The sequence below is a fragment of the Heterodontus francisci genome, chromosome 35, assembly GCF_036365525.1.
Source record: "Heterodontus francisci isolate sHetFra1 chromosome 35, sHetFra1.hap1, whole genome shotgun sequence".
Lineage (NCBI taxonomy): Eukaryota > Metazoa > Chordata > Chondrichthyes > Heterodontiformes > Heterodontidae > Heterodontus > Heterodontus francisci.
In genome coordinates, this window is record NC_090405.1 from 20,976,733 (window position 1) to 21,048,821 (window position 72,089).

General features: G+C 44.7%; 2 protein-coding genes and 1 long non-coding RNA gene across 3 annotated transcripts; 2 read left to right on the plus strand and 1 right to left on the minus strand.

The window, feature by feature from the left end:
- Positions 1-31,829: 31,829 nt before the first annotated feature.
- LOC137350558 (uncharacterized) lies at positions 31,830-40,139 on the minus strand. The gene is made up of 2 exons (XR_010969445.1): positions 40,062-40,139; positions 31,830-38,716 (listed from the first exon to the last, which is right to left on the minus strand). It is a non-coding gene; the product is annotated as an uncharacterized lncRNA (long non-coding RNA).
- Positions 40,140-40,436: 297 nt separating this feature from the next.
- LOC137350557 (histone H2B 1/2-like) lies at positions 40,437-40,807 on the plus strand (the record flags this gene model as incomplete). Its single annotated transcript, XM_068015216.1, has 1 exon — positions 40,437-40,807. A coding segment is annotated over one exon (369 nt), but the record flags the coding sequence as incomplete, so codon positions are not given.
- A 969-nt stretch (positions 40,808-41,776) lies between these two features.
- On the plus strand, positions 41,777-42,768 carry LOC137350556 (histone H3-like). The gene has a single exon (XM_068015215.1). The coding sequence runs from the start codon at positions 41,777-41,779 to the stop codon at positions 42,248-42,250; it is 474 nt and encodes a 157-aa protein (XP_067871316.1). The 3' UTR covers positions 42,251-42,768.
- The last annotated feature ends 29,321 nt before the right edge of the window (positions 42,769-72,089 follow it).

Here is a 72,089-nt window from a genome sequence, read left to right on the forward strand (position 1 = left end):
ACTATTGAACAAGCCTGGGCTCTTTTCTCTAAGTGGTCACCTAATAGAAGCATTGCATAATATGAAGGGTTTTGTTAGGGTAGAGGTAGAGATGTTTCCCACTTGTGGTGGAGTCCAAAGCTGTCGATATGAAATAGTCAGTAATAAATTAAATAAATAACTCAGGGGAAACTTCTTTCCCCTGCTTTGACAGCACTTGAGCTGCTGAACATTGTTACATTTAACATCAAGCTAAATGATTAAATGAGGCAGAAACAATTTGAGAGATTTGCTGATAGGATTAGATGAAGTAGGGTTGGAGTAACCTCATTGGAACTACCAGCACTTGGGCAGAAAAGCCTGTCTCTGTGCTGTAAATACTATGTAATTCTGTGTAGAGTGAATCCAGAATGACAAACTAACCCAGAGATTAATGGCTACTGAATGCATCCCACACACAGGCAGTACCAGAGACTGACAGATACTGAACAAAACCCACACTCACAGGCAGTACCAGAGACTGACAGATACTGAACAAAACCCACACTCACAGGAAGTACCAGAGACTGACAGATACTGAACAAAACCCACACTCACAGGTAGTACCAGAGACTGACAGATACTGAACATAACCTACACTCACAGGCAGTACCAGAGACTGACAGATACTGAACAAAACCCACACTCACAGGAAGTACCAGAGACTGACAGATACTGAACTTAACCTACACTCGCAGGCAGTGCCAGAGACTGACAGACATTGAACATAACCTACACTCACAGGCAGTACCAGAAACTGAAAATATTGAACAAAAAGTACACACGCGGACAGTACCTGAGACTGACAGATACTGAACAAAACACACACTCACAGGCAGTACCAGAGACTGACAGATGTTATGTCCATCCCAAATTCACAACAGAAAAAATAACTGAGAGATCCAACAGAAATCCAACACTTACATATAATACCAGTGACTTAAAGGTACAGAATTAATCGCACTCTCAAATATAGTGCATGTGACTGGGATACAGAATGAGTCTATACTGACACATAATACCAGGGAATGACAGATACAGAATGAATCACACAGTCACATACAGCAACAGGGACATTTTGGCACAGTATGAATCTGACAGTCGTGTACAGAAACAGAGGCTGACAGATATCAAATGAAACCCACACACACATACAGTGACACTGAGAGCTATAACATATATGCCACATTCATATATAGTACCAGAGATTGACAGATACAGAATGAATTCCACACACACAAACAGTTCCAGAGCCTTATACATTCAGAGTGAATATGACACTTTGTACCAGAGACTGACCAATGCAGCATGAATCCCACACTCCCACTCAGTAATAGAGACTGACAGATAGCCACAAATAAAGAATGATTCTCATTCTCATGTACAGGACAACAGACTGCTTTGCCACAATGGTGTCTCTAATCTTTGGGCAAACTCAGTGTAATAACAACTCATCTCCATTCCCAGTATTTCTAAATCCCACCTGTCCTCCATAATCTGAACAATTATTGCATGTCGTGTTGACTGTCTGATCTGTAAACTGCACTGGATCACAGATTGCTGACATTTGCTAGCTGAAAGTGAGAACTGCAAAATAGAAGCAGAAATTGGCACAGCCTGTCAGGGTTAATAAACAGGTAATGTGAGGTAATAAACTTTGTAATAAACTCATATTGCTTCACATTTTTATACTGAAAATAAAAGTAATCAATTCTTAATAAAAATGTTTACTATATTGATCTGATATTTGTAAATGTGCCCTGTTATATATTACACTACATTGAGCTGTATTTCTGTCTGATTTTTCAGGATACTATTTGCATTACTTCAACTAAAGAAAACATAACTACACAAAGAACTGAGCACAATGCTGAAAGTTTCACAGCAAACAGTCAAAAGGGAAAGAGATAACATATAGAAAGAAAAAAAGCTAAAATACTGAAAACACTCAGCCAGTCCGGAAACAACTGTGGAGAAGAGAAGCTCGGGTTAATGGTCCAGTTCTGTGACCCTTCTATAGACCTGAAACATTGCTCCTCCCTTCCTCTCTCCACAGATACTGCTGGAACTGCTGAGTGTTTCCAGAATCTTCTGTTATTCAGATTTCTAGCGGCTGCAGTATTTCTCTTTTTGAAGAATAAAACAATCCCTGGGAGGGAATGAAAGTTTACATAAGAAATAAGAGCAGGAGTGGCCACTCTGCCCATCGAAATAGTTCCACCATTCAATAATATAACAGCTGTTCTCCTACCTCAACTCCATCTTACCACACTGGCACAGCCCCCTTGATTCCCTTAATATCCAAAAACCTATCGATTTCTCTTGAATATACACAATGATTGAGCATCCAGAGCTCTCTGGGATAGAGAATTCCAAAGATTCATAACCCTTTGACTGAAAAGAAAATCTCCTCTTCTCAGTCAAATATGACCAAGCCCTTTATACTGAGACTGTAACCCTTCATTCTAGATTGCCCAGCTAGAGGAAACATCCTCCCAGCATTTACCATGTCAAGCCACTGAGCATTTTATCTGCCAGTGAGATTACCTCTCACTCTACTGAGTTCTGGGGAATAGAGGCCTAGTCTATTCAATCTCTTCTCATAGGACAATCCCCTCATCCTAGGAAGCAGCCTAGTGGCACGTCTCTGTACTCCCTCTAAGGAAAGTATATCCTTCCTTAGATAAGGGGACCAAAACTGCACAGCACTCCAAGTGTGATCTCACGCTGTATAATTGCAATAAATACTCATACTCTAATCTCTTTGCAATAAAGACAAACATATCATTTGCTTTCCTAATTGGTTGAGTACCTGCACGTTAACTTTCTGTGATTCCTGGACAAGGACACTCGGGTCCCTCTGAATGTAAACATTTCCCATTCTCTCACTAATTTCAAAAATGTTCTGTATTGCTGTTTTAGATTAGAGATACAGCACTGAAACAGGCCCTTCGGCCCACCGAGTCTGTGCCGAACATCAACCACCCATTTATACTAATCCTACACTAATCCCATATTCCTACCAAACATCCCCACCTGTCCCTATATTTCCCTCCCACCTACCTATACTAGTGACAATTTATAATGGCCAATTTACCAATCAACCTGCAAGTCTTTTGGCTTGTGGGAGGAAACCGGAGCACCCGGCGAAAACCCACGCAGACACAGGGAGAACTTGCAAACTCCGCACAGGCAGTACCCAGAATCGAACCCGGGTCCCTGGAGCTGTGAGGCTGCGGTGCTAACCGCTGCGCCACTGTGCCGCCCATACTTTCGTACTTTCATTTTTTAAGATTCAGGATCTAGTCTCAGAATCAACTACGTCACTCTCCATCTTGATGAAGAATTCTATCATATTATGGTCGCTCACCCCCAAGGGGTCTCGCACAACTTGACTGTCAATTATTCCTCTCTCATTAGACAATACCCAGTCTAGGATGACCTGCTCTCTAGCCGGTTCCTCAACGTATGGGTTTGTGGGTTTCACACTGTATCTGTCAGTCTCTGGTATGTTAGTGTAAGGTTTACACTGTAACTGTTAGTTGCTGGTCTCGGAGTGTTGGTTTTACTCTGTATTGAATCATAGATCGTAGAGTAGTTACAGCACAAAAGGAGGCCATTCAGCCTGTCGTGCTTGTGCTGCCTCTCTGCACAAGCTACTCAGCTCAGGACACATCCTCATGTATTCATGAAGCTCTGCAATTTTCTTTTCTCTTCAGATAATTATCTGATACCCTTTTGAAAGGCATGGTTGAATCTACCTCTGTTACAATCTCAGGTAGTGCATATCAGATCTTAACCAGTCGCTGCATAAAAAAAAAGTTTTTTCTCATGTTGGCTTTGGTTCTTTTACCAGTCACCTTAGATTAGTGTACTTTGGTTCTCAAACTCTCCACCAACGAGAACAGTTTCTCCCTATGCACTCTGTCCAGAGCTCTCATGATTTTGAATAGCTCTATCAAATCCCCTCCAACCATCTCTTCTCTAAGTGGAACAGACAAAACTCCTCTAATCTATCAATGTATATGCCAGTCTCTGGTGTGTAATGCACTGTACCTGCTGTCATGCACACCGGAACTGCGATGATACACAACCATGGAATAGCTCTGAAGTGTTATGACAAACGGACTTTGTCTTTAAAAAATAAACCTTTATGTTAGAAAGTGAACAATGGTCCAAAATGGCCACCGAAGAAAAAGGGGATTGGCCTTTTGTGTGTTCAAACTGTCTGACAAAGGCAAAGGACAAATCTTCGAATCTAAAAGGTGTTGAGGTAACCCATCCTACATCTATCCTAAAACATTCCAGAATTGAATGTCTTCTTATGAAACAAAGGAGGTGTGAAGTATCCATGTCCTGGTCCATTGTGCAATCACCATGCGGAGGAAACCAGAGTTCCTCCCAACAAGAGTTGAGAGATAACAGCATTTCCTTGAAAAAGAGCCAGAGAGAGAGAGACTCACCCAGGAGCAAAAAGCAACATCAGAACAGCTTTCATTCCAGCCAAGCAAAGAAGCACGTGCCCTGCTGAAAAAATCCAACATCTCCCTTTTTTAGCAGTGAGAGCTGGAAGTAACCCATCGTTTTCAACAGAACCTTCAATCAAGAGAGAAATCTACACTCATCTCAGGCCTGAAATAACATCGAGAACTTGATTTCCAAGAGTATTCAACAGGTTTATCATAACCTTTCCCCCACTAAAAACCATCTTCCATTTGCCCTTCTCGATCTATCTTCTTGTGTGTGTGCGCGCGAATGCATGAGTGGATGTGGTTGCCACAATTTCAGGATAAAGCATAGTTATCAATAAACAATTGATTTTCTGTTTTTAGAATCTACAAGAAAATCTGTCGCTTTCTGTTTATTTGCAAAATAAAACATCAAGATGCTAAACACAAATTCAAATACACTTGCTGTGGTCAGGTGGGGAGTTGAAGAATGGGAACCACTCACATCAAACCACATGGCTGTAACACTGGCAGTTTGTGGTATGTAAATATGCATTTTATTCTCTATCTGCCAGTTTCTGCTACTCGAATCTAGGTTTCACTCTGTATCTGTCAGTCTCTTGTATGTGAGTATGGGTTTTACTCTGTACGTGGCAGTTTTTAGTATGTAAATGTATATCTGCTAGTTTCTGATTTGTGAGTTCTACACTGTACCTGTCAGTTTCTGCTTTATACAAATGTATATTATCCTGTACCTGTCAATTTCTGTTATGTAAATCCGTATGTTGTTATGTACCTGTCAGTTTCTGGTATATGAGTCTGGGTTTTGCTCTGTATCTGTCTGTCTCTGAAGTGTGGATATAGATCGGTTGGAGACTTGGGCGGAGAAATGGCAGATGGAGTTTAATCCGGACAAATGTGAGGTAATGCATTTTGGAAGGTCTAATGCAGGTGGGAGGTATACAGTAAATGGCAGAACCCTTAGGAGTATTGACAGGCAGAGAGATCTGGGCGTACAGGTCCACAGGTCACTGAAAGTGGCAACGCAGGTGGATAAGGTAGTCAAGAAGGCATTCGGCATGCTTGCCTTCATCGGTCGGGGCATAGAGTATAAAAATTGGCAAGTCATGTGGCAGCTGTACAGAACCTTAGTTAGGCCATACTTAGAATATTGCGTGCAATTCTGGTCGCCACACTACCAGAAGGATGTGGAGGCTTTGGAGACGGTACAGAGGAGGTTTACCAGGATGTTGCCTGGTCTGGAGGGCATTAGCTATGAGGAGAGGTTGGAAAAACTCGGATTGTTTTCACTGGAACGACGGAGGTGGAGGGGCGACATGATAGAGGTTTACAAAGTTCTGAGCGGCATGGACAGAGTGGATAGTCAGAAGCTTTTTCCCAGGGTGGAAGAGTCAGTTACTAGGGGACATAGGTTTAAGGTGCGAGGGGCAAAGTTTAGAGGGGATGTGAGAGGCAAGTTTTTTACACAGAGGGTGGTGAGTGCCTGGAACTTGCTGCCAGGGGAGGTGGTGGAAGCAGATACGATAGAGACGTTTAAGAGACATCTTGACAAATATATGAATAGGAAGGAAATAGAGGGATATGGGCCCCGGAAGTGCAGAAGGTGTTAGTTTCAGCAGGCATCAACATCGGCGCAGGCTTGGAGGGCCGAATGTACTGTTCTTTGTTCTTTTTGTTCTTTGTGAGCCTTTTTTCCTTTGTACCTTACAGCCAACAAAATCGGAACTCAGTGAATCCATTGATTCTCTAGCCAGCGGAAAAGCCCCTGGGAAGGACTGCATTACCCCTGAAATAATCAAGAGTGCTAAGCCTGCCATACTTTCAGCACTCTATGAACTGCTTTGCCTGTGCTGGGACGAGGGAGCAGTACACAGGACATGCGCGATGCCAATATCATCACCCTCTATAAAAACAAAGGTGACCGCGGTGACTGCAACAACTACCGTGGAATCTCCCTGTTCAGCATAGTGGGGAAAGTCTTCACTCGAGTTGCTTTAAACAGACTCCAGAAGCTGGCCCAGCATGTCTACCCTGAGGCACAGTGTGGCTTTCAAGCAGAGAGATCAACCATTGACATGCTGTTCTCCCTTCGTCAGCTACAGGAGAAATGCCGCGAACAACAGATGCCCCTCTACATTGCTTTCATTGATGTCATCAAAGCCTTTGATCTCGTCAGCAGACGTGGTCTCTTCAGACTACTAGCAAAGATCGGATGTCCACCAAAGCTACTAAGTATCATCACCTGATTACATGACAATATGAAAGGCACAATTCAGCATAGTGGCGCCTCATCAGACCCCTTTCCTATCCTGAGTGGCGTGAAACAGGGCTGTGTTCTCGCACCTACACTGTTTGGGATTTTCTTCTCCCTGCTGCTCTCACATGCGTTCAAGTCTTCAGAAGAAGGAATTTTCCTCCACACAAGATCAGGTGGCAGGTTGTTCAACCTTGCCCACCTAAGAGCGAAGACCAAAGTACGGAAAGTCCTCATCAGGGAACTCCTCTTTGCTGACGATGCTGCATTAACATCTCACACTGAAGAGTGTCTGCAGAGTCTCATCGACAGGTTTGAGGCTGCCTGCAACAAATTTGGCCTAACCATCAGCCTCAAGAAAACGAACATCATGGGACAGGACGTCAGAAATGCTCCATCCATCAATATCAGCGACCACGCTCTGGAAGTGGTTCAAGAGTTCACCTACCTAGGTTCAACTATCACCAGTAACCTGTCTCTCGATGCAGAAATCAACAAGCGCATGGGAAAGGCTTCCACTGCTATGTCCAGACTGGCCAAGAGAGTGTGGGAAAATGGCGCACTGACACGGAACACAAAAGTCCGAGTGTATCAAGTCTGTGTCCTCAGTACCTTGCTCTATGGCAGCGAGGCCCGGACAACGTATGTCAGCCAAGAGCGACGTCTCAATTCATTCCATCTTCGCAGCCTCCGGAGAATCCTTGGCATCAGGTGGCAGGACCGCATCTCCAACACAGAAGTCCTCGAGGCGGCCAACATCCCCAGCTTATGCACACTACTGAGTCAGCGGCGCTTGAGATGGCTTGGCTATGTGAGCCGCATGGAAGATGGCAGGATCCCCAAGGACACATTGTACAGTGAGCTCGCCACTGGTATCAGACCTACCAGCCGTCCATGTCTCCGCTTTAAAGAAGTCTGCAAACGCGACATGAAGTCCTGTGACATTGATCACAAGTCGTGGGAATCAGTTGCCGGCATTTGCCAGAGCTGGCGGGCAGCCAGAAAGGCGGGGCTAAAGTGTGGTGAGTCGAAGAGACTTAGCAGTTGGCAGGAAAAAAGACAGAAGCGCAAGGGGAGAGCCAACTGTGTAACAGCCCCGACAACCAATTTTTTCTGTAGCACCTGTGGAAGAGTCTGTCACTCGAGTATTGGCCTTTATAGCCACTCCAGGCGCTGCTCCACAAACCACTGACCACCTCCAGGCGCTTACCCATTGTCTCCCGAGACAAGGAGGCCAAAGAAGAAGAAGACCTTACTGTATGGATGTGGATGAGAGTCATAGAGTTTTACAGCTTTTACACTGGATCTGCCAACTCCTGCTAATCAATTGTGGGCTCACTCTGTATCTGTCAGTCTCTGGAATATGAGTATAAATTTTACTCTGTACCTGTCAGTTTCTAGTATGTAGATATGGGTTGTACTCATACCTGTCAGTTTCTGGTATATAAATGTGTATTTTGTCTGGACCTGTCAGTTTTTGTAAATGTGTATTTTGTTCCGTACCTGTCACTTTCTGCAATGGGTGTGGGTTTTGCTTCATCCCGGTCAGTTTCTGGTATGTCAGCATGGTTTTATACTTTTCTGGGAGGCGAGTTATGTTTTCTTTCTTTTTCTACTGTTATCATTCAATTTCTGGTCTGTGAGTGTGTGTTTCACTCCATATCTCTCAATCTCTGGTCTACGGCTTCTCGATATCTGTCAGTTTCTGATTTTAAGTGCGGTGTTATCTGTACCTGTCAATTTCTTTTTTGTGAGAAAGGTCTTATTCTGTATCTTTCAGCTTCTGATGTGTGTTTATGGCTTGTACTCTGTCCTGGTCAGTTTCTGGTATGAGTATGGGTCTATCTCTTTATTTTTCATTTCTGGTTTATGAGTGGGGATTCACTTTTTATCTTTTATTGTCTGGATTTTGAATTTTGACCAGTACCCGTCCACTGCTAATGTGTGGGTGTGATTTTTAATCTGTGCATGTCATTCTCTGATGGGAGTAGGGGTTTTATTCTGGTACGTGTGTGGATTTTACACCATATCTCTTATTGTCTAGGATGTGATTGTGATTTTTAATCATTGTGTCCCAGTTTCTGACATGTTGGTGTGATTTTTACTCCATACATTTCATTCTCTGGTATCGGACTGTAGATTTTATTCCATACCTGTCAGTTTCTAATATGTGAGTGCAAGTTGTAGTCTGGATCTGTATCTGGTATATAAATCTGCTTAATTGTGTGTGGGTTTTACTCTGTATCTGTCAGAGTCTGAAGTGTGAGAATAGGGTTTTCTTTGTACATGTCAGGTTCTGGTATGTATGAGAGATTTTTATTCTATACCTGTCAATTTCCAGTATTTCAGTATGGATTTCACTCTGCATCTGTCAGTGTGTAAATGTGTGTTTTATTCTGTATCTCTCATTTTCTGGGATGCAAATGTCAATTTTACTGCCTGTTTCTGGTATGTGAGTCTGGGTTTCAATCTGTATCTGCCAGGTTCTGGTACGTGTCTGCTATTTTAATCTGTACCTGTCATTTTTCTGGTATATGGTTGGGGCTTTTGATCTGTACCTCTCAGTATCTGTTACTTGAGTGCGTTTTACTTTGTACCTGTCAGTTTCTGGTATCTGAGTATCAGTTTTAATCTGTGCTTGTAGGTTTTGGGTATGTGAGCGTGGGTTTATTCTGTATCATTCAATCTCCAGCATATGAGTAGCAGCTCTTCTCTGTATCTGTTGGTTTCTGGTATGTGACTGTGTGTTTTAATTTGCATCTTTCAGTTTCTGATTCATGTGTATGTGTTTTTCTGTAGCTATCAACGTCTGCGTGTCATTCTTACCTTTCAATTTTTGTTATAGAGGAATTGATTCTACTCTGGACCTCTCTGTTTTTGGTATATGTCTGTGTGTTTTACATTGTAATTGTCCATCTTTGTTTTGGGAAACTGGTTTATTCTGTATCTGGCAGTCTCTGGTATATGAGTGGTTTATTTTATTCACTGTACATGTCAGTTTCTGTTTTGTGAGTGAGGATTTTAATCTTTATTTAAACTTTTCAAATACTTTTTAATGTGCTTTTCACACTGTATCTGTCAGTTTCCAGTAGATAAGTGTGTGTTTTATTGTGTACAAATCTTGTATCTTCACCTTGGAATGTGTCTCTCAGTTAAACTCCTCTGTATCTGTCAGTCCCTGATGTGGGCATGTTTATTTTAATCTATATCTGTTAGTCTCATTTAAATGATTATTTCTGTGTGTGTGTGTGTTTAGTATTTACTTTCAATGACCAGAACACCAACCACATCTACACCCAACCCCTCACCTATTTCTAACTCTTGCATTTGTCAAAATATCTAAAATTCAATTACATTCACAGAATCCTGCTAATTTTCAGATTTTTAATTGTGAATTACTACCACAATTTCTGTCCATTAAATACCAACTCAGCTTTCAGTTGTTTGATAACTGTCACAGTTCTATATCTGATACTCATTGAGGCAGCTTGTGTGTGTGAGATTCATTAAGTGTCAGTCAGTCGCTTGAACTTGATCTATTCTGTGTCTTTCTGTGTTAATGTGTGTCAGAGTGTGAATATTTTTATATTTGCCAGTCCGTATTGCTATGTGCCATTGTGGGATTAATTTTAATCTGTCAGTCTCTGGTACTACATGTGAATGTGTGAATATGTAATTGTGAGTCTCTCGTACTGTGTGAGAGTTAGATTAAATCTGTACAACATAGTCTCCAGTGCTGTACGTTAGTATGAAATTAAATCTGTGCTTGTCCGCAATGTGCTGTATGTGAGTCTGTCACATTTTTCCAAATGTTCTTCTGTGCTATTGTATGTTAATTAGTCATTCATTTTGTATCTCTGTCAAGCTGTGGTGATGTATGTCAATATGAGATTTATTCTCCAACTGTCACTCACTGTTACTGCATGTTTTGTGGGATTTATTTCTGGGTCTGACAGTCTCTGTTACTCTTTGTGAAACTTTTAAATCTTGAAGTTCAGAGTCTTGGGTGCAGTCGTACAAGGAACACAAAGTCAGCTTGCAAATACTGCAACCAATTAGGAAGGCAGATGGCATGTTAGCCTTTATTAAAAGGACATTGGAGTCCAAGCATAAGGAAGACTTGCTACAATTGTGGAGGGTTTTGATGAGACCACACATGCAGCTGTGTGCACTCTTCCTGGTTTCCATATTTAAGGAAGGATATACTTGCATTGGAGATGGTGAAATGAATATTCACTCGATTGATTCCGGAGATTAGAGTGTTGTACTATGATGAGAGCTGACTAAATTGGTTGTATACTGTCACGACCAGGTGAGAAGGGGTCCAGGGGTTCCCTCTCAGTCTTTGCCTGGTTTAGTCGTAACAGGGTTCAATTTTTAAAACACCGTGCTTTTAGCTCCCCCTTAGTGAATCCTTGTTCATTGCTCCAGTTGTAAGGCAAAGAAATCAAACAGATTTCCTTAGACTTAAACAAGAAAGTTAGAAGTTTATTAACCTTAAACTCTAATCTGGTTAATGACTATGAATACGCGAAGTGACCAGGCTAGCATACCCGATAAACACAGATGCAGATAGAGACAGAATACATAGAAGGAATAAAGGGGGAACAGTTTGAGGCAATATCTGGTATTTACAGTCCTTTAAGTTCAACATGAAGTCTTTGGTTGCCAGTAAGTCTTGCAATTCGTTGGGGCTGATTTCACACTTCAACTTGTTCCGATGTAGGAGTCTTTTCTCTCTTGAGGTTTATGTGTCTTCTGTGGGTCTGGTGGCTTGGGTGAAAGGAGGAGAGCCAGGCGAGAGACTTGTTTGTTTCAACTACAGTTGCACACCGCCTTCTGAATTCAAACTGTCCTGTGGCAAGTTCAAAAAACCTGGACCAGCCAGTTAGTCATGTGACCAGCTGGTTTAACCGGTCCTGGCTCTGTGAATTGCATCATCTTAGCAGGGCCTGGAATGTGCTTCCTTACACCTTCAATGTCTGGTGATCAAAATCCATTTGGGGTTAATTAGAGCAGGGAAACAGTCCTTTATCTCCACATGCAGCATCTCTTAGTATGTAAATAACCTTCCAGCCCAGTGTCTGGTGATCTTCAAGCAAGTTATTTCTTCATTCCAGCAACAGTTTAAAATCAATGTTCATTTGACAAAAGTAATATGCCTCATTCTTGGCAGGTGGGGGCCAGCGAAATGAAATGCAAATTGTTTTTAAAGTGCATTTCATTAAAAGGTACTAGAGAGAAAATTAGGAATGGAACACATACACTCATCTCTCCCACTCATTCAGAACCCGAACGATTGTTACAGGCTGTCTTTTCTTGGTAGCAGTGCTGCTTTAAACGGCATTTTTTGACATCCCAATAAACATGTGGATTTTGGGGAAGTTTTTTTACAGTTTACATATTTCCAAGATTGTCTAAGGTGTCTTTGTTCCAATTGAGGTAAAAGCCTGCGACCCAACCCGAACCTGACGGGACCCGACGACGTGTCGGGTTCGGGTCAGGCCGCTCTTCCGGGTCCGCCTTTGGGCTCGGGTTGGGTTGGGCTGGGTCCGGGTCGGGCCGGACGCACACTGCAAGAATTGCAGGTAAGTGTTAAGAGTTAAAAACGTACCTGAGCTGCGAGTCCAGAATGTCAAGCAGGGAAACTCTGAATCTGCGCAGTGAGCATCTTTATGACGTCATCACGCTTGTGCTGCAGCTTCCTGAAGATTGGGAGTCGGAAGGGAAGTAAAGAGAACATTGCGGGGGTCGGGTCGGGTCGGGCTGGGCTCGGGGGGAAAATGGAGGGAACTCAGGCCGGGTTGGGTCCAATGTGATTCTGTCGGATTCGGGTTGGGTTTTTTTTGTGATCTGAGCAGGCCTTTATGTTGAGGTCTGCAGAGGGGAGGGTTAGGTTTAAGTAGCCCTCGGTGAGAGTTCTGCTCAGGGGTGGGGGCAGTGGGCAGTTCCACTCTGAATTCTCTTTCAGTGCTTTGATGAGTCATGCAAGGGCTCTTCACTCAGGGAACGGCTGATTCCCTTTTTTCCTGACTGTGGGGGTGGATTGTTTGCTAATCCCCCCCATTCTCCTCTGGGACAGTCCTGCCTGCAGGTATTTGTCCAATTTCTGCTGCAATCCCCTGCGTTACTTCGACTAGGTGAGGCATCACCTGCAATGTTTCTCTGCCTCTTGAGAACTTTATTTGTCTCTGCAGGTGCCTGCAAATGCTGCTAGCAACTCTGGCGGGGTGCTTCTAGTGTCTGCATTTACATAGGAGGATGTGGTGTTTAATTTTTCAAACATTTTGGGGTTTGCTGACTGGACAGTGGGGGTTTCATCCGGGATTCTTTCCAGACTTCCTTTAACCTGCCCTCTTGGTCCCTTTTCCCCCGTTCCTTTCTAACCTTTTGCCAGCCTGGTGCCTGGCCTATTCCCTTTTGTTCTCAGCAGGAGTCCCTTACAGTTCACCAGCCTTCTGCTGTCGGGGCCTCCAAACACCGATACAGGACTTAGAGGTGTAGATTTCACTGCAGGCTGGGGTTTCCCCTCAACCTGGCACATGTGGAAACTCCTACAGTACTCCACTACATCTTTGTAGAGTTTTAGCCAGTCAAACCGCTGTGCTATGTGGGCTCTGGGTTTTTGTATACCGACATATACAGCCACTGTAGTCCCGTGGGCCATTCTTAATATTTCTCTCCGGTCCCTCTGTGGCAGCACTAACTGGTGAACCACTGTCCACTCCTTGCTCTCAGGTCTGTGACGAGAACTCCACTTCTTCATCAGTACCTCATTCTTTAAACAGTAGCAATCAGGGACTCCCTCTGCTTCAATTTCAGAATAGGTAGCCTGTGCTAACTCTCTCAATACTGGGTCAGCTCGCTGAGCCTCAGCTAGGGAAGATCTATTTAACTGATTCCCTGGGTCTTCTAACTTCCCAAAGAAAGTCTCGGACAGGCAGACCTCATGGTCATCTGCCTGCAGTGCCAATTCAGTCTCCTCTGGGGGAGCTGGTTTGATCATGGCCTCACTCATTACATTCAGAGAAACTGCAGAGGACCATCTCCTGCCACTGCCCTGTCTCTCTCACCTCCTGCGGTCTCTCTTTCACTACTGGGGAAGCTACCACCTTTGTCCCTGCCCGATCATTACCTAGGAGCAGGTCAACCCCATCCACAGGCAAACTAGGGACAATCCCTATGGTCACCGGTCCTAAACATAGGTCGCACTCCAAGTGCACCTGGTGTAAAGGTACAGGCATACGCTGCCCTCCTATACCATTTACCACCATTCCGTAGTTTACTGCACTCTCTGGGGCAAAGGTCAGGCCTTTTCCCAGTAAAAGGGATCTAGTGACCCTGTGTCCCTGAGAATTACTATGGGCTTGCTGGCCCCACTCCAGTGGTATGGGGTTACTCTTCCTTCAGACACACAACCCTGATAACCTTCAGGAATCCTATTACATTTTCCTGCACTTGCAACGGTAGACTTCCTGGGTCTCACTCTTACTGCAGTTAAAGCCATAACTTGTTCTGCTGTGCTTTCCATCAGGGTCCTTTCTTCACTGAGCGGGTGTGCCCTGATTAACCCTACAGGTTTTCCTTTTAGTTTCCAGCAGTCAGCTCTTAAATGCCCTGCTTTATTACAAATGGAAGCACACAGGTCTCCGGGTCTCACTCCTACTTACAGCACTTTCCTTTTTGGCTGAAGGAGGGTCCCCTGTGTTTCCTGCTTTTCTTCCCCTCCCAGGATTGCTTGGGCTTCTATCACCTTCCCACCCTCTGTCCTTTTCGGATTTGTAGGGGTGATTAGGAAAGGTTTTCCCCTGGGAAACTGATTTATAAATGAGAGCAAACTCATCGGCCAGGACTGCTGCCTGCTGTGCTTTATGAGCCTTTTGTTCCTCCACATGTGTCTTTATGGAGAGCAGGAGAGAGTTTTTAAATTCCTCTAACAAAATTACCTCTCTGAGATTTTCATAGCTGAGCTGTATTTTAAGAGCCCTCAGCCACTGGTCAAAAGCCACCTGCTTATTTCTCTCAAACTCCAGGTAATTTTGATCAGCTTGTTTTTGAGGGTTCTAAATATTTGGCGATAGGCTTCTGGTACTAACTCATATGACCCGAAGATAGCATTTTTTGTCAGTTCATAATTTCATGAACTCTCATCTGGCAACATGGAATAAACCTCATCAGCTTTTCCCACTAATTTGCTCTGTAACAACAGAGTCCAAGCCTCAGCTGGTCACTTTAACTGCCTTACCAGTTTTTCAAAAGACACAGAAAATGCTTCCATGTCTCCCTCATTGAATTTTGGGATCAGTTGGGAAAGTTTTAACAATCCTGTACCCAGCCCTGAATTGTGTTCCTCCATATTGGCCATGCTTTCACTGTGGTTACTCTGTCGCCCCTGAGTTAACTCAATCCATCTCAGCTCTCTTTCTTTGCATTCTTTCTGGAAGGTTCTTTCTCTTTCCCTCTCCTCTCTCTCTCTTTCCCTGTCTTCTAATTCAAGTTTCCTCTGTTCCAATTGTACCTTTGCTAGCAATACCCTGTCAGAGTCTACTTCTAACCCTGTTTCTGCTTCTTCAGATTCAAGGGAAAAATGATTGGCCACTGGTCTTAGGAGTTCAGACTTCCTCACCTTGTCACGTACAGTGATCCCACACTGCTCAGCCATTTTCCTCAACTCCTCCATAGTCAGTGCTTTTAACTTATTCCAAGTTACTTCCCCCTGGCTTGGGGAGCTACTAGCTTCCATCGCAGACATGTTAGTATTCCAGCACACACAACCACGAGAAAACCTGTATTGAAATCTTTTCTCTTTGTTGATTGGGAAAATATTGGCTTCCCACTTCCAATTTCCCTTTTGTCTATGGGTAAAATCTCAGATGCTCGCCCCCAAATTTCTCTTATGACTAGGTGAGAAGGGGTCGAGGGGTTCCCTCTCAGCCTTTGCCTGGTTTAACTGTAACAGGGGTTAATTTTTAAAACACTGTGTTTTTAGCTCCCCCTTAGTGAATCTTTGTTCACTGCTCCAATTGTAAGGCAAAGAAATCAAATAGGTTTCCTTAGATTTAAACAAGGTAAAAGTTTATTAATCTTAACCTCTAATCAGGTTAACGATTATGAACATGCGATGCGACCAGGCAAGCATGCATATACGATAAACACACGCAGATAGAGACAGAAAAAGTAGAAGGAATAAATGGGAAAAGTTTGAGGCAATATCTGGTAGTTACAGTCCTTTAAGTTCAATGTGGAGTCTTTGGTTGTCGATAGGTCTTGCAATTTGTTGGGGCACAGGTTCTGATGTAGCAGTCTTTTCTCCATTGAGATTTACGTGTCTTCCGTATCCAGTGCCTTCAGTCGTTTCTTGATATCATGTGGAGTGAATCGAATTGGCTGAAGTCTGGCATCCGTGATGCTGGGGACTTCAGGAGGAGGCCGACATGGATCATCAACTCGGCACTTCTGGCTGAGGATTGTTGCAAATGCTTCAGCCTTATCTTTCACACTGATGTGCTGGGCTCCTGCATCATTGAGGATGGGGATATTTGTGGAGCCACCTCCTCCAGTTAGTTGTTTAGTTGTCCACCACCATTCATGGCTGCATGTGGCAGGATAGCAGAGCTTAGATCTGATCCGTTGGTTATGGGATCACTTAGCTCTGTCTATTGCATGCTGCTTACGCAGTTTGGCACGCAGATAGTCCTGTGTTGTAGCTTCACCAGGTTGACACCTCATTTTGAGGTATGCCTGGTGCTGCTCCTGGCATGCCCTCCTGCACTCTTCATTGAATTAGGGTTGGTCTCCTGGCTTGATGGAGTAGAGTGGGGGATATGCCGGGCCATGAGGTTACAGATTGTGGTTGAGTACAATTCTGCTGCTGCTGATGGCCCACAGCGCCTCATGGATGCCCAGTTTTGCATTGCTAGATCTGTTCAAAATCAATCCCATTTAGCACGGTGGTAGTGCCACACAACACGGTGGACGGTATCCTCAATGTGAAGGCGGGACTTCGTCTCCACAAGGACTGTGCGGTGGTCACTCCTATCAATACAGTCATGAACAGATGCATCTGCAGCAGGCAGATTGGTCAGGACGAAGTCAAGTATGTTTTCCCCTCTTGTTTGTTCCCTCACCACCTGCCACATACCCAGTCTAGCAGATATGTCCTTTAGGACTCGGCCAGCTCGGTCCGTAGTGGTGCTACCGAGCCACTGTTGGTGATGGACATTGAGGTCACCACCCAGAGCACATTCTGTGCCCTCGCCACCCTCAGTGCTTCCTCCAAGTGCTGTTCAACATGGAGGAGTACTGACTCATCAGCTGAGGGAGGGCAGTAGGTGGTAATCAGCAGGAGGTTTCCTTGTCCATGTTTGATCTGATGCCATGAGACTTCATGGGGTCCAGAGTCAATGTTGAGGACTCCCAGAGCAACTCCCTCCCTACTGTATACCACTATGCCGCCACCTCTGGTGGGTCTGTCCTGCCGGTGGGACAGGACATACACGGGGATGGTGATGGCAGTGTCTGGGACACTGTCTGTCAGGTATGATTCCGTGAGTATGACTATGTCGTGCTGTTGCTTGACTAGTCAGTGGGACAGCTCTCCCAACTTTGGTACAAGCCCCCAGATGTTAGTAAGGAGGACTTTGCAGGGTCGACAGGGCTGGGTTTGCCATTGTCGCTTCCGGTGCCTGGGTCGATGCCGGGTGGTCCGTCCAGTTTCATTCCTTTTTATTGACTTCGTAGCGGTTAGGTACAACTGAGTGGCTTGCTGGGCCATTTCAGAGGGCATGTAAGAGTTAACCACATTGCTGTGGGTCTGTGCTAAATTATTCGGATTCATTCTGTACCTTTCCATCAGCTGCTCTACCTGATATTTAATTTGTAGCTTAGGCTGCACTCTTGTGGGATTGATCCGGTGCCTTTCAATCTGATAGTGGGTGTGATTTTGAACTGAGATTGATGGATCTACCTTTCAGCAGGACTGAGTTGGGGTGAATTGGAAACAACTTCTGCCTCTCCTGCTTTGTTTGATTGTCTGCTGAATTGAAAATGTGTCTCTGGAACTTGGGATCAGTGTGAGTCTGACTGCTTCTGCTCTCTGTGACTGTGGAACTCATGGCCTGTCTGTGTCTCTGAGCTCTGGGAGTGATAATGTACCTACTCTGTGTTAGAAGGAGTGGACTGTACATATCCTTGTGCCGGGGAATCATCACATTCCTTCTGGTTCCTTCAAGTATTTGCCGACAGAAAGAAAGAAAAATATCTCTTGTAACTCAAGATCAATTGAGGTGGAAACTAGAAAAGACATGAATGTAATATTTCAATTAATAATCATTATGACCAACCACAAAGGATGATCAGTAATATAAAGAGTGTCAGTGTCTGATTCCACTGCAGCACTCAGCTTCTGCTGATCAGGTCTTCTTTGGTAGTTTTATAACAATTTAGTGACATCCAGGAACAACCCAACATCTGCACTGCTCCATGAATGGGAATACCTGCTGGAGCAGGGATATTTGCACAAGTCAGGTTTTTAATTCCAGCTGGCATTATAATGCAAGAACTAGGAGCAGGATTAGGCCATCTGCCAGTCGAGTCTGTTCCACCATTCAATCAGATCATGGCAGATCTGATCATAGTCTCAACTCCACTGTCCTGCCTGTCCCCATAACACTTCACTCCCTTGTAAATCAAAAGTCAGTCTAACTCAGCCTTGAATATATTCAATGACCAGCTTCCACCATCCTCTTGGGTAGAGAATTCCAAAGAACAACAACCCTTTGAGAGAAGAAATTCCTCCTCAATTCCATCGAAAATGGGAGATCCCTTATGTTGAAACTGTTCCCCCGAGTTCTTGTTTCCCCTCTTGAGGGGAAACATCATCTCAACATCATCAAGCCCCTCAGTATCCTATATGTTTCAAAAGATCACCTCTCATTCTTCTGAACTCCAATGAGTGTAGCACAACCAGGTCAACCTTTCCTCACAAGAGAACCATTCATCCCAGGAATCAACCTCGTGACACTTGCCTGAACTACCTCCAATGCAAATATGTTCCTCCTTAAATAAGGAGACCAAAACTGTAGGCAACACTCAAGGTGAGGTCTCACCAACACCCTGTTCAGTTGCAGCAAGACTTTCCTACATTTATACCACATCCCCCTTGCAATAACGGCCAACATTCCATTAGCCTTCCTAATTACTTGCTGTACTTTCATGCTAACTTTTTGGGATGCATACACAAGGACACCCAGATCCCGCTGTACCACAGCATTCTGCAGTCTCTCTCCATTTAAATAATATTCTGCTTTTCTATACAGTCTACCAAAGTGGATAACCTCACATTTTCCCCACACTATACTTAATTTGCCAAATTTTTGCCCACACATTTAACCTGTCTTTATCCCTTTGCAGACTCTTTGTGTCCTCCTCACAACTTGCTTTCCCACCTATCTTTGTATCAGTAAATTTAGTTACAATACATTCTGAAGGGGGAGGTGAAAGGGAAAAGGACATGTAACAGTGAACAAAGGAGAAGGCCTGATGAACCACGAGTAGTCATGTCTGACATAAACCAGACAAGGGTGAAAGTTTCATGTGTTCGTGCCTTGCTAATGATTGGATAGTATAATGTATACCTGCTTAGAATGTAATTGGGTAACCTAGCTATGTACAAGTAGACACAACTGGATTGAGATAAGAGACAAGACTGTGTAACAGAATGATTGGTAAATGTAAATGAGCTGCTATCTGTAAAATGGTATAAAAATGATGTTTTTGGAACTATTTGGGGAGTTCGTACACCATCTCGAATGGGTACGGTCTCCCTTGCAGATGCATGCAATAAACCGGTGAACAAAGAGCTTGAGTCTCGTGTGGTCTATTATGGACAGAGGGTGACTGAACTCCCTTTCACACTCGGTCCCTTCATCCAAATCATTAATATAGATTGTAAGTAGTTGAGGCCCCAGCACTGATCCCTGTGGCACCCCACTAGTTACAGTTTGCCAACCTGAAAATGACCCATTTATCCCAGTTCTGTTTCTTGTTCAATAGTCAATCCTCTATCCATGCTGATATATTACCCCTCAATACCATGAGCTCTTACCTTGTGTTGTAATCTTATACATGGCACTTTAGCAAATACCTTTTAAAAGTCCAAATACACTACATCTACTGGTTCCCCTGCATCTACCCTGCTTGTTACATCCTCAAAGAACTCTACTAATTTTGTCAAACATGATTTCCCTTTCATAAATCCATGTTGACTCTGCATGATTGTATTATAAATGTTCTTTTGCTCCTTACTTCATCATGGATTCCAGCATTTTCCCAATGACACCCATTAGGCTAGCAGGCCTGTCATTGCCTGCTTTCTCTCTTCCTCCTTTCCTGAATAGGGGCGTTACATTTGTGGTTTTAATATCCACTGGAACTGTTCCAGAATCTAGGGAATTTAAGAAGATTACAACCAATGCGTCCACTATCTCTGTCGCCACTTCTTTTAAACCGATGCAAGCCATCAGGTCCAGGGGACCCGTCAGCCTTTAGTCCCATTAGTTTTCTTCGTACATTTTCTCTAGTGATAGTGATTGTTTCAAATTCCTCCCTCCTTTTCCGCCTTGATTTTCTACTATTCTTGGGATGCTTTTAGTGTCTTCAGTGAAGACATGCAAAATTCTTGTTCAAAGTCTCTGCCATTTCCTTGTTTCTCATTCCACCAACCATTCAACCGAAACCAACAGCCGCTGTTCAAACCCTTGACACTTCTCACCTGGTGCCAGCCATAAGTGTCGTTTGCATAACTGTCCCCATCCCTACTGTCCGGCTCTGTTCCCTCTATTCACTGCTCAATAACAACAAACAGTGTGAAACTGGAGCTAAACCAGGAACATGCATTACAGGTTTGAGGATAGAAAACAACAATTATTTTCAACAGCAGCTTCTTCCCGTTCTGTCTCCCTTCCCTTGTCCACAAATCGCCTGAGAAAGGCTTCTCCTTCCGCGCTCACTCCATGTTCCGGGACCAGTTCCTGCTCAACTCCGCCTCTTACAAACAGCCCCCGAACTTGCTCCAGAGTCAATTTGATTAGATTAGAGATACAGCACTGAAACAGGCCCTTCGGCCCACCGAGTCTGTGCCGAACATCAACCACCCATTTATACTAATCCGACACTAATCCCATATTCCTACCAAACATCCCCACCTGTCCCTATATTTCCCTACCACCTACCTATACTAGTGACAATTTATAACGGCCAATTTACCTATCAATCTGCAAGTCTTTTGGCTTGTGGGAGGAAACCGGAGCACCCGGAGAAAACCCACGCAGACACAGGGAGAACTTGCAAACTCCACACAGGCAGTACCCGGAATCGAACCCGGGTCCCTGGAGCTGTGAGGCTGCGGTGCTAACCACTGCGCCACTGTGCCGCCCTTGTTGATCTCTGAGCCCCTCTGCGGACAGGTTCACAAAACAACGTGCTGCTGGAAGGAGACTGCTGTTTACTCGCTTACACCAGGACTCCCATCTGTTTCAAACAAACTTCTTCCGCTCACAGAGTAAATGACGCGAAAGGACACGGCAAGGGGATGCTCCTGAACAATCAGCGAGGCGGGCGGGACTGCATCGCGCATGCGCTTCTTTCCCCAATCATTCAGAAAACAAAAATAAATTGGAACTTTCCCCAGTTCAGTTTTCTCCGAGTTTGAGCAAAGGAACTGGGGCTTTGGGGAAAGGTCAGAGAACGTTTCAAGCTGGGGGATTCCCCCTTTCTGAAGCTCAGTTTGAGATCATTCCCTGCAGTGTGTTTGCTCTTCATTCACCCGTCTTCTCAAAGCAATCCTCCGAGGGAGTCGCTGTGTTTGCTGCGATCGCGCAGGAGTTAATATCTGACAGTAACAGTCCCAGATTAAAGTCATCACATTGAAACTGTCCTTCACTGACAGTCATATCGAGCGGTGTGAGCTGAGAGATTACAGAGATCAACAGGGCCAAGAGCGTTAAATTTGGAACATTGTTCAACTCACGAACTGTTTCACAGAGTCGAGGAATAATAATGTGTCTGTTTATGACATAGTATCAGTTAGAGATGAGACTGCACCGTCTGTCTCCCACGGATCTTTCAAGATAAAATGAGGCTTCCAGGTCAGCCTGTAACTGCTGATGGGGATCTCTCTCTGTCTCACTTCACATCACCCCCCGCCCGTTTCCACCCCGCCCCCGTCTCTCTCAATTTTTCACTATCAGCTCTGTTTCGAGTGCTCTCTATAAACGTGGGATCCAGTTATTGGGTGTGATATGGACATACTGATAGAAAATGCACTATTGATACTGTCTCTCTTCCTCTCTAAATGCTGTACATATGTTTGGGATACATTATTGTTATCAAAGTTATTGAGTGTGATACGTGTGCACTTTATTGTGTTACTGATACTGTCTCTGATGATACATATGAATGTGTAATACAGTGTGATATGGGCACACTGTTAGGAATGGTCGGACTTATTCTCTCTCTGTGGTGCTGTATATGAAGGGGGATAATGTTAGTGAACATGATAGAATCATAGAAGGTTTAAGGCAGAGAAAGAGGCCACTTGGCCCATCATGATCTGTGGCAGCAGAAAAAGGGCTAACATAAAGGAATGGCAGGGGTGCTTCAACCTCGAGAATGCACCTCTTGTGCTATGTGGGAGCTCCAGGATGCTTCCCGTATCCTGGAGAACCATTTGTGCCAGGAAGTATTGTCAATTGCAGCTGCTTAAGCTCTGGGTTTGGAACTTAAGCGGCAGCTGGTGAAACTGCGGTGCATTCGTGAGAAGTGAGTTATATGGATAGCATGTTTATAGATGTGGTCACCCCACAGATTAAGAGTATGCAGGGAGAGAGGGAATGGGTGACCACTAGGCAGTCAAAGAGAATCAGGCAGGTAGTGCAGGACACCCTGAGTGCATCACACTCTCCAACAGGTTCTGAATACAGAGGACAGTGATGCTTCAGTTGGGGAGTGCAGCCAGAGCCAAATCCATGGCACCACGGGTGGCTCAGCTGCAAAGGGGAGTACAGACTGGAAAAGCCATAGTGATAGATGATTCAATAGTCAAGGGAACAATCAGGCATTTCTGTGGCTGTAGACGTGAATCCCAGAATACTGTGGTGCCTCCCTGCTGCCAGGGTCAAGGATGTCATTAAGCAGTTACAGAGCATCCTAAAGGGGGAGGGTGAACAGCCAGCAGTTGTGGTCCACATCGGAACCAATGACAAAGTTGAAAGAAGGATGTTGTCCTCCAGTCAGAATTTAGGGAGCTAGGTAAGAAATTAGCATCAAAAGCAGTATTCTCCGGATTACTCCCAGTGCCAGGCAAAAATGAGTACAGGAATAGAAGGATAAGACAGATAAATGCCTGGCTGGAAAGATGGTGCAGGAGGGAGGGCTTTAGATTCTTGGGACAGCTCGGATGGGTTACACCTGAACAGAGCCTGGATGGAGTTCCTTGTGGGACATTTTCCAATCCTGTTGGGGAGGGTTTAAACTCATTTGGCAGGGGGGTGGGGACTGGAAGGTAGACTCAGATGGGACAAAATTAAAAATGAAAATGGAAGGCAGAAAATTAATGGATGAGTCTGGAAGACAGAGGAAACAAAGGTTAGAAATTTTTTTTAAAGTTTGGCAGTGCTCAAGAGTATCAAGTTCAACGCAAGGAGTATAGAAAACGAAGCAGATGAGCTGAGGGCACAGATAGACACGTAGCAGTATGATATCATAGCTATTATAGAAACATGGCTTAAGGAGGGACAGGAATGGCAGCTCAACATTACTGGTTACAGGGTTTTCAGACACGATAGGGAGGAGGATAAGAAAGGAGGGGGAGTGGCAATTTTGGTCAAAGAAACTAATACAGCTGTGAGAAGGAATGATATGTTGGAAGGTTTATCAAATGAGGCCGTATAGATTGAGCTAAGGAAAAAAAAAGGAGCTATCACACTGCTGGGAGTGTACTAAAGACCCCCAAACAGTCAGAGGGAGATAGAAGAGCAGATATGTTGGCAAATCTCTAAGAAGTGCAAGAACAATAGGGCAATAACAGTAGGGGATTTTAACCACCCCAACATGAACTGGGATACTTTTAGTGTGAAAGGAATTGAGGGAGCAGAATTCTTGTGATGCATTCAGGAGAACTTTTTTTTAGCCAATATGTAGCAAGTGCAACAAGAGAGGGTGAAGTTTTAGATGTAGTTTTAGGAAATGAAGATGGGCAGGTGGAAGGAGTGGCAGTGGGAGAGCATTTTGGTGGGAGTGATCATAATTCAGTCAGAGTTAACATAATTATTAAAGGACAAGGATAGAACAGGAGTTAAAGTTCTCAGTTGGGGCAAGGCCAACTTTACTAAGCTGAAGAGTGATTTAGCAAAAGTGGACTGGAAACAGGTACTTGAAGGTAAATCAGTGTCAGAGCAGTGGGAAGAATTCAAAGGGGAGATTCAAGGGGTTCGGAGTCAACATGTTCCCTCAAAGAAAAAGGGTGGGACGGCCAAATCTAGAGCCCCATGGATGTCAAGGAGCTTATGGGTATGATAAGACAGTAAAGGAAAAATTATGCCCGACATAGAGAACTCAATACTACAGAAAGCCGAGAGGGGTATAGAATGTGGAGTGGAGTGGGGGGGGGTGGGGGGGTGGGGATGCGGAATCAACATCGAAATTAGGGAAACTAAGAGCGGGCATGGAAGAATATTGGCAATCAAAATCAAGGTGAACACAAAAATGTTTTATCAATGCAGTAAGAGTAAAAGGAGAACTAAGGAAAGAGTTGGGCACAGAAAAGACCAAAAAGGCAACCTATGTGTAGAGGCAGAAGATGCTGGCATTGTTCTTAATGAATAATTTGCATCTGTCTTCACAAAAGAGGGGGATGATGCAGATACTGTAGATAACGAAGAGGGGTGTGAAGTATTAGATGTGATCAACAGAGGGAGAGAGGACATATTAATGGAATTAGCTTATTTGAAAATTGATAAATCACCAGGGCCGGATGAAATGAACCCCAGGCTCTTCAAAAGCAAGAGAGGAAATAGCGGAAGGTCTGACCATCGTTTTTCAGACCTCACTGGATACAGGTGTTGTGCTGGAGGATTGGAGGACTGCTAAAATTGTACCTCTGTTTAAAAAGGGAGTGAGGGCTAGACCGAATAATTCCAGGACAGTCAGTCTGACCTCAGTAGTGGGAAAATTATTGGAATCTATTCAGAGAGACAGGATAAAATGTCACTCAGAAAGGCACAGATTAATCAAGGATAGTCAGCATGGATTTGTTAAGGGAAGATCTTGTCTGACCAACTTGATCAAAATTTTGAAGAATTAAAAAGGAAGATAGTTGAGGGCAGTGCAGCTGATGTAGTCTACATGCACTTAAATGTAGGAGGCATGATCAAGAAGTTTGCAGATGACACAAAGATTGGCCATGTGGTAAATAGCAAGGAGGATAACTGTAGGCTGCAGGAAGATCTTCATGGTTTGGCCAGATGGGCAGAAAAATGGCAAATGGAATTCAATCCAGAGAAGTGTGAGGTGATGCATTTGGGGAGGTCAAACAAGGCAAAGGAATACACAATTAATAGGAAAATGCTGAAAGGTGTAGAGAAAGTGAGGGACCTTGGGGTAAATGTCCACAGATCCCTGAAGGTAGCAGGACAGGTCGATAAGGTGGTAAGAAGGCATATGGAATCCTTTCCTTTATTAGCCGAGGGATAGATATAAGAGCAGAGAGGTTATGCTGGAACCGTATAAATCATTAGTCAGGCCACAACTTGAGTACTGTGTGCAGTTCTGAGCACCTCATTACAGAAAGGATGTAATTGCCCTAGAGAGAGTACAGAGGAGATTTACGAGGATGTTGCTGGGACTGGAACAATGCAGCTGTGAGGAAAGATTGGATAGGCTGGGGCTGTTCTCCTTGGCACAGAGAAGGCTGAGGGGAGATCTGACTGAAATGTACAAAATTTTGTGGAGTCTGGATAGAGTTGAAGTGAAGGGCCTGTTTACCTTAGCAAAGAAATCAGTGACTCGGGGAATAGATTTAAAGTGATTGGCAGAAAGATTACAGGGGAGATGAGGAAAAAAATGTTTCAGCCAGAGGGTGGTGGGTGTCTGGAACTCACTGCCTGAAAGGGTAGTTGAGGCAGAAACCCTCAGCTCATTCAAAAGGATATACACCTCAAATGCCGTAATCTGCAGGGGTACCGACCAAATGCTGAAATGTGGGATTAGAATGGGTGGAAAGTTTTTCATCTGGCACAGACATGATGGGCCAAATGGCCTCTTGCTGTGCCATAAACTTGCTTTGATTCTATAAATTATCCAGCTGCTGCAGTGGAATTTGAACTCATGTCTCTGGACCATTAGCGGAGACTTTTGGATTACTCGTCCTTTAATGTAACCACAAAATCACCATACCTCTGTATGAGAGTTTTTACTGGTTTGTAATGTGGAGTTCAGTCTACACAAATGGAATTGATAATCTATTTCACTCTGATCATGTATGAGATGTTTTTGGCTGGTAAATAATGTGGATCACAGTCAACTGTATTTTTCAATTCTGCAGTCTGGGTGAGTTCTACCCAGGCATCTAATTTACATCACAGTTTACACTTCGTATCAGCATTGCTCAGTCTGATACTGTATGTGATTTTTGGACTGGCAATGTTTAGATAAATTTACAGTAATGGAATTGATACTGTATTTCAGTTTGATATTGTATCAGTTTTTAGAATGGTATGTAATGTTTAGATCAATCTGCACTCATGGAGTTGATACTGTATGAGTTTTTAGAATGATATATAATGTTTAGATCAATCTACATGAATAGTATTGATACTGTATTTCAGTTTGGTATTGTATGAGTTTTTAGAATGGTATATAATGTTTAGACCAATCTACACTAATGGAATTGATACTGTGTGTTTTTAGAATGGTATACAATGTTTAGATCAATCTACATGAATAGTATTGATACTGTATTTCAGTTTGGTATTGTATGAGTTTTTAGAATGGTATATAATGTTTAGACCAATCTACACTAATGGAATTGATTCCGTATCTTTCCATTTCACAGTGTGGGTGAGTTCTGAACTGGTATCTAATTTGTGTCTCAGCTTACAATATCTTTCAGCACCTTTGAAACTTTCACTGTAATGAATGTTGGACTTGTATCTCAGGGTACACCATGGGGATGTTTCAACATCCTTTATAATCAATGGGTGTGAGCTTTGGGTATGGTATTTAATTTAAATCTCAGGGTACATCATTAGGTTAGATTCTGTGCCAATCAATCAGTCTTCTTCTTTGGCCTCGTTGTCTCGAGAGACAATGGGTAAGTGCCTAGAGGCGGTCAGTGGTTTGTGAAGCAGCGCCTGGAGTGGCTATAAAGGCCAATTCTAGAGTGACAAACTCTTCCACAGGCACTGCAGATAAAATTGGTTGTCGGGGCTGTTACACAGTTGGCTCTCTCTTTGTGCTTCTGTCTTTTTTCCTGCCATCTGCTAAATCTCTTCGACTCGCCACTCTTTAGCCCCGCTTTTATGGCTGCCCGCCAGCTCTGGCAATCTCTGGCAACTGACTCCCATGACTTGTGGTCAGTGTCACAGGACTTCATGTCGCGTTTGCACACGTCCTTAAAGCGGAGACATGGATGGCCGGTGGGTCTGATACCAGTGACGAGTTCCCTGCACAATGCGAGATGGGGATCCTGTCATCTTCCATGTGGCTCACATGGCCAAGCCATCTCAAGCGCCGCTGGCTCAGTAGGGTGTATATGCTGGGAATGCTGACCGTCACGAGGACTTCTGCATTGGAGATACAGTCCTGCCACCTGATGCCAAGGATTCTACGGTGGCAGCAAATATGGAATGAGTTGAGATGTCACTCTTGGCTGATGTACGTTGTCCAGCCTTGCTGCTGTAGAGCAAGGTACTGAGGACACAGGCTTGATAAACTTGGACTTTTGTGTTCCGTGTCAGTGCATCATTTTCCCACACCCTCTTGGCCAGTCTGGATATAGCAGCAGATGCCTTTCCCATGCGCTTGTTGATTTCTGCATCGAGAGATAGGTTACCAGTGATAGTTGAGCCGAGGTAGGTGAACTCTTGAACCACTTCCAGAGTGTGGTCGCCGATATTGATGGAATCAATAACAAACAGTAACGTGTACCAATTCTATCTGATATTTAATTGCTAGCTAAGTCTGCATTATATTTAGATTGACACATTGTATTTCAATCTGCTAGTGGGTGTGATTTTGACCTGGGATTGATGTATCTGACTATCAGTGGGACTGAATTGGGGCGAAATGGAAACAACTTCTTTCTCTCCTGCTTTGTTTGATTGTTGGATTGAAAATGTGTTTCTGGAACTTGGGATCCATGTGGGCCTGACTCCTTCTACAGTCTGAGACTAGGGAATTGATGAACCATCTGTACCTCTGTACCCTGAGTGATAATGTACCTACTGTGTGTGAGAGGAGCTGGCTGCACTGTTCCTTGTGCCTCGAGTGCAGCAACCATCACATTCATCACAATATCTTCAAGTATTTGCCTGTATGAAGAAAAAATACATCTCATAACTCAAGAACAGGTGAGGTGCAAAATATCAAAGATGTGAATTTACTTTCTGAATTAATAATTATTAAGAACACACACAATTGAAAACCCGTGTCAGTATCTGCCTCCACTGAAGTACTGAAGCTCCCAGCTCCTGCATCACATGTATTCTGGGCAGATCCATCCAGACAAAACACTGCACTGGGATCGTCCCAACTGCTCTATGCTCTACACAATATTTCCAGCCATCCTGCATCATTTGCACAAATAAAGAAAAATAAAGCCTGATATGTATATTGCTCAATTCATTTCTCCCCATACACTTGCTCACTTGTTCCACCTCCCCTTAAGTGCATCAACACTATTCACCTCAATCTCTCCATGTGATAGAAAATTCCAGATTCTATCCATTCACTGCGTAAATACAATTTTCATGAATTCCTCATTGGCTTTAGGAATGATGATTTTATATTTTTGGCTCTTGTTTCAGACACCACCACAAGTGGAAACATGTCTCCGTGTATTCCATAAAAGCCCTTCAGTATTTCCTCACTTTTTTCATTTGTTATCTGACGTGAATGTTACTTGCCACTTATCAGCCTAAGCCTGGATGTTGTCCAGGTCTTGCTGCATCTGGGCACGGGCTGCTTCAGTATCTGAGGAGTCATGAATGGTGCTGAACATTGCACAATCATCAGTGAACATCTCCACTTTCAGCCTTGTGATGGAGGGAAGGTCATTGATGAAGCAGCTGAAGATGGTTGGGCCTAGAACATGAGCCTGAGGAATTCCAGCTGTAATGTCCTGAGACTGAGATGATTGACCTGAACAACCACAGCCATCTTCCTTTGTGCTAGGCATGACTCCAACCAGCAGAGAGTTTTGCCCGATTCCCATTTACTCCAGTTTTGCTTGGGCTCCTTGATGCCATACATGGTCAATAGCTGCCTTGATATCAAGGGCAGTCACTCTCACCTCACAAGGCAATGTTTCTTTAACTCTAAAATAAAAGCAAAATTCTGCAGATGCTGCAAATCTGAAATTAAAAAAAACAAAATTGCTGGAAATACTTAGCAGTTCAGGCAGCGTATGTGGAGAGAGAAACAGAATTAACATTTCACGTCTGTGTCCTTTCATCTTACAATATGTTTTATGTCCTGGTATGTAATGGTCAGGTTCATTCAGTTTGCAGTAATGGAATTAATACTGTGTCTTCCACTCTGACTATTTGTGAGATTTGTGGAGTGGTGTGTAACATGGAGCTCAGTCTGCAGTCTGGGTACATTATTGGGATAAATTCTGTACTTTACAATCAGGTTCTGTTTGTCTGCTGTATCTGACATTGAATTTGTAGTTCAGGCTGCACTCTTGTGAGAGTGACACAGTGCCTTGCAATCTGATAGTGGGTGTGATTTTGGACTGGGATTGATGTATCTACTGGTCAGTTGGGGTGAAATGGAGACAACTTCAGTCTTTTCTGCTCTGAGTGACTGTTGGATTGAATAAATGTTTCTGGAACTTGGGATCAATGCCGGTCTGACTACTTCTGCTGTCGGTAATTGTGGAACTGATGTCTCTGCTCTCTGTGAGTTGATACTGTACTTACTGTGTGTGAGGAGCTGGCTTCACTTCCCCTTGTGTCGAGGAATCACTACATTTATTCTGCTTCCTTCAAGTATTTGCCTATGGAAAGAAAAAAGTATTTATTATAATTCAGGAAGAGATGTAGTAGAAGATACAAAAGTGACCAAAACAATTTTTCAATGAATAATCATTGTGAACAATCACAAAGGAAACCCAGCAACACAAACAGAGTCAGTGTCTGATTCCACTGCAGTCCTGCAGCCCCCAGCTACTGCATACCAGGGGCTTTGGCCATTTTACAACAATTAAATGACATCCAGAAACAATCCACTGGGCCATGAATGGGACTGACCGACGGAACAGGGACTTTTACACAGGTCAGATTTCCAGTTCCCGCTCCCATGGTCTAACCGTTCAAGCGAAACCAAACAGCCGCTGTTTAAAATGTGTCCTTCACACTTCTCACCTGGTGCCTATAATAGATTCTCTTTGTGTAACTCCCCACATCCTGACTGTCCGCTTCTGTTTCCACACTTCACTGTCCAATAACAAGAAACTGTGGGATGAGGCTGAATCGCTCTCTTTGCGCTGGCGCGGACACGATAGGCCGAATGGCCTCATTCTGCGCCGGAAATTTTCCATGTTTCTGTTTGCTGAATTGTTGCAGAAATCTGCGCCTGCGCTCCCCTCCCCCAGCACCGCCTGTGAGCGGAAGGAGATGGTTTAAAACAGCCGCGAATGGAGAGATCCCAGTCCCGGGGAAAGGGAGCAAACAGCAGCCTCCTTCCAGCAGCACATCGCTTTGGGAGCGTGTCCGCAGATGGACTCAGAGATCAGCATCGAGTCCGGGGCAAGTTCAGGGGGAGGCGGGGGCTGTTTGTAAGAGGTGGAATGGAGCAGGAACAGGTCCCGGAACATGGAGTGAGTGGGGGAAGGGAGAGGCCATTCTCGGGCTGTGTGTGGACAGGGAAAGGAGACGGAATGGGAAGAACCTGTTACTGCAGTGCAGTCAAACAATGATAATATTTGTATGGCTGGGCTTCCTTTGCGGGCGTTCATCATTATTATTTGAGAGATTAAATTCTTTAAAATCCTGCATGTTCTACCTTCCCTGTATTTCAGTTATAAACACACTTTTGTTCAAACAGGCAAATAATTGAATGAACCAGAATAAATGTGATGTTTCCTCCACCCAAGTTACAAGGAAGAGTGTCACCAGCTCCTTCTCACACACAGTCCGTACATTATCACTCACAGAGCGCAGAGACACAGACAGGTCATCAGTTCCACAGTCTCAGACAGCAGAAATAGATCCAGAGACACATTTTCAATCCCTCAATCAAACAGAGCAGGAGAGACAGACGTTGTTTCCATGTCACCCCAACTCAGTACCACTGACAGGTAGATTCATAAATCCCAGTCCAAATTCTCACCGACTATCAAATTATCACTGTGCCAATCCCACGATAGTGCAACCTCAGCTACAAATTATGGTTCCCGTTTCAAAGTTACAGAATTAACCTCAATAATGGAGGCATTATGTGTGTTTATGGGCGGCACAGTGGTTATCACCGCAGCCTCACAGTTCCAGTGACCCCCGGGTTCAGTTCTGGGTACTGCCTGTGCGGAGTTTGCGAGTTCTCCCTGTGTCTGCGTGGGTTTCCGCCGGCTGCTCCGGTTTCCTCCCACCTCCAAAGACTTGCAGGTTGATAGATTAATTGGCCATTGTAAATTGCCCCCAGTGTAGGTAGGTGGTAGGAGAATGGTGGGGATGTGGGAGAGAATATGGGATTAATGTAGGATTAGGATAAATGGGTGGTTGTTGGTTGGCACAGACTCAGTGGGCCGAAGGGCCTGTTTCAATGCTGTATCTCTAAATAATATAAAAATATACTCTGAGATTCAAGTTAAATACCAGCCCAACACGTTCTGAGTTTATCAGTATTAATTGCCATAATGTGTCCAGACATATACATTAAAACTCATCTGGATTATGAAAATAAAAGTTACAATATAAATTTGATTTGTGTAGTCTGAGCTATAAATAACATACCAGTCCTAAAACCTCATACTGTGTCAGTTGGAAGATACTGTACAATTCCAGATTGAGTTCATTTTACATGCAAGTCCAAGATTCTCACTCACAGTCAGACTGAATGGCACTGATCAAATTGATTAGTACAGCCTGAGTTACACTTGCACACCAATCCTGTATCAGATTGAAGGATACATTATCTTTCACTATTGTGTTCACAGTGACAGATATTTAATATCAGGTAAAACCTCAAACATATTGTCTGCTTAAAACCTATCACATCTGTGGCCTGTTGCATTGCTGACATTTTATGTAGAATGAATCCAGACTTGCAAACAGTCCCAGGGACGGAAGGTTATATCATGAATCCCCCACTCACACAGAGTACCAGATACTGACAGATACAGAGTGATTCTGATACACATGCTCAGTGCCAGATGCTGAAAGTTATAGGTTGATTACTGCACTCACTCACAGTATCGCAGCCTGAGTCATCTAAAGCAACCTAACACACAAATAGTTGCAGTGAGACATTGAGAATGAGTCCAAAACTCACATAGAGTACCAGGCACTGACAGATACAAACTGAAAACTACACGCACATGGATATGGGAATGGCTAACTCACAGAAAACAGAGTGGGGATAAATGGAGCATTTTCAGATTGGCAAACTGTAACTAATGGAATGTCACAGGGATCAGTGCTGGGGCCTCAACTATTTATGGTCTATATTAATAACTTGCATGAAGGGACTGAGTGTACTGTTGCCAAATTTATGGATGGTACAAAGATAGGTAGGAAAGCAAGTTGTGAGGAGGACACAATGTGTCTGCAAAGAGATATAGATAGGTTAAGTCAGCGGGCAAACGTTTGGCAGATGGAGTATAATATGGGAAAATGTGAGATTGTCTACTTAGGCAGGTAGAATAGAAAAACAGAATATTATTTACACAGTGACAGACTGCAGAATGCTGCTGTACCAAGGAATCTGGGTGTCCAGGTACATGAATTACAAAAAAGTTAGCATGAAGGTAGAGCAAGTAATTAGGAAGGCAAATGGAATGTTGGTATTTTTAGCAAGGGGAACGGAGTATCAAAGTAAGGAAGTTTTGCTATAACTTTACAGGGCATTAGTGACATCCCAACTCCACACAGTTTTGGTCTCCTTACTTAAGGAGGGATATACTTGCATTGGAATCAGTTCAGAGAAGGTTCACTAGGCTGATTCCTGGGATGTTGGATTGTCATATGAGAAAAGGTTGAGCAAGTTGGGCCTATACTCACTGGAGTTTAGAACATTGAGAGTTGATCTTCTGGAAACCTACAAGATTCTCAGTTGCTGGCCGGGGAGATGCTGAGAAGATATTTCTACTTGTGGGGAAAAGTAGAATTAGGGACCACAGTTTCAGGATAAGTGGTCTCCCATTCAAGAAGGAGATGAGGAGGAATTTCTTCTCTCAGAGGGTTGTTCATGTTTGGAATTCTGTTCCCCAGAGGACTGTGGAGGCTGGGTCATTGAATATATTCAAGGCTGTGACAGACAGATTTTTGATCTACAAGGGAGTCAATGGTTTTGGGCGCAGGCAGGAAAGTGGAATTAAGGCCACAATCAGAACAGCTATGATCTTATTGAATGGCGGAGCAGGCTCGATGGGCCAAATGGTCTTCTCCTGCTCCTATTTTGTATCTTCTTATCTTCTTGCACACACACATTCAACCAGTGTGTGGTGGACCTAGAATGAATCCCACTTTCATCCACAATTGCAGTGACTGAAAGGTATAGAATTAATCCCACAGATGCACGCAGTACCAGTGACAGGTACAGAATGAATCCCATGCTCACACACAGCACCAGGGATTGAAAAAAACATGTGATTCCCACCCTCACAGAACAATTAGGGCGGCACAGTGGCGCAGTGGTTAGCACTGCAGCCTCACAGCTCCAGGGACCCGGGTTCGATTCTGGGTACTGCCTGTGTGGAGTTTGCAAGTTCTCCCTGTGTCTGCGTGGGTTTTCTCCGGGTGCTCCGGTTTCCTCCCATAAGCCAAAAGACTTGCAGGTTGGTAGGTAAATTGGCCATTATAAATTGTCACTAGTATAGGTAGGTGGTAGGGAAATATAGGGACAGATGGGGATGTTTGGTAGGAATATGGGATTAGTGTAGGATTAGTATACATGGGTGGCTGCTGGTCAGCACAGACTCGGTGGGCCAAAGGGCCTGTTTCAGTGCTGTATCTCTAATCTAAAAAAAATATCAGACTGAGTTACAGAATGATTTCCACATTCACATAGAGCACCACTGACGGCTAATTAATTCATCCCACAATCATACACACTACAGAGGCTGACAGATACAGAATCTATCTCACACTTTCACAAATTGAGTGACAGGTACAGAATGAATCCCAAATTCATAAACTGTCCTAGAGAATGACAGATACAGTACCAATGACAATTCAGAATTAATCCCAAATTTACACATGAAATTCGAGATGGACCGATACAAAATTAATTCCACATTCACACTCCGCGAGAGACTGATAGTTACAAAGTGGATCCAGAACTTGCAGACAGTGCCTGAGACTGACAACTACAGAATGAATTAAACACTCTCATACAGTACCAGAGATGACTGAAATGGAATTGATAACACACACATATGTGATACCAGCGATGGAGCATACAGAATGAATCACATTCTGGAACAGAGATAGAGTTATACAGTATGAATCTCACACTCATGTACAGTACAACAGATTAACAGGTAAAATATCAACCTCAAACACATATACATTACCAAGGGTCAGTTCAGAATGACTAACAAACTCAATTAATGTGTTGGAGGCTGAAAGATACAGATGAATACAAAGCTCAAACACAAGATACAGCCTGAAAGCCACACTCAAACACAGTACTGGAGACCGACAGATACAGAATGAATCCCACACTCGCACATAATTCCAGAGACTGACAATATAGAATGAATCCCACACTCATACTCAATACCAGAGACTGACAGATGCAGAATGAATGTCACACTCAAACTTCTTCTTAGGCAGTCCCTTGGGAACAAGGATGACTTTCTTCCACTACAGGGTTGTGGGTCCTTAAGTAACTGAATAGTCCAATTCTTGATCCACACACTCGGCTACAGGTGGGGCAGATGGTGTTTGGTGAGGTGGATGAATGGGATACTTGAATTTCCAAATACTCCTTCCACTGTTTGCGTTTGGTTGCTACCTGGGCATGCCGACGTTGTTCAAACTGGCTGGCACCTTCACGGTTGCTTCTTCACCATTTTGGGTGGTCTCAGGTAAGAGATGTCCACGAATCAGTGGAGATGTTACTTTTTTTTCAGGGAGTCTTTAAGGAAATTCTTGTAACGTTTCCTCTGCCCTCCTGGTAGTCTCTTGCCCTGACGGACCTCAGAGTAAAAAGCTTGATTTGGAAGTCTGGTGTCAGGCATGCGGATAATGTGGCCCACCCAACATAACTGACTAGCCATGAACAGTGTCTCGATACTGGGGTTGTTGGCCTGAGAGAGGACACTGATATTGGAAGCGCCTGTCCTGCCACTGAATTTGCAGGATCTTGCGGAAGCACCGCTGGTGATATCTCTCCAGGGCTTTGAGATGTTTGCTGAACAGTGTTGGTGTTTCCGACACATACAGGAGGGCAGGTTACAATGCAGCCATGTCAACCATGCGTTTGTGTCTGATTTGAGGCCTTTGTCATCAAACATTCTTTTCCTCAGACAACTGAAGGCTGTGCTGACACACTGGAGGTGATGCTGAGTGGCATTTTTAGTTTAGTTTAGAGATACAGCACTGAAACAGGCCCTTCGGCCCACCGAGTCTGTGCCGACCATTAACCACCCATCCATACTAATCCTACACTAATTCCATATTCCTACCACATCCCCACCTGTCGCTATATTTCCCTACCACATACCTATACTAGGGGCAATTTTTAACAGCCAATTTACCTATCAACCTGCAAGTCTTTGGCATGTGGGAGGAAACCCACGCAGACACAGGGAGAACTTGCAAACTCCACACAGGCAGTACCCAGAATTGAACCTGGGTCGCTGGAGCTGTGAGGCTGCGGTGCAAACCACTGCGCCACTGTGCCGCCCTATATGCCGCTGTGCCATCTTATGTGAAAAGGTTGAGCAGGTTGGGCCACTGCGCCGCCACTGTGCCGTCTTATGTGAAAAGGTTGAGCAGGTTGGGCCACTGCGCCGCCACTGTGCCGTCTTATGTGAAAAGGTTGAGCAGGTTGGGCCTATACTCACTGGAGTTTAGAAGATTGAGAGGTGATCTTATTGAAACCTATAAGATTCTCAGTTGATGGACAGGTAGATGCTGAGAGGATGTTTCTCCTTGTGGGGGAATGTAGAATTAGGGGCCACAGTTTCAAGATAAGTGGTCTCCCATTCAAGAAGGAGATGAGGAGGAATTTCTTCTCTCAGAGGGTTGTTCATCTTTGGAATTCTGCTCTCCAGAGGATTGTGGAGGCTGGGTCATTGAATATATTCAAGGCTGTGATAGATAGATTTTTGACCTACAAGGGAGTCAATGGTCATGGGCGCAGGCAGGAAAGTGGAATTAAGGCCACAATCAGAACAGCTATGATCTTATTGAATGGCGGAGCAGGCTCGATGGGCCAAATGGCCTTCTCCTGCTCCTATTTTGTCTCTTATTATCTTCTTACACACACACACTCAACCAGTGTGTGGCGGATCTAGAATTAATCCCACTTTCGTACAAAATACCAGAGACTGAAAGGTACAGAATTAATCCCACAGCTATATACAGTGCCACCGACAGGGACAGAATGAATCCCATGCTCACACACAGCATCAGGAATTGAAAGATACATGTGATTCCCACCCTCACAGAACAATATCAGACTGAGTTACAGAATGATTTCCACATTCACATAGAGCACCACTGACTGCTAATTAATTCATCCCACAATCACACACACTACCAGAGGCTGGCAGATACAGAATGTATCGCTCACTTTCACAAAGTACTAGTGAGTGACAGGTACAGAATGAATCCCAAATTCACAAACTGTACTAGAGAATGGCAGATCCAGTGCCAATGACCAATTCAGAAAGAATTCCAAATTTACACATGACACTAGAGATGGAGAGATACAAAATTAATTCCACATTCACACTCTGCGAGAGACTGATAGTTACAAAATGGATCCAGAACGTGCAGACAGTGCCAGAGACTGATAGTTACAGAATGAAATAAACACTCACATACAGTACCAGAAATAACAGAAATGGAATTGATACCACACACATATGTGATACCAGAGATGGAGCATACAAAATGAATCACACACACGTAACAGGAACAGAGATAGAGTTATACAGAATGAATCTCACACTCATGTGCAGTACAACAGATTAACAGGTAAACCGTCAATCTCAAACACACATACATTACCAAGGGTTAGTTCAGAATAACTGCAAAACTCAAATAATGTGTTAGAGGCTAAAAGATACAGATGAATACAAAACTCACACACAAGATACCAATAGATACAGCCTGAAAACTGCGCTCAAACACAGTACCAGATACCGACAGATAATGAATGAATCCCACACTCATACTCAATACCAGAGACTGACAGATGCAGAATGGATGTCACACTAAACTTCTTCTTAGGCAGTCCCTCGGTAAGGAGGATGACTTCCTTCCACTCCAGGGTTGTGGGTCCTTAGGTAACTGAATAGTCCAATTCTGGATCCAGACACTCGGCCACAGGTGGGGCAGATGGTGCCTGGCGAGGTGGGATAATGGGATTCTCCAATTTCCAAGTACTCCATCCACTGTTTGCATTTGGTTGCTTACTGGGCATGTCGACGAATTTTGAACTGGCTGGCACCTTCGCGGATGCTTCTTCTCCATTTTGGGTGGTCTCAGGCAAGAGATGCCCATGAATCAGTGCAGATGTCACGTTTTTTCAGGGAGTGTTGAAAGGAAATTCTTGTAACGTTTGCTCTGCCCTCCTAGTAGCCTCTTGCCCTGACGGAGCTCAGAGTAGAAAGCTTGTTTTGGGACTCTGGTGTCGGGCATGCGAATAATGTAGCCTGCCCAACATAACTGACTCACCATGACCAGTGTCTGGATACTGAGGATGTTGGCCTGAGATTGGACACTGATATTGGTGCGCCTGTCCTGCAACTGAATTTGCAGGATCTTGCGGAGGCACCACTGGTGATATCTCTCCAGGGCTTTGGGATGTCTGCTGTACAGTATCTATGTTTCTGACACATACAGGAGGGCAGGTAACACTGCAGCCATGTCAACCAAGAGCTTGGTGTCTGATTTGAGGTCTTTGTCATCAAACATTCTTTTCTTCAGACGACTGAAATCTGCGCTGACACACTGGAGGCGATGCTGAGTGTCATCGTCGATATCTGTCCTTGGTGACAGGAGGTTCCCAAGATATGAGCAGTGATCCACATTGTCCAGTGGTTCGCCGTGGATCTTGATAGTCGGGGGGCAGTGTCAGGGAGCAGGTTGGTAGAGGACCTTTGTCTTCTGGATCTTTAGCTTAAGGCCAATTATTTCATATGCCTCTGTGAATGCATCGATAAGGGTTTGAAGCTTGCCCTCTGAGGGTGTGCATATGCCAGCGTCATCAGCATACTGCAGCTCGATGACAGAGGTTGGAATAGCCTTGCATCTGGACTGGAGGCAACATAGGTTAAACAGTTTCCCAGCAGGTCTGGCAGCATCTGTGGAAAGAGAAGCAGAGTTAACGTTTCAGGTCAGTGACCCTTCTTCGGAACTGGCAAATATTAGAAATGTCAAAGGTTATAAGCAAGTAAGCCGGGGGTGGGGCAAGAGATAACAAAGGAGAAAGAGTAGATTGGACAAGGCCACATAGCTGACCAAGAGGTCATGGAGCAAAGGCAAACAATATGTTAATGGTGTGTTGAAAGACAAAGCATTAGTACAGATAGGGTATTAACGAACTGACGATTGAACAGCAGCAAGTACAAACATGAAAAAAAATCAGTGGGTAAGCAAACTGAACAAACTACAATGAAATGAAATGAAATGAACAAAAGAAAAAAAATTGTAAAATATGTAAAAAAGAACTAAAAATATAAGTAAAATGACGGGCCCCCGTCCTTGACTACATTCCAATGCATGGTACCCACCGTGCTGTCAGCACAATTCCAGACTGACAGAGACTGAAAAGGCAAACTGACAGCTAAAAATCCATAAGGCCGCTTGCGTATATGGAATTCCCACTGAAATTCTAAAATATGGCAGAGAAGCACTCTTGACACAAATACATGGTCTCATTTCTCTCATCTGGAAGGAAGAGAGCATGACAGGGGATCTCTGAGATGCCGTAATTGTGATCATCTTCAAAAAAAGGTGACAAGACAGACTGTGGTAACTACAGAGGGGTATCCCTGCTGTCCACCACAGGGAAGGTCATCACAAGAGTCCTTATCAACTGCCTCCTCCCCATGGCTGAAGACCTCCTACTGGAATCACAATGTGGATTCTGTCCATCAACAGACACAGTGGACATAATCTTCACAGCAAGACAACTTCAAGAAAATGTAGGGAGCAGCAACAACCTTTATAAATGGCCTTCTCTGTCCTGACAAAGGCCTTCGACTCTACCAACCGAGAGGGATTATGGAACGTCCTCCTCAAATTTGGCTGCCTGGAGAAATTCGTCACCATCCTCCGATGACTGCATGAGGACATGCAAGCTGTAATCCTTCCCAACAGCCCTACCACTGAACCAATGCTAATATAAACTGGGCTCAAGCAAGGCTGTGTCATCACACCAATGCTCTTTTCTATCATCCTCGCCACAACACTCCACCTCATCTCCTCACACTCACATTACCAGAGACGGAGAGACAGAATAGATGTCACACTCAAGCACAGTACCAGAGTCTGACAGATATAGAATGGATGTCAAACTCACACACAGTACCAGAGTCTGAGGATACAGAATGAATCCATACAGCACCAGACACTGAGAGCTACCGAATGACAGAACACACTCAAACACAAAAGAGAGTAAAATAATTGAATTAATTGCACACTCACATGCAATAGCAGAGACACAAGGACACGTAAGTGTCCTCCCAACAACAGCCAGGACATTTCCAGGGAGGTTTACACGGGCAGCGGCTCTTTCAATATAAACTGGGTTTGGAGAGAGTCTTTATGAAATATCCTTCCTGATTGCAGGAAGGGTGTTTGTGATTGGTTGCAAATATTTATTCTGATTGGATGGGGAAAAACACCAATTAGAGAATTACAGTAAAAAACCTTTATGACATCACTCCCAATCATCCAATCACAATCTTTACTTTCCCCCATCCCTCATTAGCATAGAGCTGTGGGATTGTCTATTTAATCCGCACTCGGAAGGGGTTTGGTTTATTTCTGTGTCTGAAATTGAAACTGAAGATGGTTGAGGAGAAGAAGAAAGCAGCTGCTAAGAAGGGCGCCAAGAAAACTGTGAGTAAACCGTCAGCAAAGGGCGGCAAGAAGCGGAGAAAGTCGAGGAAGGAGAGTTACTCCATCTACATCTACAAAGTGATGAAGCAGGTTCACCCCGACACCGGCATCTCCTCCAAGGCCATGAGCATCATGAACTCGTTTGTGAACGATATTTTCGAGCGCATCGCGGGTGAGGCTTCCCGCCTGGCCCATTACAACAAGCGCAGCACCATCAGCTCCCGGGAGATCCAGACCGCCGTGCGCCTGCTGCTGCCCGGGGAGCTGGCCAAGCACGCTGTGTCGGAAGGGACAAAGGCGGTGACCAAGTACACCAGCTCCAAGTAAAACTGCACAATGGACTGAAAAACATCCCAAACACAACGGCTCTTTTAAGAGCCACCCACAATCTCTCTGAAAAAGCTACAACTTCATCTCTATGGTATCGGGTTGTTTTGTTTTTTATATATGAAAAGTCTGGAACTTTCTAATTGCCTTTGTGATCTGTTTTATCCCAGCTATATGTGAGTAATTCACTTTCACTGTCTGTGAGATCTTTGTGTCTCTACTTAATAATGCTGTGTAAATTAATTACTGACCACTGACCCAAGTGCGCTTTGATTTCGGACGCGTTCATATTCGGCCCCTTTCCTGTATTCCGTTAATAAAAGCTGACACATCAGTTCTCAGTCACTTGTTTCCCTTGTTCAAGCTTGGCCTCAATAATTAATAAGTACATTATCTGGAAACCCCGCTGTTGTAGGAACCCTCAGTCTCACATTTCAACACCTGACAGTAAAAATCTTCTCTCCGCTTTTGTCTCCCACAAATAGGTTCAATCTAGAATCAGTGATGCGGTATCTTGACAAAGATTGATCTGAAATGTATCCGCTTGCAGAATGCTGTGAATGAGACTTTCTGCCTCCGCTTACAGACTGTTTCAAAAAGGACGGAGAATAAACCCGAATAGATACCGGATTGGAAATGTGTGTCTGGAACTTGTGACAAAGTGTAGAATAATACAAGAGAAAGAGTTCAAAATCTTTGCTGTAAAAGATCTTTGCTGACAAATATCATTGAAATGTTCTGATCATGTTCATAAGATGAATTAAAGCAAATTTTTCCTTTGTCAAAACCGTTGTTTCCGGCACTGATATTGGCGGTTTTTAAAAAATTGATGTATCAGTAATAATCGGCCAATCGGAGCCAACAGTTTCCTGTGTTTCTGTTCATTATCGGAGTTTGGTTTAAACTGACTGGGTGTCGGGTTCCAGCCAATTACTGCTCAGGGCGGTTCCTCACAGAGTTTAAAAAGGCGGATGTGCAGCAGATTCAGTATTAACAGTCTGTGTGTCTCAGATTGTGCAGAATCCGTTGAGAAAATGGCCCGGACAAAGCAGACAGCGCGTAAATCGACCGGAGGGAAAGCTCCTCGCAAACAGCTGGCTACCAAAGCGGCCCGGAAGAGCGCTCCAGCCACGGGTGGAGTAAAGAAGCCTCATCGCTACAGACCCGGCACTGTGGCTCTGAGGGAGATCCGCCGCTACCAGAAATCCACTGAGCTGCTCATCCGCAAACTGCCCTTCCAGCGGCTGGTCAGAGAGATCGCTCAGGACTTTAAGACAGACCTGCGCTTCCAGAGCTCGGCCGTCATGGCCTTGCAGGAGGCCAGCGAGTCTTACCTGGTGGGGCTCTTTGAGGACACCAACCTGTGCGCCATCCACGCCAAGCGAGTCACCATCATGCCCAAAGACATCCAGCTGGCCCGCCGCATCCGCGGGGAACGCGCCTAAAACCCGGCTTCAGTAACAAGTGTAACAAGGGCTCTTTTCAGAGCCACCAAATCAGCAAAGGAAAGAGCTGCCATCTCTGTTCATCATCAAACCCATTAGATTGGAGGGGCGGCCACATGGTTTCTGGTAAAGGCCTGGAAGACTGAGAGCTGATCTGGAATTTAGAAAGCAGCGTTACCGGAGACTCATTGCTGTTCAGCACAATTTCACCCCGTCTCCTGGGATCCGTTCGCTGACATTTGGGGAAAAGAAATAGATCCCAGTTTTATTTGGAAGGAATTAATGGAGCCAGCTCCGTTCACATGAGGGTTATTTACAAACATTACCCAATGAGTTCGCTAATAGTTGAATCCCTTGGAAATCGGTACACAGGACAGGTGAGGCAGCTCGGTCACTGACTCGAACCGCCAGTTGCCCAGGGTTGCAAACCCTGACACTGCGGGGAGAGAATCCCCGACTCTCCCGCCGCCGGGGGATTAGACAGCTTTGTGTCCGGAGAATAGGGAGGGCCGGGGGGAAGGCACATATTAAAGTGCTGCAATGGACTCAGCTCCCGTGTGTGAGCAACTCTCAGATTCCGTCCTCTGGGAACAGTGCGGTCTAAACAGATCAGGTTAGGAGAGAAACACACAGCCCGAGAATGGCCTCTTCCTTCCTGCATTTACTCTGTTCCGGGAGCAAATTCTCATTGAGAAGCCGGAGAGAGAAAAAAAACAGAATTCAAACTGTCTGTATGCGAAACAGGTCAATCCACTGTTACAATAACTCCATCTCTGATTCCCTCCTGACAGTAACCAGCCCTTTCACAGAGACTGTGAGTGGCTCTGAAAAGAGCCTTTGGTTTATTAGATGACATTTTGGCCGCTTTACTTTTTCTGGGAGCTCTGAGCGCTGGTTTTCTTAGGCAGCAGCACGGCCTGGATATTAGGCAGCACCCCGCCCTGAGCGATGGTCACTCCTCCCAGCAGCTTGTTGAGCTCCTCGTCGTTGCGGACGGCCAGCTGCAGGTGTCTGGGGATGATGCGGCTCTTCTTGTTGTCCCGGGCCGCGTTACCGGCCAGCTCGAGGATTTCAGCGGTCAGATACTCGAGCACAGCAGCCAAATAGACCGGGGCTCCGGCACCCACACGCTCGGCATAGTTACCCTTTCTCAGGAGCCTGTGAACACGGCCCACCGGGAACTGCAGTCCAGCCCGGGAGGAGCGAGACTTGGCCTTGGCCCGAGCTTTCCCGCTGGTCTTTCCTCTTCCAGACATTTCCACTGTCTCACAAATACTTTCACGAAGAATGGTTAATTTCCGCAGCATTTACTGTACTTATAGACTGAGAACTCATCTCATTGGTCGGTACTTAATTCACCTCATTTGCCTATATTCTTCACCAATCAGGACACAAACAGAAGAGGGCGGGATTTACCCGCCACACGACCAGAAGCAGAGAATTTGTCAATTTCACAAAGCCCGCCAATTTCATTACCGGAAAAGAGCGGATTAAAATAAATGTCATCCTTAGTCAAAGATTTCAAATCCCTTCTCTTTTTTTTGTTTTATTCTATTCTTTCCGTCACCAATCACAAGCGCGGTTTAAAAATGTTGTTTAAATTGTGGTTAGATTAGATTAGAGATTAGAGATACAGCACTGAAACAGGCCCTTCGGCCCACCGAGTCTGTGCCGAACATCGAACACCCATTTATACTAATCCTACACTAATCCCATATTCCTACCAAATATCCCCACCCGTCCCTATATTTCCCTACCACCTACCTATACTAGTGACAATTTATAATGGCCAATTTACCTATTAACCTGCAAGTCTTTTGGCTTGTGGGAGGAAACCGGAGCACCCGGAGAAAACCCACGCAGACACAGGGAGAACTTGCAAACTCCACACAGGCAGTACCCGGATTCGAACCCGGGTCCCTGGAGCTGTGAGGCTGCGGTGCTAACCACGGCGCCACTGTGCCGCCCCTAATCGTTTACAAACTGTTCCAGGTGGGAATAAATCCCTGTTCACAGCATTTCCCTGAAGGAAAACACTCAGTTTAGTCTTCAATCAGAGCCCAGTGTCCTTCTCTGAAAAGAGGAAGCCGGATCTGCTTAATCTGCTCTGTTCCTGTTCCGGCGAGTTGCTGTTAATAAAACGATGAATCAGTTCACATTTCAGGAAAAGAGTGAAGGGACTAAGGTCTGACCGTTACAGCTAAAAACAGCTGTTAATGCAGTCATTCAGGAGCTGTGCCATAATAACAGCTTTAAGCAAAAAAGCGAAGGCGGACGACCGGATTATGTGTCCGTGTACAGTTTATGGGACAGGAGACACAGGAACAGCAGTGGGAACGTTATTATGTTATACATGGTTTTAAAATAATTTAATGGAGATGTCGGATGCAGCTTTTTCACAGAGATTGTGGGTGGCTCTTAAAAGAGCCGTTGTGTTTGATCTGTTTTTCAGTCCATTGTGCAGTTTTACTTGGAGCTGGTGTACTTGGTCACCGCCTTTGTCCCTTCCGACACGGCGTGCTTGGCCAGCTCCCCGGGCAGCAGCAGGCGCACGGCGGTCTGGATCTCCCGGGAGCTGATGGTGCTGCGCTTGTTGTAATGGGCCAGGCGGGAAGCCTCACCCGCGATGCGCTCGAAAATATCGTTCACAAACGAGTTCATGATGCTCATGGCCTTGGAGGAGATGCCGGTATCGGGGTGAACCTGCTTCATCACTTTGTAGATGTACATGGAGTAACTCTCCTTCCTCGACTTTCTCCGCCTCTTGCCGCCCTTTGCTGACGGTTTACTCACAGTTTTCTTGGCGCCCTTCTTAGCAGCTGTTTTCTTCTTCTCCTCAACCATCTTCAGATTTAATTTCAGACACAGAAATAAACCAAACCCCTTCCGAGTGCCGATTAAATAGACAATCCCACAGCTCTATGCTAATGAGGGATGGGGGGAAAGTAAAGATTGTGATTGGGTGATTGGGAGTGATGTCATAAAGGTTTTTTTACTGTAATTCTCTAATTGGTGTTTTTCCCCATCCAATCAGAATAAATATTTGCAACCAATCACAAACACCCTTCCTGCAATCAGGAAGGATATTTCACGAAGATCCTCCGGCCCCAGTTGATATTGAAAGAGCCGCTCCCTGTGTACAGCTCCCTGGAAATGTCCTGGCTGTTGGTGGGAGGACACTTATTGAAGATTCAGTGTCGTTGTGTCTCTGCTATTGCATGTGAATGTGTAATTAATTCCACTGCTTTTAGTCTGTGGTACTGTGTTTGCACATGTTATGTAATTCGGTAGCTCTCGGTCTCTGGTGCTGTATGGATTCCTTCTCTATCTGTCAGACTCTGGTGCTGTGTTTGAGTATGACATCCATTCTGTATCTGTCGGTCTCTGGGATGGTACGTGAATTTGGGACTTGCTCTGAATCTGTCAGTGGTTCTGTATGTGTGGAATTCAAGCTATCTGTGTCAGCACCTCACAATATGTAGGAGTTCACGATTTATTTGTCAGTCTCTGGTAATTTTGGCAGTTACTGAATCTGCCAGTGGTACTGTAGGAGTGTTTGTGATTGATTTTGTATGTGTCAGTCTTTGCTACTACATCGGAGTGTGGGATTAATTTTGTATCTCTCAGCCTCTGGTAGTGTGTGAGATTGTGGGATGAATTGATCAGCAGTCAGTGGTGCTCTATGTGAATGTGGAAATCATTCTGTAACTCCGTCTCATATTGTCATGTGCGAGTGGGAATCACATGTATCTTTCGATACCTAGTGGTGTGTGTGAGCATGGGATTCATCCTGTACTTGTCGGTGGTACTGTATGCATCTGTGGGATTGATTTTGTACCTTTCAGTCACTGGTATTGTGTATGAAAGTGAGATGAATTCTAGATCTGCCACACACTGGTTGTGTGTGTGTGTGTGTGTGTGTAAGAATATAATAACATACGAAATAGGAGCAGAAATAGGCCATTTGACCCACCAAGCCTGCTCTGCCATTCGATAAGATCATGGCTCTTCTGATTGTGACCTTAATTTCACCTTCCTGCCTGCGCCCATAACCATTGATTCCCAACCATTGATTTCCATGTAGATCAAAAATTTGTCTAACAGAGCCTTGATTCAATGACTCAGCCTCCACAGTCCTCTGGGGAACAGAATTCCAAAGATGAACAACCCTCTGAGAGAAGAAATTCCTCTTCATCTCCTTCTTGAATGGAAGACCACTTAGCTTGAAACTCTCGCCCCTACATTCCCCCACAAGGAGAAACATCCTCTCAGCATCTACCTGTCCAGCCCACTGAGAATCTTATAGGTTTCAATAAGATCACCTCTCAATCTTATAACTACAGTGGGGAGAGGCCCAACCTGCTCAACATTGTCTCATAAGGCAATCCTTCATCACAGAAATCAGCCTAGTGAACCTTCTCTGAATTGATTCCAATGCAAGTATATCCCTCCTTAAGTAAGGAGACCAAAACTGTATGGAGTCCTTTAGTTGGGTTGTCACTAATGCCCTAGACAGTTATAGTAAAACTTCCCTACTTTTATACTCCATTCCCCTTGCTAAAAATGCCAACATTCCATTTTCCTTCCTAATTACTTGCTATACCTTCATGCTAACTTTTTGTAATTCATGTACCTGGACACCCAGATCCCTTGGTACAGCAGCATTCTGCAGTCTCTCTCTCTATGTAAGTAATATTCTGTTTTTCTATTCTTCCTGTCAAATTAGACAACCTCACATTTTCCCACATTATACTCCAGCTGCCAAACCTTTGCCCATTGACTTAACCTATCTATATCTCTTTGCAGACACTTTATCCTCCTCATAACTTGCTTTCCTATCGATCTTTGTCACATCCATAAATTTGGCAACAATACACTTGATCGCTTCATGTAAGTTATGAATATAGACCATACATAGTTGAGGCACCAGCACTGATCACTGTGGCACTCCATTAGTTACAAAATGCGAAAATGAAAATGCCCAATTTATCCCCACTCTCTGTTTCCTGTGAGTTAGCTAATCCTAGATCCATGAGTGTATAGTCTTCAGTTTGTATCTGTCAGCATCGAGTGCTCCATGTGAGTTTTGGACTCTTTCTCAATCTCTCAGTGCTACTATTTGTGTGTTAGATTGCTTTAGATGACTCAGGCTGAGGAATTGTGAGTGAGTGCAGTCATCAACTGATGCCTTTCAGCACCTGGCACTGAGCATGTGTTTCAGCATCACTCTCTATCTGGCAGTGTCTGGTACTCTGTATGAGTATGGGATTCATTATATAATCTTCCGTCCCTGGGACTGTTTGCAAGTCTGGATTCATTCTACATAAAATGTCAGCACAGCAACAGGCCACTGATGTGGTTGGTTTTAAGCAGACAATACGTTTGAGGTTTTGCCTAGTATTAAATATCTGTCACTGTGAACACAATAGTGGAAGATAATGTATCCTCCAATCTAATACCGGATTGGTGGGCAAGTGTAACTCAGACTGTACGAAGCAATTTGATCAGTGCCATTCAGTCGGACAGTGATAATTTTGGACTTGCATGTAAAATGAGCTCAGTCTGGAACTGTACAGTATCTTCCATCTGACACTATATGTGGTTTTTGGACTGGTAGAAAACTTATAGCTCACTAGACAAATCAAATTTATATTGTATCTTTTAGTTCCACAATCCAGATAAGTTTTAAACTGGAATATGAGTTTGTATCTCAGGTTATACTGTTTTTCATAATCTCTCAATCTGATTATGCAGTTGAGATATGGACTAGTGTCCAAATGTGGGTGATGCAGTGGTTAGCACCGCAGCCTCACAGCTCCAGTGACCCGGGTCCAGTTCTGGGTACTGCCTGTGTGGAGTTTGCAAGTTCTCCCTGTGACCGCGTGGGTTTCCGCCGAGTGCTCCGGTTTCCTCCCACAGCCAAAGACTTGCAGGTTGATCAGTAAATTGGCCATTGTAAATTTCCCCTAGTGTAGGTAGGTGGTAGGAGAATGGTGGGGATGTGGTAGGGAGTATGGGATTAATGTAGGGTTAATATAAATGGGTGGTTGTTGGTCGGCACAGACCCGGTGGGCCGATAGGCCTGTTTCAATGCTGTATCTCTAAATAAAAATAAATACATTATGGGAATTAATACTGCAACTTCTAAACTCATAACGTGTAAATATTTAGCTGGTATTTAACCTGAATCTCAGAGTACATTATTGAGGTTAATTCTGTAACTTTGAAACGGGAACCACGTGCCAGTTCTATATGTATTTAAATTGTAGCTGAGGTTAGTCATAGAGTCAGAGTTATACAGCATAGAAACAGGCCCTTCAGCCCATCGTGTCCATGTCAGCCATCAAGGACCTATCTATTCTAATCCTATTTTCTAGCACTTGGCCTGTAGCCTTGTATGCTATGGCATTTCAAGTGCTTATCTAAATTATTCTTAAATGTTGAGGGTTCCTGCCTCTACCGCCCCTTCAAGCAGTGTGTTCCAGATTCCAACCACTCTCTGGGAGAAAAGGTTTTTCCTCAATTCCCCGCTCAACCTCTTGCCCCTTACCTTAAATCCATGCCCCCTGGTTATTGACACCTCTGCTAAGGGAAAAAAAGTTTCTTCCTATCTACCGTATCTATGCCACTCATAATTTTTTATACCTCAATCAAGTCCCCCCTCGGCCTTCTCTGTTCTAAGGAAAACAACCATGGTCTATCCAGTCTCTCTTCACAGCTGAAATGTTCCAGCTCAGGCAACATCCTGGTGAATCTCCTCTACAACCTCTCCAGTGCAATCACATCCTTCCTCTAGTGTGGCGACCAGAACTGTACACAGTACTCCAGCTGTGGCCGAACTAGCATTTTATACAACTCCATCATAACCTCCCTGCTCTTATATTCTATGCCTCGGCTAATAAAGGCAACTATCCCATATGTCTTCCTAACCACCTTTTCCACCTGTGCTGCTGCCTTCGGTGTTCAATGGACAAGTATACCAATGTCCCTCTGTACTTCCTGTGGTCCTTTCATCTATTGTATATTCTCTTGCCTTGTTAGTCCTCCCAAAATGCATCACCTCACACTTCTCAGAATTGAATTTTATCTGCCACTGCTCTGCCCACCTTACCAACCCATCCACATCATCCGTAATCTAAGGCTTTCCTCCTCACTATTTACGACACCCACCAATTTTCATGTCATCTGCGAACTTACTGATCATATCACCTATATTCACATCAAAATCATTAATGTACACTGCAAACAGCAAGGGTCCCTGCACCAATCCCTGCGTACACCACTGGTCACAGGCTTTCAATCGCAAAAACAACCCTCGACCATCACCCTCTGCCTCCTGCCAATAAGCCAATTTTGGATCCAATTTGCCAAATTGGCCTGGATCCCATGGACTCTCACCTTCTTGACCAATCTCCCATGTGGGACCTTATCAAAAGCCTTACTGAAGTCCATGTAGACTCCATCAACTGCTTTAACCTCATCTACATGCCTAATCACCACCTCACAAAATTCAATCAAATTTGTTAGACACGATCTCCCCCTGACAAAGCCATACTGACTATCCCTGATTGATCCCTGCCTCTCCAAATGGAGATTAATCCTGTCCCTCAGAATTTTTTCCAATAGTTTTCTTACCACTGATGTTAGACTCACTGGCCTGTAATTACCTGGTTTATCCCTGCTACCCTTCTTGAATAATGGTACCACATTCACTGTCCTCCAGTCCTCTGGCACCTCTCCTGTGGCCAGAGAGGATTTGAAAATTTGTGTCAGAGACCATGCAATCTCCTCCCTTGCCACACATAGCAGCCTGGAATACATCTCATCTGGGCCTGATGATTTATCCACTTTTGAGCCCGCTAAAACCGCTAACACCTCCTCCCTTTCAATGCTAATTTGTTCACGTATATCACAATCCCCCTCCCTGATCTCTACACCAACACCGTCCTTCTCTATAGTGAACGCAGACGAAAAGTAACCAACCAAAACCTCGCTTACATCCTCCGACTCCACATACAGATTGCCACGTTGGTCCCTAATGGGCCCTGCTCTTTCCCTGGTTATCGTCTTGTCCTTAATATACTTATAAAATGCCTTGGGATTTTCCTTTATCTTGCCCACCAGTGTTTTTTCATGCCCCCTCTTCGCTCTCTTAATTACTTTTTTTTTACTGTACCCCCCCCCCCCACCTGCACTTTCTATACTCCTCTAGGGCCTTTGCTGTTTTCAGCTCTCTGAATCTGCCATAAGCCTTTTTTTTTTTTCCTTATTCAATCCTCGCTATCCCTTGACATTCAGGGTTCCCTGAACTTGTTGGTCCTACCCTTCATCTTTACGGGAACATGTGGGCCCTGAACTCTCACTATCTCCTTTATAAATGACTCCCACTGGTCTGATGTAGACTTTCCTAGAAGTAGCTGCTCCCAGTCCACTTTGGCCAGATCCTGTTTTATCATATTGAAATTGACCTTCCCCCAAAACAGTACCTTTATTTCCAGTTCATTTTTGTCCTTTTCCATAACTGCCTTAAATCTTAGAGTTATGGTCACTATCCATGAAATGCTCCCCCACTGACACTTCTACCACTTGTTCGGCTTCATTCCCCGAGATGTGGTCCAGTACCACTTTCTCTTGCAGGACTCTGTACGTGCTTGGTCAAAAAGCTCTCCCGAATGCACTTTCAGAATTCCACCCCCTTTAATCTTTTGCACTACGACTATCCCAGTTAATATTGGGGAAGTTGAAATTCCCTCTTATTACCCTATTATTTTTACACCCCTCTTAGATTTGCCTACATATCTGCTCCTCTATCTCTCCCTGACTGTTTGGAGGCCTGTAGTACACTCCCAGCCAAGTGCTTGCCCCCTTTTTGTTTTTAAGTTCTAACCATATGGCCTCATTTAAAGAACCTTTTAAGATATCATCCTTCCTTACTGCAGTAAATGATTCCTTGGTCAATAGTGCAATGCCACCTCCTCTTTGACATTCCCCCCACCCCCTCGCCCTCGCCCCCACTCCAGTCCTTGTCACACCTGAAGATTCTATACCCTGGAATATTGAGCTGTCAGTCCTGCCCTTCCCTCAACCATGTTTCTGTGATAGCAATATCATATTGCCATGTGTTAATCAACGCCCTCAATTCATCTTCGGAGTTCCGAAGAATGGTCACTGACCTTTTATTTTTTTATTTAGAGATACAGCACTGAAACAGGCCCTTCGGCCCACCGAGTCTGTGCCGACCATCAACCACCCATTTATACTAATCCTACACTAATTCCATATTCCTACCACATCCCCACCTGTCCCTATATTTCCCTACCACCTACCTATACGAGGGGCAATTTATAATGGCCAATTTTACCTATCAACCTGCAAGTCTTTGGCATGTGGGAGGAAACCGGAGCACCCGGAGAAAACCCACGCAGACACAGGGAGAACTTGCAAACTCCACACAGGCAGCACCCAGAATTGAACCCGGGTCGCTGGAGCTGTGAGGCTGCGGTGCTAACCACTGTGCTGCCCCAAATGCCCTGAAATGGTAACTCTGCTTCTCTCTCCACAGATGCTGCCAGACCTGCTGAGTATTTTGAGCATTTCTTGTTTTTATCCCTCAATTCATCTGCCTTACTTGTAAGACGCCTTGCGTTAAAATAGATGAAATCCAGCCTTGCATTATTCGCTTGCAATATTGTGGGATTGACACACTGATAATTTGATAGAGAATTTGGACTGGGATTTATGTATCTACCTGTCAGTGGTACTGAGTTGTGGTGACATGGAAACAACGTCTGTCTCTCCTGCTCTGTTGGATAGATGGATTGAAAATGTGTCTCTGGAACGATTTCTGCTGTCTGAGACTGTGGAACTGATGACCTGTCTGTGTCTCTGTGCTGTGTGTGTGATAATGTACGTCCTGTGTGAGAGAAGGAGCTGGTGGTTGGGCTTTGTCTGTGAATGGCTCTGTGGTGTAGTAGACAGCACGTCACTGTTATATTAAATATACGTCACCATCCAGTTGGTGAAACCCTCCATTCTTTAACCATTGCACTGCCCCATGACAGGTAGATGGGGGAGGGGAGCGCAGGCGCAGATTTCTGCAAGAATTCACCAAACAGAAACATCAAAAAGTTCCAGCACAGAATTAGGCCATTTGGCCCATCGTATCCACACCAATGCAAAGGCAGCAATCCAGTCTAATCCCATAGTTTGTTATTGGACAGTGGGATGTGGGGAGTTACACAAAGAGAATCTATTATAGGCACCAGGTGAGAAGTGTGAAGGACACATTTTAAACAGCGGCTGTTTGGTTTCGCTTGAACGGTTAGACCATGGGAGCGGGAACTGGAAATCTGACCTGTGTAAAAGTCCCTGCTCCGTCGGTCAGTCCCATTCATGGCCCAGTGGATTGTTTCTGGATGTCATTTAATTGTTGTAAAATGGCCAAAGCCCCTGGTATGCAGTAGCTGGGGGCTGCAGGACTGCAGTGGAATCAGACACTGACTCTGTTTACATTGCTGGGTTTCCTTTGTGATTGTTCATAATGATTATTAATTGAAAAATTGTTTTGGTCACATTTGTATCTTCTACCACACATCTTCCTGAATTATAATAAATATTTTCCTTTCTACAGCCAAATACTTGAAGGAAGTAGAATAAGTGTAGTGATTCCTCGACACAAGGGGAAGTGCAGCCAGCTCCTCACACACAGTCAGTACAGTATCAACTCACAGAGAGCAGAGACATCAGTTCCACAATCACCGACAGCAAACGTAGTCAGACCGGCACTGATCCCAAGTTCCAGACACATTTATTCAATCCAACAGTCACGCAGGACAGACTGAGGTTGTTTCCATTTCACCCCAACTCTGTCCCAGGTAGATACATCAATCTCCGCACAAAATCACACCCACTATCAGATTGCAAGGCACTGTGTCATTCTCACAAGAGTGCAGCCTGAACTTCAAATTCTATGTCAGATGGGAAAGACAAACAGGACCTGATTGTAAAGTACAGAATTAATCTCAATAATGTAAGATTGCAGACTGAGCTACATGTTACACACTACTCCACAAAACTCATAAATGGTAAAAATGGAAGACATAGTCTTCCATTACTGCAAACTGAGCACAAGTAGGAGGAGGAGTAGGCCATTCAGCCCCTCAAGCCTGGCCCGCCATTCAATAAGATCATGGTTGATCTCTCCCATGCCTCAACTCCTCTTTTGGGCCTGCTCCGCTTAACCCTCCACTCCCTGAGATTTCAAAAATCTATCTACCACCTCCTTAAATACATTTAGTGACCTAGCCTCCACAACTCTCTGAGGTAGAGAATTCCAGAGATTCACCACCCTCAGAGAAAAAATTCATACACATCTCAGTTTTAAATGTGTGCCCCCTTATTCTGTAACAATGTCCCCTAGTTCGAGATTCCCCCACCAGTGGAAATATATTCTCAACATCTACCCTGTCAAGCCCCCTTAGAATCTTATTTGTTTCAATAAGATCACCTCTCATTCTGTTCTTGATAAGACAACCCCTGCATTCCAGGAATCAGCCTAGTGAACCTTTTCTGAACTGCCTCCAATGCTAGGATATCCTTCCTTAAATGCAGTGACCAAAACTGTACGCAGTACTCCACGTGTGGCCTCACGAACACCCTGTACAGTTGTAATAAGACTTTCCTATTTTTAAACTCTCACCCGCTAGCAATAAAGGCCAAAATTCCATTTGCCTTCCTAATTATTTGCTACACCTGCATGCTAACTTTGTGTTTCCTGCAGAAGAACACCCAGATCCCTCTGAACTGCATTTTGAATTTTGTAGTTTTTCTCCATCTAAATAATAATCTGCCTTTTTGTTCTTCCTGCCAAAGTGGATTACCTCACACTTTCCCACATTGAACTCCATCTGCCAAGTTTTTGCCCACTCACTTAACATATCCCTTTACAGTTTCTTTGTGTCCTCATCACAACATGCCTTTCCACCTATTTTTGTATCGTCAGCAAATTTGGATACTCTACACTCTGTCCCTTCCTCCAAGTCATTAATATAGATAGTAAATAGTTGAGGCCCGAGGACTGATCCTTGTGGCACCCCACTAAATACGGCTTTCCAACCTGAAAAAGACCCATTAATCCCGACACTCTGCCTTCTGTGTGTTAGCCAATCCTCAATCCATGCTAACACATTACCCCCAATACCCTGAGCTCCTATTTTGTGCAATCACCTTTTATGTGGCACCTTAGTGAACGCCTTCTGAAAATCCAAATACACTACATCTACTGGTTCCCCTTTATCCACTCTGCTTGTTATATCCTCAAAAAGCTCTAACAAATTTGTCAAACATGATTTCCCTTTCATAAAACCATGTTGACTCTGTTTGATTGCATTATGTTTTTCTAAATGTCCTGCTATTTCTTCCTCAATATTGGACTCTAGCATTTTCCCAATGACAGATGTTAAGCTAATTGGTCTATCGTTTCCTGCCTTCTGTCTCCCTCCTTTCTTGAATAAGGGCGTCACATTAGCGGTTTTCCAATCCGCTGGCACCCTACTGGAATCCAGTGAATTTTGGTATATTATGACCAATGCCCCTACTATCTCTGCAGCCACTTCTTTTAAAACCCTTGGATGGAGGCCATCAGGTCTTGGCGACTTGTCTGTCTTTAGTCCCATCAGTTTGTCCAGCACCTTTTCCCTCGTGATAGAGATTGTTGCAAGTTCCTCCCTCCCATTTACACCTTGCTCATCTATTATTGTTGGGATGTTTATAGTGTCTTCCACCGTGAAGACCGATGCAAAATATTGGCTTAAATTATCTGCCATTCCCCTGTTCCATGTTATTTATTCCCCAGTCTCATCCTCTAAGGGTCCCACATGTACTTTTCCTTTTTATGTTCAAGGATATTCGATATTCCGGAAGAATAGGGAGAAAGGAAAAGGAGGTGGGGTAGCTTTGTTATTAAAGGAAGGGATCAGTGCAGTTGTGAGTAATGATATCAGTGTAATAGATGGTGATGTAAAATCAGTTTGGGTGGAAATAAGGAATAGCAAGGGAAAGAAATCACGCATTGGAGTGGTCTATCGGCCCCCGAGCTCTTGCTGTTTGTTTTTATATTTCTTGCCAATTTACTCTCAATCAATTTTCTCTCTTTATTCGTTTTTTAGTCATGCACTGCTGGTTTCTAAAAAATTCCCATTCCTCTGGCCTAGTACTAGCTTTTGCTGCTTTGTATGCCTTTGCTTTTGATTTGATACTCTCCTTAACTTGCTTTGTTATCCACGGATGGTTCATCGTTTTCCTCGAGTCCTTCCTTCTGACCGGAATAAATGTTTGCTGAGTGTTATGAAATATCTGCTTAAAAGTCTGCCACTGCTCATCGACTGACTTCCCTCGTAGTCTATTTTCCCAGCCTGCTTTAGACAACTCATTCTTCCTATCTCTGTAATTGCCCTTGTTTAAGTTGAAGACATTGGTTTGAGACCCCAGTTGCTCACCCTCAAACTGAATTTGAAATTCTACCATGTTATGATCACTTCCCCCTAGAGGATCCTTAACTACGAGATATCTTATTAATCCTACCTCATTACACATTACCAAGTCTAAAATAGCCTGTTCCCGGGTAGGTTCTGCAATGTATTGTTCTAAGAAACAATCCCTGATGCACTCTACAAATTCGTCTTCCATGCTACCCTTGCCAATTTGATTTGTCCAGTCTATATGAAGATTAAAATCACCCACGATAATTGCAGTGTTCTTCTTACACGCCTCCATTATTTCCTGATTAATATTTTGTCCTACAGAGGCGCAACTCCTCAGGGGCCTCTAGACCATTCCCATCCGTGATTTCTTCCCCTTGCTATTCCTTATTTCCACCCAAACTGATTCTACATCACCATCTATTACACCTATATCATTCCTCACAACAACACTGATCCCTTCCTTTAACAACAAAGCTACCCCACCTCCTTTTCCTTTCTGCCTATTCTTCCGGAACGTCGAATATCCTTGAACATTGAGATTCCAGTCCTGGTCATCCTGCAACCACGTCTCAGTGATAGCTATCAAATCATATTCATTTATTTCTCTCTGTGCCGTCAGCTCATCTATCTTGTTACAAATGCGATGTGCATTCAGATAAAGAGCCTAAGGCTATGACTTATTCCCATTTTTACCTATTCTAGTTCTAATTTCTGCTGTACTCTTATGCTTGTATTCTCTGTTCCTACCGGTCACACTCTGATTAATGTATGCCCCTTCACTACCCTGCACCTCTGTTCTCTCGTTACTTTTCAACTTTATAAACCTCCCTTCAATTGAACCCTCCCCCCCACTATTTAGTTTAAAGCCTTATCTACAAGCCTAGTTGTACGATTCGCCAGGACACTGGTCCCAGCATGGTTCAAGTGCAGCCCATCCCAATGGAACAGCTCTCTCTTTCTCCAGTACTGGTGCCAGTGTCCCATGAATCAGAACTCATTTCTCCCACACCAATCTTTGAGCCACGCATTTACCTCTCTAATCTTATTTACCCTGTGCCAATTTGCACGTGGCTCAGATAGTAATCCGGAGATTATTACCTTTGTGGTTCTGCTTTTTAATTTAGCCTCGAGCTGCTCATAGTCCCTCAGCAGAACCTCTTTCCTAGTCCGACCTATGTTGTTGGTATCTACGTGGATCACAACAACTGGATCCTTTCCCTCCCACTACAAATTCCTCTCTCGCCCGGAAGAGATGTCCTTAACCTTGGCACCAGGTAGGCAACACAATCTTCGGGACTCTCTATATCTTTGCTGTGGATAACAGTATCTATTCCCCTAACTATGCTACCCACTATGACTGCAATATTCCTCTTTTCTTCCCCCACTTGAATGGTGCTCTGAACCAGGGTGGTCAGTTCACTCATCCTCCCTGCAGCCTGTGCCCTTATCCACATTGGAAGCAAAAATCTCGTACCTATTGGATAAGGGCACTGGCTGAGGCTCCTCCAAAGCTAAATTCTGGATCCCCATACCTGCCTCACTCGCAGTCACACCCTCCTGTCCCTGACCATGGTCCAAATTGGATGTAATTAATCTAAGGGGTGTGACTGTCTCCTGAAACAGTGTCCAGGTAGCTTTCCCCCTCCCTGATGCGTCGCAGTGTCCACAGCTTGGACTCCAGCTCATCAACTCTGAGCCGAAGTTCCTCAATCAGCTAACACTTGCTGCAGATGTGGTCACCGTGGATTGCATCGGCGTCCACCAGCTCCCACATTCTTTCTTTTGGGCCTCCTTATCTCGAGAGACAATGGATACGCGCCTGGAGGTGGTCAGTGGTTTGTGAAGCAGCGCCTGGAGTGGCTATAAAGGCCAATTTTGGAGTGACAGGCTCTTCCACAGGTGCTGCAGAGAAATTTGTTTGTTGGGGCTGTTGCACAGTTGGCTCTCCCCTTGCGCCTCTGTCTTTTTTCCTGCCAACTACTAAGTCTCTTCGACTCGCCACAATTTAGCCCTGTCTTTATGGCTGCCCGCCAGCTCTGGCGAATGCTGGCAACTGACTCCCACGACTTGTGATCAATGTCACACGATTTCATGTCGCGTTTGCAGACGTCTTTATAACGGAGACATGGACGGCCGGTGGGTCTGATACCAGTGGCGAGCTCGCTGTACAATGTGTCTTTGGGGATCCTGCCATCTTCCATGCGGCTCACATGGCCAAGCCATCTCAAGCGCCGCTGACTCAGTAGTGTGTATAAGCTGGGGATGTTGGCCGCTTCAAGGACTTCTGTGTTGGAGATATAGTCCTGCCACCTGATGCCAAGTATTCTCCGAAGGCAGCGAAGATGGAATGAATTGAGACGTCGCTCTTGGCTGGCATACGTTGTCCAGGCCTCGCTGCCGTAGAGCAAGGTACTGAGGACACAGGCCTGATACACTCGGACTTTTGTGTTCCGTGTCAGTGCGCCATTTTCCCACACTCTCTTGGCCAGTCTGAACATAGCAGTGGAAGCCTTACCCATGCACTTGTTGATTTCTGCATCTAGAGACAGGTTACTGGTGATAGTTGAGCCTAGGTAGGTGAACTCTTGAACCACTTCCAGAGCGTGGTCGCCAATATTGATGGATGGAGCATTTCTGACATCCTGCCCCATGATGTTCGTTTTCTTGAGGCTGATGGTTAGGCCAAATTCATTTCCACATTTTCAGCTCCCACATACTACAGCTGTAACACATCGCCTGCCCAGCCATCTCTATTCTATTTAATGAATTAATTTGGATTGCAGTATTTAAAAAAAAACATTTAAGTGTAATCTTAACCTGTAATGACATCTCCTGATTTAAATCACTTGGCCAAAAGGGTGGCGCAGTGGTTAGCACCGCAGCCTCACAGCTCCAGGGACCCGGGTTCGCTTCCGGGTACTGCCTGTGTGGAGTTTGCAAGTTCTCCCTGTGTCTGTGTGGGTTTGCTCCGGTTTCCTCCCACAAGCCAAAAGACTTGCAGGTTGATAGGTAAATTGGCCATTATAAATTGTCACCAGTATAGGTAGGGGGTAGGGTAATATAGGGACAGGTGGGGATGTTTGTTGGGAATATGGGATTAGTGTAGGATTAGTATAAATGGGTGGTTGATGTTCGGCACAGACTTGGTGGGCCGAAGGGCCTGTTTCAGTGCTGTATCTCTAATCTAAAAAAAAACAGAGACATGGAAGAAATACCCACCAATCACTTACCGGCTCTCCTGTGATGTCACACTTCAATTATTGCTGGTCAAGCAAGTCCACAGAACTGAACAGAGCTCTCGCCACCGACACTGTCACTGCTTCTGGTCTCGGGCTTCGGCTCGCTGCTCTTTATACCCCAGCTCCTCTCGCCACCAACACTGTCACTGCTTCTGGTCTCGGGCCTCGGCTCACTGCTCTTTATACCCCAGCTCCTCTCGCCACCGACACTGTCACTGCTTCTGGTCTCGGGCCTCGGCTCACTGCTCTTTATACCCCAGCTCCTCTCGCCACCGACACTGTCACTGCTTCTGGTCTCGGGCCTCGGCTCACTGCTCTTTATACCCCAGCTCCTCTCGCCACCGACACTGTCACTGCTTCTGGTCTCGGGCCTCGGCTCACTGCTCTTTATACCCCAGCTCCTCTCGCCACCGACACTGTCACTGCTTCTGGTCTCGGGCCTCGGCTCACTGCTCTTTATACCCCAGCTCCTCTCGCCACCGACACTGTCACTGCTTCTGGTCTCGGGCCTCGGCTCACTGCTCTTTATACCCCAGCTCCTCTCGCACCGACACTGTCACTGCTTCTGGTCTCGGGCCTCGGCTCACTGCTCTTTATACCCCAGCTCCTCTCGCCACCGACACTGTCACTGCTTCTGGTCTCGGGCCTCGGCTCACTGCTCTTTATACCCCAGCTCCTCTCGCCACCGACACTGTCACTGCTTCTGGTCTCGGGCCTCGGCTCACCGCTCTTTATACCCCAGCTCCTCTCGCCACCGACACTGTCACTGCTTCTGGTCTCGGGCCTCGGCTCACTGCTCTTTATACCCCAGCTCCTCTCGCCACCGACACTGACACTGCTTCTGGTCTCGGGCCTTGGCTCACTGCTCTTTATACCCCAGCTCCTCTCGCCACCGACACTGTCACTGCTTCTGGTCTCGGGCCTCGGCTCACCACTCTTTATACCCCGCCTATCACCTGACCTTACATACCAGGACATAAAACATATCGTAAGATGAAAGGACACAGACCTGAAACCTTAATTGTGTTTCACTCTCCACATTTGCTGCCTGAAGGGCTGAGTATTTGCAGCATTTTTGTTTTTTTTTTCAAATTTCCAGCAGCTGCAGAATTTTGCTTTTGTTTTAGGGTTAAAGCAACACTGCATTGTGAGGTGAGAGTGACTGCCTTTGACATCAAGGCAGCCTTTGACCGTGTATGGTACCATGGAGCCCGAGCAAAACTAGAGTAAATGGGAATCAGGAGTAAAACTCTCCGCTGGTTGGAGTCAGACCTAGCACAAAGGAAGATGGCTGTGGTTGTTCAGGTCAATCATCTCAGTCACAGCACATTACTGCTGGAGTTCCTCAGGCTAGTGTTCTAGGCCCAACCATCTTCAGCTGCTTCAGCAATGACCTTCCCTCCATCACAAGGCCAGAAGTGGCGATATTCACAATGTTCAGCACCATTCGTGACTCCTCAGATAGCCCATGATCAGATGCAGCAAGACCTGGTCAACATCCAGGCTTGGGCTGATGAGTGGCAGTAACATTCATGCCACATAAGTGCCAGGCAATGACCATCTCAAACAAGAGAGAATCTAATCATCTCTCCTTGATGATCAATGGCATTACCATCACTGAATCCACCACCATCAACATCCTGGAGGTTACCATTGACCAGAAACTGAACTGGACCAGCCACATAAATGCTGTGGCTACAACAGCAGGTCAGAGGCTAGGAACTCTGTGGCGAATAACTCACCTCCTGTCTCCCCACACCTGTCCACCATTTACAAGGCACAAGTCAGGAGTGTGATGCAATACTCTCCACTTGTCTGGATAAGTGCAGCTCCAACAACACTCAAGTAGCCTGTTTGATTGCCCCCATCCGCCACCTTCAACATTCATCACCGATGCACAGTGGCAGCAGTGTGTACCATCTACAAGATGCACTGCAGCAACTCACCAACGCTCCTTCGACAGCACCTTCCAAACCCGCAACCTCTACTACCTAAAAGGACAAGGGTAGCAGATGCATGGGAACACCAAGTTCCCCTGCAAGCCACAAACCATCCTGACTTGGAACTATATCGCCATTCCTTCATTGTCGCTGGGTAAAAATCCTGGAACTCCCTTCCAAACAGCACTGTTGGTGTTCCGACATCTCAAGGACTGCAGCGGCTCAAGAAGGCAGCTCACTACTACTTTGTTTAGGGAAATTTGGAATGGGCAATGAATGCTGGCATAGCCAGTGATGCCTACATCCCATGAACAAATGAAAAAAGTGAGGAAATAATGAACGGCTTTTATAAAGTACAAGGAGGCATGTTTACTTTTGTGGTGGTGTCTGAAACAAGAGCCAAAAATATAAAATCGCCATTCATAAAACCAATGAGGAATTCATGAAATATGTATTTATGTAGTGAATGGTTAGAAGCTGGGATTTGCTATCACAGGGAGAGGTTGAGGCAAATAGTATCGATGCAGGGAAGGTGGAACAAGTGTATGGGGAGAAAGGAATTGAGAGATATACATATCGGACTTTATTTATCTTTCATTCATATGAAGCAAGATGGTTGGAAATATATGTAGAGCATAGAGCAGTTGGAACAATCCCAGTGCAGTGTTTTGTCTGGATGGATAAACTGCATTTATTTTAATGCAAGAAGCCTTACAGGTAAGGCAGATGAACTCAGAGCATGGATCGGTACATGGGATTGTGATATTATAGCTATTACGGAATTGTAGTTGAGGGATGGGCAGGACTGGCAGCTCAATGTTCCGGGGTACCGATCCTTCCGGTGTGACAGAGGTGGAGGTAAGAGAGGAGGGGGAGTTGCACTATTGATTAGGGAAGACATCACGGCAGTACTTAGAGAGGATATCCCGGGGTGAATGTCCAGTGAGGCCATATGGGTAGAACTTAGAAATAAGAAAGGGGTGATTCCTTTGATGGGATTATACTATAGACCCCCCAATAGTCAGAGGGAAGTGGAGGAGCATATAGGTAGGGAAATCACAGATAGGTGTAGGAATTATCGGGTTGTAATAGTAGGTGATTTTAACTTCCCTCATATTGACTGGGACTGCCTTCGTGCTAAGGGATCAGATGGGAAGAATTTTTTAAATGTGTCCAGGATAGTTTTCTGAAGCAGTATGTGGATGGCCCTACGAGAGAAGGGGCTACTCTCGACCTCCTCTTTGGAAATGAGGATGGGCAGGTGGTTGATGTGTCAGTGGGGGAGCACTTTGGGATCAGTGACCATAACTCTATTAGCTTCAAGACAGTTATGGAAAAGGATAGGACTGGTCCTCAGGTTGAAGCCCTAAATTGGGGGAAGGCTAATTTTGATGGCATCAGACAGGAACTCTCAAAAGTTGAATGGGAGAGGTTGTTTACAGGTAAAGGGACGTCTGGCAAGTGGGAGGCTTTTAAAAGTGAGATAGGAAGAGTTCAGGGCCAGCATGTTCCTGTTAGATGGAAGGGCAAGGCTGGCAAGTTTAGGGAACCTTGGTTGACGAGGGATATTGAGGGTCTGGTCAGGACAAAGAAGGAGGCACATGTCAGGTATAGGCAGCTGGGATCGAGTGAGTCCCTCGAGGAGTATCGGGGATGTAGGACTACACGTAAGAAGGAAATAGGAAATTAGGAGGGTCGCCACACGACCAGAAGGACGTGGAGGCTTTGGAGAGGGTACAGAAGAGGTTTACCAGGATGTTGCCTGGTCTGGAGGGCATTAGCTATGAGGAGAGGTTGGATAAACTCAGATTGTTTTCACTGGAACGACGGAGGTGGAGGGGCGACATGATAGAGGTTTACAAAGTTATGAGCGGCATGGACAGAGTGGATAGTCAGAAGCTCTTTCCCAGGGTGGAAGAGTCAGTTACTAGGGGACATAGGTTTAAGGTGAGAGGGGCAAAGTTTAGAGGGGATGTGCGAGGCAAGTTCTTTACACAGAGGTTGGTGAGTGCCTGGAACTTGCTGCCGGGGGAGGTGGTGGAAGCAGGTACGATAGCGACATTTAAGAGGCATCTTGACAAATACATGAATAGGAAGGGAATAGAGGGATACGGTCCCCGGAAGTGCAGAATGTTTTAGTTTAGGCAGGCATCAAGATCGGCGCAGGCTTGGAGGGCCGAATGGCCTGTTCCTGTGCTGTACTGTTCTTTGTTCTTTGAAAAGGGGCCATGAGATTTCCCTGGATATTATAAAGGAGAATCCTAAAAGATTCGATAAGTATATTAAGAGTAAGAGGGTAGCTAGGGAGACAGTAGGTCCCCTTAAGGATCAGTGTGGCAATCTATGTGTGGAGCCACAGGAAATGGGCGAGGTCTTAAATGAATATTTTTCGTCCGTATTTACCGTGGAGAAGGTCATGGAATCTAGTGAGTTCAAGCGAGGGAACAGCGATATCCTGAAGCATATCAACATTACAAAGGAGGTGGTGTTGGAGGTTTTGAAGTGCATTAAGGTGGATAAATCCTCAGGGTCTGACCAGGTGTATCCTAGGATGCTATGGGAAGCAAGGGAGGAGATTGCTGGGGCCCTGGCAGAGATTTTTGTATCATCGTTAGCCACGGCTGAGGTACCGGAAGACTGGAGGATAGCTGATGTTGTGCCTTTATTTTAGAAGGGCAGCAGGGATAAGCCAGGGAACTGCAGGCCGGTGAGCCTTACATCAGTGGAGGGAAAGTTATTGAAAGGGATTCTGAGAGACAGGATTTATATGCATTTGGAAAGGCATGGTCTGATTAGGGATAGTCAGCATGGCTTTGTGCGTGGGAAATCATGTCTCATGAATTTGATTGAGTTTCTCGAGGAGGTGACCAAGAGGATTGATGAGGGCAGAGCGATGGACGTTTTCTACATGGACTTTAGCAAGGCCCCGCAAGGTAGGCTGGTCCGGAAGGTTCGAACACATGGGATCCAGGGTAAGCTAGCAAATTGGATACAAAATTGGCTTGGTGATTGGAGGCAGAAGGTGGTAGTGGAGGGTTGTTTTTCCGATCGGAGGCCGGTGACCAGTGGTGTGCCGCAGGGATCGGTGCTTTGCCCTCTGTTTGTCATATATATTAATGACTTAGATGTGAATGTAGGGGGCATGATTAGTAAGTTTGCAGATGACACCAAAATTGGTGGTATGGTGGACAGTGAAGAAGGTTGTCTAAGGTTACAACAGGATATAGATAAACTGGGAAAGTGGGCAAGGGATTGGCAAATGGAATTTAATGCAGACAAGTGTCAAGTGATGCATTTTGGGAAGTTAAACCAGGGCAGGACATATATAGTGAATGGCAGGGCCTTGGGGAGTGTTGTTGAGCAGAGAGACCTTGGGGTGCAACTACATAGTTCCCTGAAAGTAGCAACACCGGTAGACAGGATGGTGAAGAAGGCATATGGCATGCTTGACTTCATCGACTGAGGCATTGAGTACAAGAGTTAGGACAACATGTTACAGTTGTACATAACGTTGGTTAGGCTGCATTTGGAGTACGGTGTGCAGTTCTGGTCGCCACACGACAGGAAAGATGTGATTAAGCTAGAGAGGGTGCAGAAAAGATTCACAAGGATGTTGCCTGGTTTGGAGGGCTTGAGTTATAAAGAGAGATTGGATAGGCTGGGTCTGTTTTCCGTGGAGCGAAGGAGACTGAGAGGGGACATGATAGAGGTATATAAAATTATGAGGCATAGGTGGGTGGATAGCCAGAGTCTGTTTCCCATGGTAGGGGTGACTAAAACTAGACGGCATAGATTTAACGTGAGAGGGAGGAGGTTTAAAGAGGATCAAAGGTGTAAATTTTTCACACAAAGAGTAGTGGGTATCTGGAATGAGCTGCCTGAGGTGATGGTGGAGGCAGGAACAGTAGCAACATTTAAGAGGCATCCGGACAGGTACTTGAATGAGCAAGGCATAGAGGGATATGGAATTAATGCAGGCAGGTGTGATTAGTATGGATGGGCATTATGGTCGGCATGGACGCGGTGGGCTGAAGGGCCTGTTTCTATGCTGTACGACTCTATAACTCTATGGATCTGCCCAGAACACTTGTGATGCAGGAGCTGGGAGCTTCAGTACTTCGGTGGAGGCAGATACTGACACTGGTTTACATTTGTGGCTATTATTAATGATTATTCATTGAAAAATTTAATTCATCTGATATTTTGCACCGCATCTGTTCTTGAGTTAGAAGATATACTTTTTCTTCATGCAGGCAGATACTTGAAGGAATTGTGATGGTTCCTGCACTTGAGGCACAAGGAACTGTGCAGCCAGCTCCTCTCTCACACAGTAGGTACATTATCACTCAGAGTACAGAGGCACAGACAGTTCATCAGGTCCCTAGTCTCAGACTGCAGAAGTAGTCAGGCTCACATTGATCCCAAGTTCCAGAGGCACATTTTCAATCCAACAATCAAACAAAGCAGGAGAGAAAGAGGTTGTTTCCATTTCACCCCAATTCAGTCCCATTGACAGTCAGATACCTCAATCCCAGGTCAAAATCACACCCACTAGCAGATTGAAATGCAATGTGTCAGTCTAAATATAATGCAGCAAAAACAAGAAATGCTGGATTCACTCAGCAGGTCTGGCAGCATCTGTGGAAAGAGAAGCAGAGTTAACGTTTCGGGTCAGTGACCCTTCTTCGGAACTGACAAATATTAGAAAAGTCACAGATTATAAACAAGTGAGGTGGGGGTTGGGCAAGAGATAACAAAGGAGAAGGTGCAGATTGGACCAGGCCACATAGCTGACCAAAAGGTCACGGAGCAAAGGCAAACAATATGTTAATGGTGTTTTGAAAGACAAAGCATTAGTACAGATTAGGTGTGAATATACTGAATATAGAACATCAGCAAGTGCAAACCTGAAGAAAAACAACCTGAAAAAAACAGTGGGTAAGCAAACTGAACAAACTAAGATGAAATGAAATAAATGCAAAAAATGTAAAAAGGAATGCAAAAAAAAGGAAGAAAAAATAACTAAAAATGACTAAAAATGAAAGTAAAGTGGGGGGCTGTCATGCTCTGAAATTATTGAACTCAATGTTCAGTCCGGCAGGCTGTGGTGTGCCTAATCGGTAGATGAGATGCTGTTCCTCGAGCTTGCGTTGATGTTCACTGGAACACTGCAGCAATCCCAGGACAGAGATGTGAGCATGAGAGCAGGGGGGAGTGTTGAAATGGCAAGCAACCGGAAGCTCAGGGTCCTGCTTGCGGACTGAGCGGAGATGTTCCGCAAAGCGGTCACCCAGTCTGCGCTTGGTCTCCCCAATGTAGAGGAGACCACACTGTGAGCAGCGAATACAGTATACTACATTGAAAGAAGTACAAGTAAATCGCTGCTTCACCTGAAAGGAGTGTTTGGGGCCTGGGATACTGAGGAGAGAGGAGGTAAATGGGCAGGTATTACACCTCCTGCGATTGCAAGGGAAGGTGCCCTGGGACGGGGACGAGGTGGTGGGGGTAATGGAGGAGTGGACCAGGGTGTCGCGGAGGGAACGATCCCTTCGGAATGCTGACAGGGGAAGGGAGGGGAAGATGCGACTGGTAGTGGCATCACGCTGGAGGTGGCGAAAATGGCGGAGGATGATCCTTTGGATATGGAGGCTGGTGGGATGAAAAGTGAGGACAAGGGGAACCCTGTCACGGTTCTGGGAGGGAGGGGAAGGGGTGAGGGTAGAGGTGCGGGGAATGGGTCGGACACGGTTGAGGGCCCTGTCAACCACAGTGGGGGGAAATCCTCGGTTGAGGAAAAAGGAGGTCATATCAGAAGCACCGTCATGGAAGGTAGCATCATCAGAGCAGATGCGTCGGAGACGGAGAAACTGGGAGAATGGAATGGAGTCCTTACAGGAGGTAGGGTGTGAAGAAGTGTAGTCGAGGTAGCTGTGGGAGTCAGTGGGCTTATAATGGATATTAGTAGACAACCTATCCCCAGAGATGGAGACAGAGAAGTCGAGGAAGGGAAGGGAAGTGTCAGAGATGGACCATGTCGATGCTGCCAGACCTGCTGAGTGAATCCAGCATTTCTTGTTTTTGTTTCAGATTTCCAGCATCCGCAGTATTTTGCTTTTATTAAATATAATGCAGACTTAGCTAGCAATTAAATATCAGATAGAATTGGCCCACGGTACTGATTGAATGGCACAGAATCTGACCTAATGATATAGCCTGATATTTAAATTAAATACCATACCCAAAGCTCACACCCATGATAAAGGATGTTTAAATATCCCCATAGTGTACCTTGAGTGACATATAAGTCCAACATTTTTTACAGTGAAAGCTTCAAAGGTGCTGAAAGATACTGTAACCTGAGACACAAATTAGATACTAGTTCAGAACTCACCCACACCGTGATCTAAACATTGCCAATCCAAAAATCACATACAGTATTAGATTGAGCAAAACTGATATGAAGTGTAAACTGTGATATAAATTAGATGCCGGTACAGAACTCATCCAGACTGCGGAATTGAAAAATACAAAGACAGAGATACACATTATTTACCAGTCAAAAAATTCATACATTATCAGAGTGAAACAGATTATCAATTCCATTTGTGTATACTGAAATCCACATTACAAACCAGTAAAAAATCTCAGAGGTATGGTGATTTTGTGGTTACTTTACAGGACGAGTAATCCAGAAGTCTCCACGAATGGTCCAAAGACATGAGTTCAAATTCCACTAAAGCAGCTGGGTAATTTATAGAATCATAGAAAGTTGAAGGCACAGAAAGAGGCCACTTGGCCCATTGTGTCTGTGCCAGATGAAACACATTCCACCCATTCGAATCCCACCTTCCAACATTTGGTCCGCAGCCCTGCAGATTATGGCATTTGAGGTGCATATCCAGACTCCTTTTGAATGAGTTGAAGGTTTCTGTCTCAACTCCCCTTTCAGGCAGTGAGTTCCAGACCCTCACCACCCTCTGGTTGAAAAAACATTTCCTCTTCTCTCCTGTAACCTTTCTACCAATCACTTAAAATCTATGCCCCTAGTCACTGATCTCTCTGCTAAGGTGAATAGACCCTTCACCTCAACTCTATCCAGACCCCTCAAAATTTTGTACATTTCAGTCTTCTCTGTACCAAGGAGAACAGCCCCAGCCTATCCAATCTTTCCTCATAGCTGCATTTTTCCAGTCCCGGCAACATCCTCGTAAATCTCCTCTGTACCCTCTCTAGTGCAATTACATCCTTTCTGTAATGAGATGATCACAACTGCACACAGTACTCATGTTGTGGCCTGACTAATGATTTATACAGTTACAGCACAACCTCCCTGCTCTTATATACTATACCTCGGCTCATAAAGAAAAGGATTCCACATACCTTCTGACCACATTATCGACCTGTCCTGCTACCTTCAGGGATCTGCGGACATTTACTCCAAGGTCCCTCACTTTCTCTACACCTATCAGCATGTTCTTATTAATCGTGTCTTCCTTTGCCTTGTTTGACCTCCCCGAATGCTTCACCACACACTTCTCCAGGTTGAATTCCATTTGCCATTTTTCTGCCCACCTGACCAGATCATCAATATCTTTCTGCAGCCTACAGCTATCCTCCATGCTATTTACCAGATGGACAATCTTTGTGTCATCTGCAAATTTCTTGGATCGTGACCCGCACGTTTACGTCCATGCAGACTACATCAACTGCACGACCCTCGTCTATCTTCCTTGTTACTTCTTCAAAAAATTCAATCAAGTTGGTCAGACAGGATCTTCCCATAACAAATCCATGCTGACTATGCTTGATTTATCTGTGCCTTTCTAAGTGACAGTTTATCCTGTCGCTCTGAATAGTTTCCAATAATTTGCCCACTACTGAGGTTAGTCTGGCTGGCCTGTAATTATTCGGTCTATCCCTCACTCCCTTTTTAAACAGATGTACAACGTTAGCAGTTCTCCAAAACCACACCTGTATCCAGTGAGGACTGGAAAATGATGGTCAGACCTTCTGCTGTTTCCTCTCTTTCTTCTTTTAACAGCCTGGGGTACTTTTCATCCTGCCCTGGTGATTTATCAACTTTCAAATACACTAGTCCTATTAATATGTCCTCTCTCCCTCTGTTGATCACATCCAATACTTCACACCGCTCTTCCTTAACTACAACACCTGCATCGTCCCCTCTCTTTTGTGAAGACAGATGCAAAGTATTCATTAAGAACATTACCAACATCTTCTGCCCCTACACACAAGTTACCTTTTTGGTCTTTTATGGGCCATACAATTTCCTTAGTTATCCTTTTACTCTTAATGTATTGATCAAACATCTCTGGGTTCACCTTGATTTTGATTGCCAATATTCTTTCATGCTTTCTCTTCAGTTTCCTAATTTCATTTTTGATTTCCCCCCTCCACATTCTATACTCCTCTTGGCTTTCTGCAGTATTGAGTTCTCTGTGTCGGGCATAAGCTTTCCTTTACTGCCTTATTATACCCATAAGCTCCTTGACATCCATGGGGCTCTAGATTTGGCCGTCCCACCCTTTTTCTTTGTGGGAACATGTTTACTCTGAACCCCTTGAATCTCCTGTTTGAATGACTCCCACTGCTCTGACACTGATTTACCTTCAAGTAGCCGTTTCCAATCCACTTTCGCTGAATCACTCCTCAGCTTCGTAAAGTTGGCCTTGCCCCAATTGAGAACTCTAACTCCTGTTGTATCCTTGTCCTTTCCATAATTATGTTAAAACTGACTGAATTATGATCACTCCCACCAAAATGCTCTCCCACTGCCACTCCTTCCACCTGCCCATCTTCATTTCCTAAAACTAAGTCTAAAACTTCACCCTCTCTTGTTGAACTTGCTACATATTGGCTAAAAATGTTCTCCCGAATGCAGCTCAAGAATTCTGCTCCCTCAATTCTTTTCATATTAAAACTATCCCAGTTCATGTTGGTTAAAATCCCCTACTATTACTGCTCTATTGTTCTTGCACTTCTCAGAGATTTGCCTACATATCTGCTGTTCTATCTCCCGCTGACTGTTTGGGGGTCTATAGTACACTCACGGCAGTGGGATTGCCCCTTTTTTTGTTCCTTAGCTCGATCCATATGGTCTCATCTGATAAACCTTACAACATATCATCCCTCCTCACAGCTGTAATAGTTTCTTTGGCCAAAATTGCCACTCCCCCTCCTTTCTTATCCCCCTCCCTATCGCGTCTGAAAACCCTGTAAACAGGAACATTGAGCTGCTATTCCTGTCCCTCCTTAAGCCATGTTTCTGTAATAGCTATGATATCATACTGCCATGTGTCTCTCCGTGCCTTCAGCTCATCTGCTTTATTTGCTATACTCCTTGCATTAAAATAGATACCCTTGAGCACTGCCAAACTTTTTTTTAAATTTTCTAACCTTTGTTTCCTCTGTCTTCCAGACATTAATTTTCTGCCTTCCATTTTCATTTCAGCTTTTATCCCATCTGAGTCTACCCTCAGGTCCCCATCCCCCTGCCAAACTAGTTTAAACCCTCTCCAACAGCACTGACAAAATGTTCCGCAAGGAACTCAGTCCCAGCTCTGTACAGGTGCAACCCATCCGATCTGTCCCAAGAATCTGAAGCCCTCCCTCCTGCACCATCTTTCCAGCCACACATTCATCTGTGTTACCATTCTATTCCTGTACTCATTTGCACGTGGCACTGGGAATAATCTGGAGATTACTACTTTTGATGGCAAGTTTGCTAATTTCTTACCTAGCTGCCTAAGTTCTGACTGCAGGACAACATCCTTCTTTCTACCTATGTCGATGGTTCCGATGTGGACCACAACTGCTGGCTGTTCATCCTCCCCCTTCAGGATGCTCTGTAGATGCTCAATGACATCCTTGACCCTGGCACCAGGAAGGCAACACTCCATTCCTGGATTCACGTCTGCGGCCACACGAATGCCTCATTTTCCCTTGACTATTGAGTCGCCTATCACTATGGCTTTTCCAGTCTTCCCTGTACTCCCCTTTACAGCTGAGCCACTCATGGTGCCATGGACTTGGTTCTGACTGCACTCCCCAGGGAAGCATCATTGTCCTCCATATTCAGAACTGAATACCAGTTGGAGAGTGAGATGCACTCAGTGTCCTGCAGTACCTGCCTGATTCTTTTTGACTGCTTGGTGGTCACCCATTCCCTCTCTCCCTGCTTACTGTTAAGCTGTGGGGTGACTACATCTATAAACATGCTATCCATGCAGCTCTCATCCTTTCAAGTGCACCGCAGTGTCGCCAGCTGCTGCATAAGTTCCAAAACCCAGAGCTCAAGCTGCCGCAATTGACCAAACTTCCTGCACAAATGGTTCTCCAGGATACGGGAAGGATCCTGGAGCTCCCACATAGCACAGGAGGTGCACTCTCGAAGCTGAAACACCCCTACCATTCATTTATTTATTAGTTGACCCTTTGCTACTGCTTAAAAAAAACCTTACCAATACTACAACACCTTAGAATTATTAATAAAACCTTACTAGTACTGATAAATCCTACTAAAAATCAATACAGTTCACCAGTTAAAATAAACCTTACTCAAAAAATAATACTCAGCTACTCACTTGTTCATTATTATGAATATTGAATTTATACTGTCTTTTTTTTAGTCTGCCAGAGTTGAGACGCTATAACCCAGCTATTTACGCACCCACCCGAACAGTGGTGTATTAACTATTTATTGATAATCCCTAACAGCAGTTACTCACAACCAATCACCTTGCAGCTTTCCTGTTATGTCACAGTTCACTTTGTTTTCAAACTCCGGTGGCCTGGGCTCCTGTCTGCTCCGCTCATGCAGCTTCCTGCTGTCTGAGTGATCTCTCTGTCTCTCTCTCTCTCTATTTTATAGCTGTACATTGTGAGTTGTGGATTGGTATTCAATATTTAGCTCTGTGAAAACGATTGTGAATGAAAAGTTAACTTTCAATCTTATACATGGGCTGCTATGCAAGCTCCAAGTCCTTCACTTTGTAGTAATGGAGTTGATACTTTATCTTTCAGTCTTAATCTTTGTGGGACTTTTTGACTGCTATGTAATGTGTAGCTCGGTCTAACATCTGACGTACATTATTGAGATTCGTAGGATCATAGGAAATAGGGGCAGGAGGCCAATCGGCCCATCGCACCTGCTCCGCCATTC

Coding starts and splice junctions, on each gene's coding strand:
- LOC137350556 (XM_068015215.1), top strand. CDS start 41,777: ATGTGCAGCAGATTCAGTATTAACAGTCTGTGTGTCTCAGATTGTGCA.